Raw genomic sequence first — 68550 nt, forward strand, 5'->3', positions numbered from 1 at the left:
AGCGATCGATTAGCATGCGAGAGGTACTGGGATCGATACCCAGCACCTCCAGACTTTTTTTTTCATTGCAGTGGCAAGTCGTGTTTTGCTTGATTTATAAAACAAAGCAACGCGTGATAGAAGCAGTGTTCAACGCGAGAAAACCAGCTCTCAGCTGACGCGGCTTCCCTCTTTCTCCGCAATATTCGTCACGTAATTGCCGATGAGCTTGAGAGCATAAATTTTGCCTCTCCGACGCGGGTGTAGCTCAGTTGGTAGAGCGCTCGTTTAGCATGCGATTGGTACTGGGATCGATAACCGGCACCTCGAGACTTCTTTTTTTATTCATTGCAGTGGCAAGTAATGTTTTGCTTGATTTATGAAACAAAACAACGCGCGATAGAAGCAGTGGTCGACGCGAGAAAACCAGCTCTCAGCTGAAGCGGCTTCCCTCTTTCTCCACAATATTCGTCACGTAATTGCCGATCAGCTTGAGAGCATAAACATTGACTCTCCGTCGCGGGTGTAGCTCAATTAGTAGAGCGATCGATTAGCATGCGAGAGGTACTGGGATCGATACCCAGCACCTCCAGACTTTTTTTTTATTCATTGCAGTGGCAAGTCATGTTTCGCTTGATTTATAAAACAAAACAACGCGCGATAGAAGCAGTGGTCAACGCGAGAAAACCAGCTCTCAGCTGACGCGGCTTCCCTCTTTCTCCACAATATTCATCACGTAATTACCGATCAGCTTATGAGCATAAACGTTGCCTCTCCGTCGCGGGTGTAGCTCAGTTGGTAGAGCGATCGCTTAGCATGCGATTGGTACTGGGATCGATAACCGGCACCTCGAGACTTCTTTTTTTATTCATTGCAGTGGCAAGTAATGTTTTGCTTGATTTATGAAACAAAACAACGCGCGATAGAAGCAGTGGTCGACGCGAGAAAACCAGCTCTCAGCTGAAGCGGCTTCCCTCTTTCTCCACAATATTCGTCACGTAATTGCCGATCAGCTTGAGAGCATAAACATTGACTCTCCGTCGCGGGTGTAGCTCAATTAGTAGAGCACTCGTTTAGCATGCGAGAAGTGCTGGGATCAATACCCAGCACCTCCAGACTTTTTTTTTATTCATTGCAGTGGCAAGTCATGTTTCGCTTGATTTATAAAACAAAACAACGCCTGATAGAAGCAGTGGTCAACGCGAGAGAACCAGCTCTCAACTGACGCGGCTTCCCTCTTTCTCCACAATATTCGTCACGTAATTACCGATCAGCTTGAGAGCATAAACATTGGCTCTCCGTCGCGGGTGTAGCTCAGTTAGTAGAGCTATCGATTAGCATGCGAGAGGTACTGGGATCGATACCCAGCACCTCCAGACTTTTTTTTATTCATTTCAGTGGCAAGTCATGTTTCGTTTGATTTATAAAACAAAACAACGCGTGATAGAAGCAGTGGTCGACGCGAGAAAACCAGCTCTCTGCTGACGCGGCTTCCCTCTTTCTCCGCAATATTCGTCACGTAATTGCCGATGAGCTTGAGAGCATAAATTTTGCCTCTCCGACGCGGGTGTAGCTCTGTTGGTAGAGCGCTCGTTTAGCATGCGAGAAGTACTGGGATCGATACCCATCACCTCCAGACTTTTCTTTATTCATTGCAGTGGCAAGTCATGTTTCGCTTGATTTATAAAACAAAACAACGCCTGATAGAAGCAGTGGTCAACGCGAGAGAACCAGCTCTCAACTGACGCGGCTTCCCTCTTTCTCCACAATATTCGTCACGTAATTACCCATCAGCTTGAGAGCATAAACATTGGCTCTCCGTCGCGGGTGTAGCTCAGTTAGTCGAGCGATCGCTTAGCATGCGAGAGGTACTGGGATCGATACCCAGCACCTCCAAACTTTTTTTATTCATTGCTTTGGCAGGTCATGTTTTTTGTTTTATAAAACAAAACAGCGCGCGATACAAGCAGCCGTCGACTCGAGATAACCAGTTCTCAGTTGATGTGGCTTTCCTCTTTCTCCTCAATATTCGTCACGTAATTACCGATCAGCTTGTGAGCATAAACGTTGCCTCTCCGTCGGGGGTGTAGCTCAGAAGTTAGCTTTGTAGTAGCTAGCACGAAAGAAACGAAAAGGGCCTTCGAGTGGCAACTATGGAAATTGAATTCGACTCTGCTGAGTGATGAAATATTTCTGGCGGAAGTAATGACGGAAGTTGCAGAAATGAAAGTTGGCATTGAAAAGGCGTTTAGAAAAAAATGGGAGAACTTCAAGCAGGTCGTTAAATTGAAGGCTTTGGAACGCTCGAGCACTATAAGCAGAGAAAAAGGAGCAGAAGAAAAGCACAAGCGCAGAAACCTGGAAAAATTGCTCCTCGAAGAATGTAGAATGCCCGGCATGTTTATTGAAGATATTCGCGCATTGAAATGTAAAATTGAGCGGTTCGATGTCGAAAGAAAACGCGGTGCTATGGTTCGGGCTAGAGCCGAGCGACTGATAATGGCAGAAGCACCTTCAAAAAGGGCGTTGGGCTCAGATAAGTGGCATGCGCGACGTAATCAGATAACAGAAATCGAACACGAGGGTGAAGACAGCGATGTCGCATATGTTATCGAGCGTGCTTTCTTTGAGCACTTCAATGGTTTATTCGCAGCCTGCTCAGTTGATGTCGATCGCTTTAAAAAAGATTTTTCGCCGCTGATGCGAAAGCTTGACAATAATACAAAAGAAATATTGGAGGAACCCATTTCGGAAGAGGAAGTTAACAGTGCGATTGAAAGTATGCATCCGGGAAAATAACCTGGCCCTAATGGTCTGACTTCCGCCTTTTAAAAGTATTTCAAGTTAAAAATAACACCAGTCTTAGCCGACGTTTATAATGAGGCATTCGAGCTGAAAATATTACCCCATTCTTTTCATCATTTCACACTGTTCTTATACCTAAATCGGAAGACCCTGTTGCACTGCGCAGAATAACTTTTTACCGCCCAATCTGCCTCACTAATGGAGATTACAAGATATTCATGAAAATCCTAGATAAAAGATTGCAAACAGTCATTACGGTGCTCGTGGGGCCGCATCAGACGTGCGGAATTAAAGGTCGAACTTTCCTCACTAGTATACACGCAGCACGGAGCCTCCTCGAATGTTGCGACGCTATTGGTGCGCGAGTGGCAATGCTGCAAATTGACCTCGAGAAGGCTTTCGACAGGGTGCCACATGAAATTCTGCTGTGCATCCTAGATTATGTGAATTTAGGGAAAATAATCAAAGAGGGGGTTGCCATGGCGTACCGAGACTGCTCAACGCGGCTAATCGTTATTAAGCTGGTGGGGAAGCGTATCCCAGTCAAGCGTTTGGTGCGTCAGGGTTGTCCTCTCTCACCACCATTGCTTTCTGTGTACATAGATTCCTTTTGTTTGAGTGTCATAGAGAATGACTGTGTCCATGGGGTTAAGCTGCACAAGGTTGAAGTCCGGCTGGTGGCTTATGCGGACGATATTGACATTTTTTTGCGCGGACTCTTACAGCATAGCAGATGCTGTCAAATGCGTTACTAACTTCTGTGCTCCAAGTGGCAGCGCTGTAAACTGGAGAAAATGCCTTGGCTTTTGGCACGGTGACTGGGCAGAAACCCCAGACAGTTTTGCCAGCATAAGATTTGTTACGACGCCGGTGAAATACTTGGGTGCCTCCCTTGAATGCTACAAAGACAGTGATTGGTACTGGAGGAGCCAAGTGGATAACCTGCGGGAAAGAGTGACCAAGTGTAATGGCTGGAATTGGTCTATGTTTTCTGAAGCCACAATTTGCAACATATTCTTAGTGAGTAAAATTTGGTATATCTTACAAGACTTACATTGTTCAAGGGTAAACAATAAAAAATTTCACCGTGTGTTCGCTGTCTTCGTGTGGGAATCGTCTTGGGAAAGATCGAGTCGGACCAATTTATTCCTTCGAGTGCGAAATAGAGGACTGAGCTTGTCGCATTTGTTTTTCAGACAGGTAGTCAATCGATTCTGTTTACTTAGAGACGTCAACAACCCATTATTTCGCACTGTTTGTCAACTTCGCCTGGAGCAACACTTGCCTAACATGGTTGTATCAACCTGCAGCGTACCTGGTGGTGTTTATGGCTTTCTCCGCGAAGTTGTACTTTCTTGTAGGTTTCTGTCAGTGTGGTTTTCACTTGAATACTTGAGTCAAGTCTTACGTAGAAAGTTGTACAAGGACCTATGTGATGTGTTTTTACCAGTGCCTTTGTAATTGGTCCCTTTAGAATGTATGCCATGGCCACACTGTACTAAAGCGCGTCAACGTGATGAAAATATCGCCAGGTGCTAAGAATTTCTTTTTTAAATTACATACCGTTACGCTGACCGTCAAAACCTCGATGGCTGCAAAGGGGTTTTACGTTCCTTGGGGCACGCATTGCATAATATGCAGAAAGGAGGAGACAATTCAGCATGTATTCATTGACTGCTGGGATGCTATCTTTCTTTGGGACGTGCTCCAGCGCACGATCAAAAAAGACTTCCCCATTGATGCATATGGCATCCGCTATTTGCAAATACAAAGTGACGATGGTACCCCTTATCATATGGTAATGCTTATGGCTCTTCATAGCATTTGGAAATCCCGGATGGCAGCCATGCACATTGATGTAGATGCACGAGCGCCCACCCAGTACTTCAAAGAACATATAAGAAACTTTGTGGATGAACAAAAAATGCAGGAATTCACCCCAGAATGGTTGCCCCGCGTCGAATTACTATCCACGATAAAAACACTTTAACAGATGCGTTGCCACATCATTTGAGCCATGGTTTTTACAATGTTTTGGATTGTGTTGTGTAATTATCTGTTAATATGTGTATTGTTCACGTGAGCTAAAGACAGGCAATGAAGAAAAAAAGGGGGGGGGGGGGTGTAGCTCAGATGGCAGAGCGCTCGCTTAGCATGCGAGAGGAACTGGGATCGATAGCCAGCACCTCCAGACTTTTTTTTCATTCATTGCAACGGCAAGTCGTGTTTTGCTTGATTTTTATAACCAAACAACGCGCGATACAAGCAGCTGTTGACGCGAGAAAACCAGTTCTCAGCTGACGCGGCTTCCCTCTTTATCCAGAAAATTCTACACGTACTTACCGATCAGCTTGAGAGCATAACAATTGACTCTTCATCGGGGGTGCTAAGGGTCGGAAGGAAGGTCGCTGATGACATCCCACCACTGCCATCAGTTGTTGCGATTGGGGGTTTCCCCGATCTCATGTGGTAGCGTGGTGTAACCGGGTGGAGGAAACGAACGCTGACAAGAAGAGGATACGAAAACAAACAGGTTTATGGCACTATTTACACTTATATACAGCAAAGAAAGGTTAGTGGTTTCACAAACCACGAGCGTGGTGGTTGAACCGGTACATGGTTCAGAGCGACGTCCAGCACTCTGCGGTGTCGTTTTAAGCCCTGTCGGGCTCCTCCTCACCGAGTGGAACACCAATCACACACACAGAACAGGTGAGGGGGACGAGCATGCACGGCCCACGTGCACGTCCAATATTGAGTCGTGATCACTGCACTGAGAAGTGGCGCCAGCAGGGCTCTTCCTCGTCGTGTGTCTGCCGCTAATCGAGAGGTCCTAAGATCCTGACAGCATACATCAAAGGGTCTGCCGCACAGCTCGCCTAATTAGCGGGGTGATTTGCGGTGGCCGCCGCAGTATCTTCCAGGAAGATGCTGCCTTTGTTGTCCTCCCTCGAATGGTAACGGCGTGGTGGCGACACGACGTCTCACCCTCGGGCTAGCAGGGACAATGCCTGGCGAGCATAGGCAGCCCGCCGGCTGGCTACGTGTTTGAGGATTAACGGAGTGCTGCTCCCCCGTCAGCTCTGGCGCCGGTCAAAACAGCTTCCCCATCGCCAGATGAGTCACCGAGGGCGTCAGTCACCGTTTCTGCTCGAAGAGACGACGAAAGGGTCCGTAGTTGAAGTCAAGAACTCGCCTTCGCTTGCCACACGGTCTGGGTAATTGCTCAAATCTTCCACAGCGTCTGGCAGAGTGGGCGCCGAAGGGATTGAGAGCCTCCCCAGTAGATCGACTTACGCACAATGGCACCTGCCCAGACAAATTTCCAGGCCAAACTTAACAGCTCCTCCGCCGCCCAGAATATCTCCGCTGGCCAGCGCTCCCAACCGCTGGGCACGAAGAGAATGGTTGGTGACGAGGACGATTGCCTGGCTTTGACCCTCCAGCTGCGAACTCGTAAGCAAGTTCCAAACCAGCTCAGATTGATCGACAACAGCAAGGCGAACCCCACAACACAATACCATGCTGCAGCCAAGCACTTTAAACCCGTTTAAAACCCCCCAGGCTTCTCAAGAAATAAACAAAAGAAAAACCTGTACGCTAAAATTTCGAGACAATTTGTGCCGCCAAAGTTACAACAATCATGGACGTGAAGATGGTTATCAAAGATGGAACAAATTGTCATGTGAGAAAAGCACACAAAGGCAAGTACAATTTGGCCTCGTATAACCATAATCCCATTCAAGACTAGCTTTCTCCTACCTTTCACCCTACTAAGTTGTAACTTACATCTAACTTCATGACTAATTCCATGAAAGACAACTACCTAAATTCCATACAAATGCAGCCTGAACCTACAAAAGGTAATTGTGCACATTCTTTATTCTCTAATTACATACTTGCAAGGTGTAGTCGAGAGTACCTACTTTTATGACACCCTGACGCCAACAAAACTCTCTCACATCAGATCGAACTGCGTTTTTATACATCCGTGAAGTGTATTTCTAGCCTCAATGTTCGGTAAAGCGTAACGCTTTTCTGAAAAGATCACCTTGAACTCTGAACGCTTTCTAAAATAACAAAAAGAACTAACCCGCGCATACTAGCACGCTCGTTAAACGAATGTAGCCTCATGCCAGCCCATGTTTTTAAAGAACGCACAGGACTATGCTGTGCGCCCTAGCACGACATCATACTCTCATTCAAAGAAAGGTAGCATACCAATCGCACACCTAACCGTAGGCCATTTCTCTGTAACTCAGCTAAAAACACTTACAATGCCTTTAAAAAACTCTAGAAGAGAAAAACTGCCACTGCACGAACTAGCAGGGGAGATGACAATGGAATACTACTTTAAAACCAAAAATAAGCAAACAAACATGCTTCTAAGAAAATTTCCTTTGTCCGACTCTCCAGCTTTTAGTTGCCCTCACTTCAATCGCACACGTGGCGGTCGAGGTCTTGGCAGATTTTCAAAACGCCCGGCGCCACAACGTGCACGTCCTACAAGCTGAACAGCGCAGTCACGCCTCATTCGCGATTTCTGCGGGCTTCTGTCAACTTCGTGGAGTGGGCCTGAGCAATGCGTGAAAAAGAGTGGCCATGCCCTTTTTGGGCTGCTCCTGTGCTGTGTTTAGCCATTGTGGCCTTTCTTCCAAGACCACGTGGACACTCTTGTCAACGAAAAGCTCTAGATCTCCACCGCGTATTCCGTCGCGAGAACTTGCGCCACAGCCTACCGTTTCGCCGACTGTACCTTACTGTACGCCACAAAGGCCTCTTTGATAAACTGGCTGATGATCTACTCTTCGGTCGTCCACCCGGATGATTGCTACCTCTTCCATGCCTTCGCTTTATCGCTCGCGTACGCTTCCCTCTTTTACGGCAATGCTTGCGGCTAACCGTTTTCTCACCACTAGGAAATTGACCTCGCGTTGCGTCATCGGTGGCTTTACAGCTCAATGGTGCTTCTGCACCACCTGCCCTACTACTTCGGCACTTTGATTTCTCGGCTGTGTTGCCTTGTCGGGCTGGTTGACTTGCACTAACCCTGTCTCACGCAAACAATGAAACTGGCACCTTTCACTGGATTGCATCTGCGAAGAACCGACCGTTCTTTTACTTGTTGTCCGGTGGCTCGGACGCATGCGAACAGAGTTTGACGCCATTGCAGAAACCCTAGTTCTGTTCACTACGCTCAAAGATTTTGAACTTTTCTTTACACCCTTAGTGTCTTTTTTCTGGCTCTCAGCTCTCCGACGTCGCTTTCGTTTGCGCCGCTTTTTGCGGTTCGTTTCTAAGTTTTCGATAGCAACTCACACTCGTGAACCCTCTCACAGCTTTCGTCAGCTGTCGAACCCGCGCCGTCTATATGATTTTTGAAAAAAACACCTACTTCACACTCTAGACTGGCGGACAGCTTGACGCCCTCAAGAACCGTGCCGCTGTTTTTCTGGGAACTATCTACCTCGAATGTGTGGGGGCTGTCGGCAACTGTACTGTTATCTTCGCTACCTACTTTCGCTGCTTCTGAGCATTCTTCAGTGTCCCTGCATACTTCCACACTGTTTGCAAGTTCCACCGTTGCGACAACCGCACTTGAGGTCTGTACCAGCTTTTCTACAGCTATCCTAGCTGTTTCGCTAACATTTAACTGGCACAGCACCTCGTCGCACTCGCTCCGACGTTCCATGGCCTCTCTCATTAGAGCAGCATCTTTCGCAGCTCTCACATTTGGTTCGTCTTCAAACCTGCTACGCTCTTCAAACGTGCTAGCCTTCTCTATAGCCCTGGACTGCACCTCACTCGTTAGAACATCGTACTTCTCCTGAGCTACACTTACGGGTGGATGAATTTTCTGTCTCATTGCCTCAAATTTCTGTTCCATTTGTTCGATCACCAAGTCGCGTCCTCAATCACGCTCTTTTCTATCCCTTTCATCTATTCCTCTTTTCTGTTTTTCTAAATAGCTACCGCATTTTTAATCTCCTCCTCACTGGCTTTTTGCGCGATCAGTACACAATCGCTGTCCAGCCCATTCCTTCCTCTACTTCAATGCCTAGATGCTTACTCACAGCAAAAAGTTTATCTCATAGCACTGCCTTCCACGCCATGAATGCCGTTGAACTTTGGTTCTGCATTTCACACATAATTAGGGGATCCCTACAACTCAAAACTCACAAACGGTAATCTCCCTAATTCACACACAATCCAGTTTCTAATAAACTCACACAATTGAAGCCTGGAAAGTCAAAGCAAAGACCAAGCACTCACCACAGCACAGCACCACGTCGTGAAGTTCATCCCACCGCTGCCACCAGTTGTTGCGCATGGGGGTCTACCCGGTCTCCTGTGGTAGCTTGGTGTAACCGGGAGGAAATGAACGCTGACAAGAAGAGGGCACGAAAACAAACAGGTTTATGCCACTATTTACACATATTTACAGAAGAAGGTTAGGGGTTTCACAAATCACGAGCGTGGTGGTTGAACCGTTACATGGTTCAGAGCGATGTCCAGCACTCTGCGGCGTCGTTTTAAGCCCAGTCGGGCTCCTCCTCTCCAAATGGAACACCAATCACACACACACAACAGGTGAGGGGGACGACCATGCACGGCCCACGTGCACGTCCAATATTTAGTCGTGATCACTGCAGTGCAAGGTGGCGCCAGCAGGGCTCTTCCTCGTCGTGTGTGTGCCGCTAGTCGAGAGGTCCCAAGATCCTGACAGCATACATCAAACGTTCTGCCGCACAGCTCGTCTAATTAGTGGGGTGATTTGCGGTGACCGCCATGGTCTCTTCCAGGAAGATGCTGTCTCTGTTCTCCTCTCTCGAACGATTAATGGCATCGTGGCGACACGACGTCTCACCCTCGGGCTAGCAGGGACAATGCCTGACGAACATAGGCAGCCCGCCGGTCAGCTACGTGATTGAGGATTAAAAGAGCGCCGCTCCCCCGTCAGCTCTGGCGCCGGTCACAACAGCTTCCCCATCGCCAGATGAGTCACCGAGGGCATCAGTCACCGCTTCCGCTCGAAGAGACGACGAAAGGGTCCGTAGTTGAAAGTAAGAAACTCGCCTTCGCTTGCCACATGGTCGGGGTAATTGCTCAAATCTTCGACAGCGTCTAGAAGATTGGGCGCCGAAAGGATTGAGAGCCGCCCCAGTAGACCAGCTTACGCACAATGGCGTCTGCCCAGACGAATTTCCAGGCCAAACTTTACAAGGTTGTAGCTCGGATGGTAGAGCGCTCGCTTAGCATGCGAGAGGTACTGGGATCGATACCAAGCACCTCAAGACTTTTTTTTATTCATTGCAGTCGTGTTTTGCTTGATTATTATAACCAAACAACGCGCGATACAAGCAGCTGTTGATGCGAAAAAACCAGTTCTCCGCTGACGCGGCTTCCCTATTTTTCCAGAAAATTCGTCACGTAATTACCGATCAGCTTGTGAGCACTAAAATTGACTGTTCACCGATGGTGTAGCTCAGATGTTAGAGCGCTCGTTTAGCATGCGAGAGGTACTGCGATCGCTACCCAGCACCTCCAGACTTTTTTTTTTATTCTTTGAAGTAGCAAGTCGTGTTTTGCTTGATTATTAGAACCAAACAATGCGCGATACAAGCAGCTGTTGACGCGAGAAAACCAGTTCTATGCTGACGCGGCTTCCCTCTTTCTCCAGAAAATTCATCAGGTAATTACCAATCAGCTTGTGAACATAAACATTGAATATCCATCGGGGGTGTAGCTCAGATGATAGAGCGCTCGCTTAGCATGCGAGAGGTACCGGGATCGATACCCAGCACCTCAATTGCAAGTCATGTTATGCTTGATTATTATAACCAAACAATGGGCCATAAGAGCAGCTGTTGACTCGATAAAACCAGCTCTCGGCTGACGCGGCTTCCCTCTTTTGCCACAAAATTCGTCACGTAATTACCGTTCAGCTTGTGAGCATAACAATTGATTCTCCATCGGGGGTGTAGCTCCGATGGAAGAGTGCTCTCTTGGCATGCAAAAGGTACTGCGATCGAAACCCAGCACCTCCAGACTTTTTTTAAATAGGTGCAGTTGCAGGACATGCTTTGCTTGATTATTATAATCAAACAACGCGTGATACAAGCAGCCGTCGACGCGAGAAAACCAGTTCTTAGCTGACGCAGCTTCCCTCTTTCTCCCAAATATTCGTCACGTAATTACCGATCACCTTGAGAGCATAAAAATTGACTCTCCATTGGGAGGGTAGCTCAGATGGTAGAGCGCTCGCTTAGCATGCGAGAGGTTACTGGGATCGATACCCAGCGCCGCCAGACCTTTATTTTTATTCATTGCTGTGGCAGGTCATGCTTTGCTTGATATATAAAACAAAACAGCGCGCGATAAAGCAGTCGTCGACGCGAGAAAACCAGTTCTCAGTTGACGCGGCTTCCCTCATTCTCCAAAATATTCGTCACGTAATTACCAATCAACTTGTGAGAATAGCTATGGACTCTCCTTCCGGGGTGTAGCTCAGATGGTAGAGCACTCGCTTACCATGCAAGAGGTACTGGGATCAATACCCAGCACCTCCAGGCCCTTTTTTTTTATTCATTGCTTTGGCAGGTCATGTTTTGATTGATTTTTAAAACAAAACAGCGCGCGATACAAGCAGCAATCGACGCGAAAAAACCAGTTCTCAGTTGACGCGGCGTTCCCCTTTCTCCAAAATATTCGTCACGTAATTGCCGATCAGCTTGAGAGCATAAACATTGACTCTCCGTCATGGGTGTAGCTCAGTTGGTAGAGCGCTCGTTTAGCATGCGAGAAGTACTGGGAACGATACCCAGCACCTCGAGACTTCTTTTTTTATTCATTGCAGTGGCAAGTCATGTTTCGCTTGATTTATGAAACAAAACAACGCGCGATACAAGCAGCCGTCGACGCGAGAAAACCAGTTATCAGTTGATGCGACTTTCCTCTTTCTCTAAAATAGTCGTCACGTAATTACCAATCAGCTTGTGAGCATAACTGTGGACCCTCCATCGGGGGTGTAGCTCAGGTGGTAGAGCGCTCGCTTAGCATGTGAGGTGTACTGGGATCGATACCCAGCACCTCCAGTCCTTTTTTTTATTCATTGCTTCAGCAGGTCATGTTTTGCTTGATTTATAAAACAAAACAGCGTGCGATACAAGCAGCCGTCGACGCGAGAAAACCAGTTAGCAGTTGACGCGGCTTTCCTCTTTCTCCAAAATATTCGTCACGTAATTATCGATCAGCTTGTGAGCATAACTATGGACCCTCCGTCGGGGGTGTAGCTCAGATGGTAGAGCGTTCGCTTAGCATGCGAGAGGTACTGGGATCGATACCCAGCACCTCCAGTCCTTTTTTTTTATTCAATGCTTTTGGAGGTCATGTTTTACTTGTTTTATAAAACAAAACAGCGCGCGATACAAGCAGCCGTCGACGCGAGAAAACCAGTTCTCAGTAGACGCGGCTTTCCTCTTTCTCTAAAATATTCATCACGTAATTACCGATGAGCTTGTGAGCATAACTATGGACTCGCGATGGGGGGTGTAGCTCAGATGGTAGAGCACTCGCTTAGCATGCGAGAGGTACTGGGATCGATACGCAGTACCTCCAGTCCCTTTTTTTTTATTCATTGCTTTGGCAGGTCATGTATTGCTTCTTTTATAAAACAAAACAGCGCGCGATACAAGCAGCCGTCGACGCGAAAAAACCAGTTCTCAGTGGACGTGGCTTCCATCTTCCTCCAAAATATTCGTCACGTAATTACCGATCAGCTTGTGAGCATAACTATGGACCCTCCATCGGGGGTGTAGCTCAGATGGTAGAGCGCTCGCTTAGCATGCGAGAGGTACTGGGATCGATACCCACACCTCCATTCCTTTTTTTTATTCATTGCTTTGGCAGGTCATGTTTTTTGTTTTATAAAACAAAACAGCGCGCGATACAAGCAGCCGTCGACTCGAGATAACCAGTTCTCAGTTGATGTGGCTTTCCTCTTTCTCCAAAATATTCGTCACGTAATTACCGATCAGCTTGTGAGCATAACTATGGACCCTCCATCGGGGGCGCAGCTCAGATGGTAGAGCGCTCCCTTATCATGCGAAAGGTACTGGGATCGATACCCAGCACCTCTAGTCCTTTTTTTTATTCATTGCTTTGGCAGGTCGTGTTTTGCTTGATTTATAAAACAAAACAGCGCGCGATACAAGCAGCCGTCGACGCGAGAAAACCAGTTCTCAGTTGACGTGGCTTTCCTTTTTCTCCAAAATATTCGTCACGTAATTACCGATCAGCTTGTGAGCATAACTATAAACCCTCCATCAGGGGTGTAGCTCAGATGGCTTTTGGCACGGTGACTGGGCAGAAACCCCAGACAGTTTTGCCAGCATAAGGTTTGTTACGACACCTGTGAAATACTTGGGTGCCCCCCTCGAATGCTACAAAGACAGCGACTCGTACTGGAGGAGCCGAGTGGATAACCTGCGGGAAAGAGTGAACAAGTGGAATGGTTGGAATTGGTCTATGTTTTCTAAAGCCACAATTTGCAACATATACTTAGTGAGTAAAATTTGGTATATCTTACAAGTCTTACATTGTTCAAGGGTAAACATCCAAAAATTTCACCGTGTGTTCGCTGTCTTTGTGTGGGAATCGTCTTGGGAAAGATCGAGTCGGACCAATTTATTTCTTCGAGTGCGAAATGGGGGACTCTGCTTGTCACATTTGTTTTTAAGACAGGTAGTCAATCGATTTTGTTTCTTCAGAGACATCGACAACCCATTCCTTCGCACTGTCTGTCAACTTCGCCTGGGGCAACACTTGCCTAACATGGTTGTATCAACCTGCAGCGTACCTGGTGGTGTTTATGGCTTTCTCCGCGAAGTTGTACTTTCTTGTAGGTTTCTGTCAGTGCGGTTTTCACTTGAATACTTGAGTCAAGTCCGACGAAGAAAGTTGTACAAGGACCTATGTGATGTGTTTTTACCAGGGCCTTTGTATCGGTCCCTTTACAATGTATGCCATGGCCACACTGTACTAAAGCGCGTCAAGGCGATGAAAATATCGCCAGGTGCTAAGAATTTCTTTTTTAAATTACATACCGGTACGCTGACCGTCAAAACCTGGATGGCTGCAAAGGGGTTTTACGTTCCTTGGGGCACGCATTGCATAATATGCAGGAAGGAGGAGACAATTGAGCATGTATTCATTGACTGCTGGGATGCTATCTTTCTTTGGGACTTGCTCCAGCGCACGATCAAAAAAGATTTCCCCATTGATGCACATGGCATCCGCTATTTGCATATACAAAGTGACGATGGTACCCCATATGATATGATAATGCTTATGGCTCTTCATAGCATTTGGAAATCCAGGATGGCAGCCATGCACTTTGATGTAGATGCACGAGCACCCACCCAGTACTTCAAAGAGTATATAAGAAATTTTGTGGATGAACAAAAGTTGGAGGAATTCCCCCCAGAATGGTTGCCGCGCGTCGAATTACTATCGACGATAAAAACATTTCAACAGATGCGTGGCCACATCTTTGAGCCACGGTTTTCACAAAGTTTTGGATTGTGTTGTGTATCAGTTAATATGTGTATTGTTTACGTGAGCCGAAAACAGGCAATAAAAAAAAGGGGTGTAGCTCAGATGGTAGAGCGTTCGCTTAGCATGCGAGAGGTACTGGGATCGATACCCAACACCTCCAGTCCTTTTTTTTTATTCATTGCTTTGACAGGTCATGTTTTGCTTGATTTATAAAACAAAACAGCGCGCGATTTAAGCAGCCGTTGACGCGAGAAAACCAGTTCTCGGTTGACGTGCCTTTCCTCTTTTTCCAAAATATTCGTCACGTAATTACCGATCAGCTTGTGAGCATAACTATGGACCCTCCATCGGGGGTGTAACTCAGATGGTAGAGCGCTCGCTTAGCATGCGGGAGGTGCTGGGATCGATACCCAGCACCTCCAGTCCTTTTTTTATTTATTGCTTTGGCAGGTCATGTTTTGCTTGATTTATAAAACAAAACAGCGCGCGATACAGCCGTCGACGCGTGAAAACCAGTGTTCAGTTGACGTGGCTTCTCTCTTTCTCCAAAATATTCGTCGCGTATTTACCGATCAGCTTGTGAGCATAACTATGGACCCTCCTTCGGGGGTGTAGCTCAGATGGTAGAGCGCTCGCTTAGCATGCGAGAGGTACTTGGATCGAGACCCAGAACCCCAAGACCCTTCTTTTTATTCATTTCTGTGGCAGGTCATGCTTTGCTTGATATATAAAACAAAACAGCGCACAATACAAGCAGCCGTTGACGCGAGAAAACTAGTTCTCAGTTGACGCGGCTTTCCTCTTTCTCCAAAATATTCGTCACGTAATTACTGATGAGCTTGTGAGCATAACTATGGACCCTCCATCGGTGGTGTAGCTCAGATGATAGAGCGCTCGCTTAGCATGCGAGAGTTACTGGGATCGATACCCAGCACCTCCAGTCCTTTTTTTTCCATTCATTGCTTTGGCAGGTCATGTTTTGCTTGATCTATAAAACAAAACAGCGCGCGATACAAGCAGCCGTCGACGCGAGAAAACCAGTTCTCAGTAGACGCGGCTTTCCTCTTTCTCCAAAATATTCGTCACGTAATTACCGATCAGCTTGTGAGCATAACTGTGAACCCTCCATTGGGGGTGTAGCTCAGATGGTAGAGCGCTCGCTTAGCATGCGAGAGGTACTGGGATCGATACCCAGCACCTCCAGTCCTTCTTTTTTTATTAACTGCTTTGGCAGGTCATGTTTTGCTTGATTTATAAAACAAAACAGCGCGCGATACAAGCAGCCGTCGACGCGAGAAAACCAGTTCTCAGTAGACGCGGCTTTCCTCTTTCTCCAAAATATCCGTCACGTAATTACCGATCAGCTTGTGAGCATAACTATAGACCCTCCATTGGGGGTGTAGCTCAGATGGTAGAGCGCTCGCTTAGCATGCGAGAAGTACTGGGGTCGATACCCAGCACCTCCAGTCCTTTTTTGTATTCATTGCTTTGGCAGGTCATGTTTTGCTTGATTTATAAAACAAAACAGCGCGCGATACAAGCAGCCGTCGACGCGTGAAAACCAGTGTTCAGTTGACGTGGCTTCTCTCTTTCTCCAAAATAATCGTCGCGTATTTACCGATCAGCTTGTGAGCATAACTATGGACCCTCCATCAGGGGTGTAGCTCAGATGGTAGAGCGCTCGCTTAGCATGCGAGAGGTACTGGGATCGATACCCAACACCTCCAGTCCTTTTTTTTTATTCATTGCTTTGACAGGTCATGTTTTGCTTGATTTATAAAACAAAACAGCGCGCGATGCAAGCAGCCGTTGACGCGAGAAAACCAGTTCTCGGTTGACGTGCCTTTCCTCTTTTTCCAAAATATTCGTCACGTAATTACCGATCAGCTTGTGAGCATAACTATGGACCCTCCATCGGGGGTGTAGCTCAGATGGTAGAGCGCTCGCTTAGCATGCGAGAGGTGCTGGGATCGATACCCAGCACCTCCAGTCCTTTTTTTATTTATTGCTTTGGCAGGTCATGTTTTGCTTGATTTATAAAACAAAACAGCGCGCGATACAAGCAGCCGTCGACGCGAGAAAACCAGTTTTCAGTAGACGCGGCTTTCCTCTTTCTCCAAAATATTCGTCACGTAGTTACCGATCAGCTTGTGAGCATAACTGTGAACCCTCCATTGGGGGTGAAGCTCAGATGGTAGAGCGCTCGCTTAGCATGCGAGAGGTACTGGGATCGATAGCCAGCACCTCCAGTCCTTTTTTTTTATTAACTGCTTTGGCAGGTCATGTTTTGCTTGATTTTTAAAACAAAACAGCGCGCGATACAAGCAGCCGTCGACGCAAGAAAACCAGTTCTCAGTAGACGCGGCTTTCCTTTTTCTCCAAAATATTCGTCACGTAATTACCGATCAGCTTGTGAGCATAACTGTGAACCCTCCATCGGGAGTGTAGCTCAGATGGTAGAGCGCTCGCTTAGCATGCGAGAGGTACTGTGATCGATACCCAGCACCTCCAGTCCTTTTTTTATTCATTGCTTTGGCAGGTCATGTTTTGCTTGATTTATAAAAGAAAACAGCGCGCGATACAAGCAGCCGTCGACGAGAGAAAACCAGTTCTCAGTGGACGTGGCTTCCCTCTTTCTCCAAAATATTCGTCACGTAATTACCGAACAGCTTGTGAGCATAACTATGGACCCTCCATTGGGGGTGTAGCTCAGATGGTAGAGCGCTCGCTTAGCATGCGAGAGGTACTGGGGTCGATACCCAGCACCTCCAGTCCTTTTTTGTATTCATTGCTTTGGCAGGTCATGTTTTGCTTGATTTATAAAACAAAACAGCGCGCGATACAAGCAGCCGTCGACGCGTGAAAACCAGTGTTCAGTTGACGTGGCTTCTCTCTTTCTCCAAAATATTCGTCGCGTATTTACCGATCAGCTTGTGAGCATAACTATGGACCCTCCATCAGGGGTGTAGCTCAGATGGTACAGCGCTCGCTTAGCATGCGAGAGGTACTGGGATCGATACCCAACACCTCCAGTCCTTTTTTTTATTCATTGCTTTGACAGGTCATGTTTTGCTTGATTTATAAAACAAAACAGCGCGCGATACAAGCAGCCGTTGACGCGAGAAAACCAGTTCTCAGTTGACGTGGCTTTCCTCTTTCTCCAAAATATTCGTCACGTAATTACCGATCAGCTTGTGAGCATAACTATGGACCCTCCATCGGGGGTGTAGCTCAGATGGTAGAGCGCTCGCTTAGCATGCGAGAGGTACTGGGATCGATACCCACACCTCCATTCCTTTTTTTTATTCATTGCTTTGGCAGGTCATGTTTTTTGTTTTATAAAACAAAACAGCGCGCGATACAAGCAGCCGTCGACTCGAGAAAACCAGTTCTCAGTTGATGTGGCTTTCCTCTTTCTCCAAAACATTCGTCACGTAATTACCGATCAGCTTGTGAGCATAACTATGGACCCTCCATCGGGGGCGCAGGTCAGATGGTAGAGCGCTCGCTTAGCATGCGAAAGGTACTGGGATCGATACCCAGCACCTCTAGTCCTTTTTTTATTCATTGCTTTGGCAGGTCGTGTTTTGCTTGATTTATAAAACAAAACAGCGCGCGATACAAGCTGCCGTCGACGCGAGAAAACCAGTTCTCAGTTTACGTGGCTTTCCTCTTTCTCCAAAATATTCGTCACGTAATTACCGATCAGCTTGTGAGCATAACTATAGACCCTCCATCAGGGGTGTAGCTCAGATGGTACAGCGCTCGCTTAGCATGCGAGAGGTACTGTGATCGATACCCAACACCTCCAGTCCTTTTTTGTATTCATTGCTTTGGCAGGTCATGTTTTGCTTGATTTATAAAACAAAACAGCGCGCGATACAAGCAGCCGTTGACGCGAGAAAACCAGTTCTCCGTTGACGTGGCTTTCCTCTTTCTCCAAAATATTCGTCACGTAATTACCGATCAGCTTGTGAGCATAACTATGGACCCTCCATCGGGGGTGTAGCTCAGATGGTAGAGCGCTCGCTTAGCATGCGAGAGGTACTGGGATCGATACCCACACCTCCATTCCTTTTTTTTATTCATTGCTTTGGCAGGTCATGTTTTTTGTTTTATAAAACAAAACAGCGCGCGATACAAGCAGCCGTCGACGAGAGAAAACCAGTTCTCAGTGGACGTGGCTTCCCTCTTTCTCCAAAATATTTGTCGCGTATTTACCGATCAGCTTGTGAGCATAACTATGGACCCTCCATCATGGGTGTAGCTCAGATGGTACAGCGCTCGCTTAGCATGCGAGAGGTACTGGGATCGATACCCAACACCTCCAGTCCTTTTCTTTATTCATTGCTTTGACAGTTCATGTTTTGCTTGATTTATAAAACAAAACAGCGCGCGATACAAGCAGCCGTCGACTCGAGAAAACCAGTTCTCAGTTGATGTGGCTTTCCTCTTTCTCCAAAACATTCGTGACGTAATTACCGATCAGCTTGTGAGCATAACTTTGGACCCTCCATCGGGGGAGCAGCTCAGATGGTAGAGCGCTCGCTTAGCATGCGAAAGGTACTGGGATCGATACCCACACCTCCATTCCTTTTTTTTATTCATTGCTTTGGCAGGTCATGTTTTTTGTTTTATAAAACAAAACAGCGCGCGATACAAGCAGCCGTCGACGAGAGAAAACCAGTTCTCAGTGGACGTGGCTTCCCTCTTTCTCCAAAATATTTGTCGCGTATTTACCGATCAGCTTGTGAGCATAACTATAGACCCTCCATCAGGGGTGTAGCTCAGATGGTACAGCGCTCGCTTAGCATGCGAGAGGTACTGGGATCGATACCCAACACCTCCAGTCCTTTTCTTTATTCATTGCTTTGACAGTTCATGTTTTGCTTGATTTATAAAACAAAACAGCGCGCGATACAAGCAGCCGTTGACGCGAGAAAACCAGTTCTCAGTTGACGTGGCTTTCCTCTTTCTCCAAAATATTCGTCACGTAATTACCGATCAGCTTGTGAGCATAACTATGGACCCTCCATCGGGGGTGTAGCTCAGATGGTAGAGCGCTCGCTTAGCATGCGAGAGGTACTGGGATCGATACCCACACCTCCATTCCTTTTTTTTTATTCATTGCTTTGGCAGGTCATGTTTTTTGTTTTATAAAACAAAACAGCGCGCGATACAAGCAGCCGTCGACTCGAGAAAACCAGTTCTCAGTTGATGTGGCTTTCCTCTTTCTCCAAAACATTCGTCACGTAATTACCGATCAGCTTGTGAGCATAACTATGGACCCTCCATCGGGGGCGCAGCTCAGATGGTAGAGCGCTCGCTTAGCATGCGAAAGGTACTGGGATCGATACCCAGCACCTCTAGTCCTTTTTTATTCATTGCTTTGGCAGGTCGTGTTTTGCTTGATTTATAAAACAAAACAGCGCGCGATACAAGCAGCCGTCGACGCGAGAAAACCAGTTCTCAGTTGACGTGGCTTTCCTCTTTCTCCAAAATATTCGTCACGTAATTACTGATCAGCTTGTGAGCATAACTATGGACCCTCCATTGGGGGTGTAGCTCAGATGGTAGAGCGCTCGCTTAGCATGCGAGAGGTACTGGGGTCGATACCCAGCACCTCCAGTCCTTTTTTGTATTCATTGCTTTGGCAGGTCATGTTTTGCTTGATTTATAAAACAAAACAGCGCGCGATACAAGCAGCCGTCGACGCGAGAAAACCAGTTCTCAGTAGACGCGGCTTTCCTCTTTCTCCAAAATATTCGTCACGTAATTACCGATCAGCTTGTGAGCATAACTGTGAACCCTCCATCGGGGGTGTAGCTCAGATGGTAGAGCGCTCGCTTAGCATGCGAGAGGTACTGTGATCGATACCCAGCACCTCCAGTCCTTTTTTCTTATTCATTGCTTTGGCAGGTCATGTTTTGCATGATTTATAAAACAAAACAGCGCGCGATACAAGCAGCCGTCGACGAGAGAAAACCAGTTCTCAGTTGACGTGGCTTCCCTCTTTCTCCAAAATATTCGTCACGTAATTACCGATCAGCTTGTGAGCATAAATATGGACCCTCCATTGGGGGTGTAGCTGAGATGGTAGAGCGCTCGCTTAGCATGCGATAGGTACTGGGGTCGATACCCAGCACCTCCAGTCCTTTTTTGTATTCATTGCTTTGGCAGGTCATGTTTTGCTTGATTTATAAAACAAAACAGCGCGCGATACAAGCAGCCGTCGACGCGTGAAAACCAGTGTTCAGTTGACGTGGCTTCTCTCTTTCTCCAAAATATTCGTCGCGTATTTACCGATCAGCTTGTGAGCATAACAATGGACCCTCCATCAGGGGTGTAGCTCAGATGGTACAGCGCTCGCTTAGCATGCGAGAGGTACTGGGATCGATACCCAACACCTCCAGTCCTTTTTTTTTATTCATTGCTTTGACAGGTCATGTTTTGCTTGATTTATAAAACAAAACAGCGCGCGATACAAGCAGCCGTTGACGCGAGAAAACCAGTTCTCAGTTGACGTGGCTTTCCTCTTTCTCCAAAATATTCGTCACGTAATTACCGATCAGCTTGTGAGCATAACTATGGACCCTCCATCGGGGGTGTAGCTGAGATGGTAGAGCGCTCGCTTAGCATGCGAGAGGTACTGGGATCGATACCCACACCTCCATTCCTTTTTTTTATTCATTGCTTTGGCAGGTCATGTTTTTTGTTTTATAAAACAAAACAGCGCGCGATACAAGCAGCCGTCGACTCGAGAAAACCAGTTCTCAGTTGATGTGGCTTTCCTCTTTCTCCAAAACATTCGTCACGTAATTACCGATCAGCTTGTGAGCATAACTATGGACCCTCCATCGGGGGCGCAGCTCAGATGGTAGAGCGCTCGCTTAGCATGCGAAAGGTACTGGGATCGATACCCAGCACCTCTAGTCCTTTTTTTTATTCATTGCTTTGGCAGGTCGTGTTTTGCTTGATTTATAAAACAAAACAGCGCGCGATACAAGCAGCCGTCGACGCGAGAAAACCAGTTCTCAGTTGACGTGGCTTTCCTCTTTCTCCAAAATATTCGTCACGTAATTACCGATCAGCTTGTGAGCATAACTATGGACCCTCAATTGGGGGTGTAGCTCAGATGGTAGAGCGCTCGCTTAGCATGCGAGAGGTACTGGGGCCGATACCCAGCACCTCCAGTCCTTTTTTGTATTCATTGCTTTGGCAGGTCATGTTTTGCTTGATTTATAAAACAAAACAGCGCGCGATACAAGCAGCCGTCGACGCGTGAAAACCAGTGTTCAGTTGACGTGGCTTCTCTCTTTCTCCAAAATATTCGTCGCGTATTTACCGATCAGCTTGTGAGCATAACTATGGACCCTCCATCAGGGGTGTAGCTCAGATGGTAGAGCGCTCGCTTAGCATGCGAGAGGTAGTGGGATCGATACCCAACACCCCCAGTCCTTTTTTTTATTCATTGCTTTGACAGGTCATGTTTTGCTTGATTTATAAAACAAAACAGCGCGCGATACAAGCAGCCGTTGACGCGAGAAAACCAGTTCTCGGTTGACGTGCCTTTCCTCTTTTTCCAAAATATTCGTCACGTAATTACCGATCAGCTTGTGAGCATAACTATGGACCCTCCATCGGGGGTGTAGCTCAGATGGTAGAGCGCTCGCTTAGCATGCGAGAGGTGCTGGGATCGATACCCAGCACCTCCAGTCCTTTTTTTATTTATTGCTTTGGCAGGTCATGTTTTGCTTGATTTATAAAACAAAACAGCGCGCGATACAAGCAGCCGTCGACGCGAGAAAACCAGTTCTCAGTAAACGCGGCTTTCCTCTTTCTCCAAAATATTCGTCACGTAGTTACCGATCAGCTTGTGAGCATAACTGTGAACCCTCCATTGGGGGTGTAGCTCAGATGGTAGAGCGCTCGCTTAGCATGCGAGAGGTACTGGGATCGGTACCCAGCACCTCCAGTCCTTTTTTTTATTAACTGCTTTGGCAGGTCATGTTTTGCTTGATTTATAAAACAAAACAGCGCGCGATACAAGCAGCCGTCGACTCGAGAAAACCAGTTCTCAGTTGATGTGGCTTTCCTCTTTCTCCAAAACATTCGTGACGTAATTACCGATCAGCTTGTGAGCATAACTTTGGACCCTCCATCGGGGGAGCAGCTCAGATGGTAGAGCGCTCGCTTAGCATGCGAAAGGTACTGGGATCGATACCCAGCACCTCTAGTCCTTTTTTTTATTCATTGCTTTGGCAGGTCGTGTTTTGCTTGATTTATAAAACAAAACAGCGCGCGATACAAGCAGCCGTCGACGCGTGAAAACCAGTGTTCAGTTGACGTGGCTTCTCTCTTTCTCCAAAATATTCGTCGCGTATTTACCGATCAGCTTGTGAGCATAACAATGGACCCTCCATCAGGGGTGTAGCTCAGATGGTACAGCGCTCGCTTAGCATGCGAGAGGTACTGGGATCGATACCCAACACCTCCAGTCCTTTTTTTTTATTCATTGCTTTGACAGGTCATGTTTTGCTTGATTTATAAAACAAAACAGCGCGCGATACAAGCAGCCGTTGACGCGAGAAAACCAGTTCTCAGTTGACGTGGCTTTCCTCTTTCTCCAAAATATTCGTCACGTAATTACCGATCAGCTTGTGAGCATAACTATGGACCCTCCATCGGGGGTGTAGCTGAGATGGTAGAGCGCTCGCTTAGCATGCGAGAGGTACTGGGATCGATACCCACACCTCCATTCCTTTTTTTTATTCATTGCTTTGGCAGGTCATGTTTTTTGTTTTATAAAACAAAACAGCGCGCGATACAAGCAGCCGTCGACTCGAGAAAACCAGTTCTCAGTTGATGTGGCTTTCCTCTTTCTCCAAAACATTCGTCACGTAATTACCGATCAGCTTGTGAGCATAACTATGGACCCTCCATCGGGGGCGCAGCTCAGATGGTAGAGCGCTCGCTTAGCATGCGAAAGGTACTGGGATCGATACCCAGCACCTCTAGTCCTTTTTTTTAATCATTGCTTTGGCAGGTCGTGTTTTGCTTGATTTATAAAACAAAACAGCGCGCGATACAAGCAGCCGTCGACGCGAGAAAACCAGTTCTCAGTTGACGTGGCTTTCCTCTTTCTCCAAAATATTCGTCACGTAATTACCGATCAGCTTGTGAGCATAACTATGGACCCTCAATTGGGGGTGTAGCTCAGATGGTAGAGCACTCGCTTAGCATGCCAGAGGTACTGGGGCCGATACCCAGCACCTCCAGTCCTTTTTTGTATTCATTGCTTTGGCAGGTCATGTTTTGCTTGATTTATAAAACAAAACAGCGCGCGATACAAGCAGCCGTCGACGCGTGAAAACCAGTGTTCAGTTGACGTGGCTTCTCTCTTTCTCCAAAATATTCGTCGCGTATTTACCGATCAGCTTGTGAGCATAACTATGGACCCTCCATCAGGGGTGTAGCTCAGATGGTAGAGCGCTCGCTTAGCATGCGAGAGGTAGTGGGATCGATACCCAACACCCCCAGTCCTTTTTTTTATTCATTGCTTTGACAGGTCATGTTTTGCTTGATTTATAAAACAAAACAGCGCGCGATACAAGCAGCCGTTGACGCGAGAAAACCAGTTCTCGGTTGACGTGCCTTTCCTCTTTTTCCAAAATATTCGTCACGTAATTACCGATCAGCTTGTGAGCATAACTATGGACCCTCCATCGGGGGTGTAGCTAAGATGGTAGAGCGCTCGCTTAGCATGCGAGAGGTGCTGGGATCGATACCCAGCACCTCCAGTCCTTTTTTTATTTATTGCTTTGGCAGGTCATGTTTTGCTTGATTTATAAAACAAAACAGCGCGCGATACAAGCAGCCGTCGACGCGAGAAAACCAGTTCTCAGTAAACGCGGCTTTCCTCTTTCTCCAAAATATTCGTCACGTAGTTACCGATCAGCTTGTGAGCATAACTGTGAACCCTCCATTGGGGGTGTAGCTCAGATGGTAGAGCGCTCGCTTAGCATGCGAGAGGTACTGGGATCGATACCCAGCACCTCCAGTCCTTTTTTTTATTAACTGCTTTGGCAGGTCATGTTTTGCTTGATTTATAAAACAAAACAGCGCGCGATACAAGCAGCCGTCGACTCGAGAAAACCAGTTCTCAGTTGATGTGGCTTTCCTCTTTCTCCAAAACATTCGTGACGTAATTACCGATCAGCTTGTGAGCATAACTTTGGACCCTCCATCGGGGGAGCAGCTCAGATGGTAGAGCGCTCGCTTAGCATGCGAAAGGTACTTTGATCGATACCCAGCACCTCTAGTCCTTTTTTTTATTCATTGCTTTGGCAGGTCGTGTTTTCCTTGATTTATAAAACAAAACAGCGCGCGATACAAGCAGCCGTCCACGCGAGAAAACCAGTTCTCAGTTGACGTGGCTTTCCTCTTTCTCCAAAATATTCGTCACGTAATTACCGATCAGCTTGTGAGCATAACTATGGACCCTCAATTGGGGGTGTAGCTCAGATGGTAGAGCGCTCGCTTAGCATGCGAGAGGTACTGGGGCCGATACCCCGCACCTCCAGTCCTTTTTTGTATTCATTGCTTTGGCAGGTCATGTTTTGCTTGATTTATAAAACAAAACAGCGCGCGATACAAGCAGCCGTCGACGCGTGAAAACCAGTGTTCAGTTGACGTGGCTTCTCTCTTTCTCCAAAATATTCGTCGCGTATTTACCGATCAGCTTGTGAGCATAACTATGGACCCTCCATCAGGGGTGTAGCTCAGATGGTAGAGCGCTCGCTTAGCATGCGAGAGGTAGTGGGATCGATACCCAACACCTCCAGTCCTTTTTTTATTCATTGCTTTGGCAGGTCATGTTTTGCTTGATTTATAAAACAAAACAGCGCGATACAAGCAGCCGTCGACGCGAGAAAACCAGTTCTCAGTAGACGCGGCTTTCCTCTTTCTCCAAAATATTCGTCACGTAGTTACCGATCAGCTTGTGAGCATAACTGTGAACCCTCCATTGGGGGTGTAGCTCAGATGGTAGAGCGCTCGCTTAGCATGCGAGAGGTACTGGGATCGATACCCAGCACCTCCAGTCCTTTTTTTTTATTAACTGCCTCGGCAGGTCATGTTTTGCTTGATTTATAAAACAAAACAGCGCGCGATACAAGCAGCCGTCGACTCGAGAAAACCAGTTCTCAGTTGATGTGGCTTTCCTCTTTCTCCAAAACATTCGTCACGTAATTACCGATCAGCTTGTGAGCATAACTGTGGACCCTCCATCGGGGGAGCAGCTCAGATGGTAGAGCGCTCGCTTAGCATGCGAAAGGTACTGGGATCGATACCCAGCACCTCTAGTCCTTTTTTTATTCATTGCTTTGGCAGGTCGTGTTTTGCTTGATTTATAAAACAAAACAGCGCGCGATACAGGCAGCCGTCGACGCGAGAATACCAGTTCTCAGTTGACGTGGCTTTCCTCTTTCTCCAAAATATTCGTCACGTAATTACCGATCAGCTTGTGAGCATAACTATGGACCCTCAATTGGGGGTGTAGCTCAGATGATAGAGCGCTCGCTTAGCATGCGAGAGGTACTGGGGCCGATACCCAGCACCTCCAGTCCTTTTTGTATTCATTGCTTTGGCAGGTCATGTTTTGCTTGATTTATAAAACAAAACAGCGCGCGATACAAGCAGCCGTCGACGCGTGAAAACCAGTGTTCAGTTGACGTGGCTTCTCTCTTTCTCCAAAATATTCGTCGCGTATTTACCGATCAGCTTGTGAGCATAACTATGGACCCTCCATCAGGGGTGTAGCTCAGATGGTAGAGCGCTCGCTTAGCATGCGAGAGGTACTAGGATCGATACCCAACACCTCCAGTCCTTTTTTTTTATTCATTGCTTTGACAGGTCATGTTTTGCTTGATTTATAAAACAAAACAGCGCGCGATACAAGCAGCCGTTGACGCGAGAAAACCAGTTCTTGGTTGACGTGCCTTTCCTCTTTTTCCAAAATATTCGTCACGTAATTACCGATCAGCTTGTGAGCATAACTATGGACCCTCCATCGGGGGTGTAGCTCAGATGGTAGAGCGCTCGCTTAGCATGCGAGAGGTGCTGGGATCGATACCCAGCACCTCTAGTCCTTTTTTTATTTATTGCTTTGGCAGGTCATGTTTTGCTTGATTTATAAAACAAAACAGCGCGATACAAGCAGCCGTCCACGCGAGAAAACCAGTTCTGAGTTGACGTGGCTTTCCTCTTTCTCCAAAATATTCGTCACGTAATTACCGATCAGCTTGTGAGCATAACTATGGACCCTCAATTGGGGGTGTAGCTCAGATGGTAGAGCGCTCGCTTAGCATGCGAGAGGTACTGGGGCCGATACCCCGCACCTCCAGTCCTTTTTTGTATTCATTGCTTTGGCAGGTCATGTTTTGCTTGATTTATAAAACAAAACAGCGCGCGATACAAGCAGCCGTCGACGCGTGAAAACCAGTGTTCAGTTGACGTGGCTTCTCTCTTTCTCCAAAATATTCGTCGCGTATTTACCGATCAGCTTGTGAGCATAACTATGGACCCTCCATCAGGGGTGTAGCTCAGATGGTAGAGCGCTCGCTTAGCATGCGAGAGGTAGTGGGATCGATACCCAACACCTCCAGTCCTTTTTTTATTCATTGCTTTGGCAGGTCATGTTTTGCTTGATTTATAAAACAAAACAGCGCGATACAAGCAGCCGTCGACGCGAGAAAACCAGTTCTCAGTAGACGCGGCTTTCCTCTTTCTCCAAAATATTCGTCACGTAGTTACCGATCAGCTTGTGAGCATAACTGTGAACCCTCCATTGGGGGTGTAGCTCAGATGGTAGAGCGCTCGCTTAGCATGCGAGAGGTACTGGGATCGATACCCAGCACCTCCAGTCCTTTTTTTTTATTAACTGCCTCGGCAGGTCATGTTTTGCTTGATTTATAAAACAAAACAGCGCGCGATACAAGCAGCCGTCGACTCGAGAAAACCAGTTCTCAGTTGATGTGGCTTTCCTCTTTCTCCAAAACATTCGTCACGTAATTACCGATCAGCTTGTGAGCATAACTGTGGACCCTCCATCGGGGGAGCAGCTCAGATGGTAGAGCGCTCGCTTAGCATGCGAAAGGTACTGGGATCGATACCCAGCACCTCTAGTCCTTTTTTTATTCATTGCTTTGGCAGGTCGTGTTTTGCTTGATTTATAAAACAAAACAGCGCGCGATACAGGCAGCCGTCGACGCGAGAAAACCAGTTCTCAGTTGACGTGGCTTTCCTCTTTCTCCAAAATATTCGTCACGTAATTACCGATCAGCTTGTGAGCATAACTATGGACCCTCAATTGGGGGTGTAGCTCAGATGATAGAGCGCTCGCTTAGCATGCGAGAGGTACTGGGGCCGATACCCAGCACCTCCAGTCCTTTTTGTATTCATTGCTTTGGCAGGTCATGTTTTGCTTGATTTATAAAACAAAACAGCGCGCGATACAAACAGCCGTCGACGCGTGAAAACCAGTGTTCAGTTGACGTGGCTTCTCTCTTTCTCCAAAATATTCGTCGCGTATTTACCGATCAGCTTGTGAGCATAACTATGGACCCTCCATCAGGGGTGTAGCTCAGATGGTAGAGCGCTCGCTTAGCATGCGAGAGGTACTAGTATCGATACCCAACACCTCCAGTCCTTTTTTTTTTATTCATTGCTTTGACAGGTCATGTTTTGCTTGATTTATAAAACAAAACAGCGCGCGATACAAGCAGCCGTTGACGCGAGAAAACCAGTTCTCGGTTGACGTGCCTTTCCTCTTTTTCCAAAATATTCGTCACGTAATTACCGATCAGCTTGTGAGCATAACTATGGACCCTCCATCGGGGGTGTAGCTCAGATGGTAGAGCGCTCGCTTAGCATGCGAGAGGTGCTGGGATCGATACCCAGCACCTCTAGTCCTTTTTTTATTTATTGCTTTGGCAGGTCATGTTTTGCTTGATTTATAAAACAAAACAGCGCGATACAAGCAGCCGTCGACGCGAGAAAACCAGTTCTCAGTAGACGCGGCTTTCCTCTTTCTCCAAAATATTCGTCACGTAGTTACCGATCAGCTTGTGAGCATAACTGTGAACCCTCCATTGGGGGTATAGCTCAGATGGTAGAGCGCTCGCTTAGCATGCGAGAGGTACTGGGATCGATACCCAGCACCTCCAGTCTTTTTTTTTTATTAACTGCTTCGGCAGGTGATGTTTTGCTTGATTTATAAAACAAAACAGCGCGCGATACAAGCAGCCGTCGACGCGAGAAAACCAGTTCTCAGTTGACGTGGCTTTCCTCTTTCTCCAAAATATTCGTCACGTAATTACCGATCAGCTTGTGAGCATAACTATGGACCCTCAATTGGGGGTGTAGCTCAGATGGTAGAGCACTCGCTTAGCATGCGAGAGGTACTGGGGCCGATACCCAGCACCTCCAGTCCTTTTTTGTATTCATTGCTTTGGCAGGTCATGTTTTGCTTGATTTATAAAACAAAACAGCGCGCGATACAAGCAGCCGTCGACGCGTGAAAACCAGTGTTCAGTTGACGTGGCTTCTCTCTTTCTCCAAAATATTCGTCGCGTATTTACCGATCAGCTTGTGAGCATAACTATGGACCCTCCATCAGGGGTGTAGCTCAGATGGTAGAGCGCTCGCTTAGCATGCGAGAGGTAGTGGGATCGATACCCAACACCCCCAGCCCTTTTTTTTATTCATTGCTTTGACAGGTCATGTTTTGCTTGATTTATAAAACAAAACAGCGCGCTACAAGCAGCCGTCCACGCGAGAAAACCAGTTCTGAGTTGACGTGGCTTTCCTCTTTCTCCAAAATATTCGTCACGTAATTACCGATCAGCTTGTGAGCATAACTATGGACCCTCAATTGGGGGTGTAGCTCAGATGGTAGAGCGCTCGCTTAGCATGCGAGAGGTACTGGGGCCGATACCCCGCACCTCCAGTCCTTTTTTGTATTCATTGCTTTGGCAGGTCTTGTTTTGCTTGATTTATAAAACAAAACAGCGCGCGATACAAGCAGCCGTCGACGCGTGAAAACCAGTGTTCAGTTGACGTGGCTTCTCTCTTTCTCCAAAATATTCGTCGCGTATTTACCGATCAGCTTGTGAGCATAACTATGGACCCTCCATCAGGGGTGTAGCTCAGATGGTAGAGCGCTCGCTTAGCATGCGAGAGGTAGTGGGATCGATACCCAACACCTCCAGTCCTTTTTTTATTCATTGCTTTGGCAGGTCATGTTTTGCTTGATTTATAAAACAAAACAGCGCGATACAAGCAGCCGTCGACGCGAGAAAACCAGTTCTCAGTAGACGCGGCTTTCCTCTTTCTCCAAAATATTCGTCACGTAGTTACCGATCAGCTTGTGAGCATAACTGTGAACCCTCCATTGGGGGTGTAGCTCAGATGGTAGAGCGCTCGCTTAGCATGCGAGAGGTACTGGGATCGATACCCAGCACCTCCAGTCCTTTTTTTTTATTAACTGCCTCGGCAGGTCATGTTTTGCTTGATTTATAAAACAAAACAGCGCGCGATACAAGCAGCCGTCGACTCGAGAAAACCAGTTCTCAGTTGATGTGGCTTTCCTCTTTCTCCAAAACATTCGTCACGTAATTACCGATCAGCTTGTGAGCATAACTGTGGACCCTCCATCGGGGGAGCAGCTCAGATGGTAGAGCGCTCGCTTAGCATGCGAAAGGTACTGGGATCGATACCCAGCACCTCTAGTCCTTTTTTTATTCATTGCTTTGGCAGGTCGTGTTTTGCTTGATTTATAAAACAAAACAGCGCGCGATACAGGCAGCCGTCGACGCGAGAAAACCAGTTCTCAGTTGACGTGGCTTTCCTCTTTCTCCAAAATATTCGTCACGTAATTACCGATCAGCTTGTGAGCATAACTATGGACCCTCAATTGGGGGTGTAGCTCAGATGATAGAGCGCTCGCTTAGCATGCGAGAGGTACTGGGGCCGATACCCAGCACCTCCAGTCCTTTTTGTATTCATTGCTTTGGCAGGTCATGTTTTGCTTGATTTATAAAACAAAACAGCGCGCGATACAAGCAGCCGTCGACGCGTGAAAACCAGTGTTCAGTTGACGTGGCTTCTCTCTTTCTCCAAAATATTCGTCGCGTATTTACCGATCAGCTTGTGAGCATAACTATGGACCCTCCATCAGGGGTGTAGCTCAGATGGTAGAGCGCTCGCTTAGCATGCGAGAGGTACTAGTATCGATACCCAACACCTCCAGTCCTTTTTTTTTATTCATTGCTTTGACAGGTCATGTTTTGCTTGATTTATAAAACAAAACAGCGCGCGATACAAGCAGCCGTTGACGCGAGAAAACCAGTTCTCGGTTGACGTGCCTTTCCTCTTTTTCCAAAATATTCGTCACGTAATTACCGATCAGCTTGTGAGCATAACTATGGACCCTCCATCGGGGGTGTAGCTCAGATGGTAGAGCGCTCGCTTAGCATGCGAGAGGTGCTGGGATCGATACCCAGCACCTCTAGTCCTTTTTTTATTTATTGCTTTGGCAGGTCATGTTTTGCTTGATTTATAAAACAAAACAGCGCGATACAAGCAGCCGTCGACGCGAGAAAACCAGTTCTCAGTAGACGCGGCTTTCCTCTTTCTCCAAAATATTCGTCACGTAGTTACCGATCAGCTTGTGAGCATAACTGTGAACCCTCCATTGGGGGTATAGCTCAGATGGTAGAGCGCTCGCTTAGCATGCGAGAGGTACTGGGATCGATACCCAGCACCTCCAGTCTTTTTTTTTTATTAACTGCTTCGGCAGGTGATGTTTTGCTTGATTTATAAAACAAAACAGCGCGCGATACAAGCAGCCGTCGACGCGAGAAAACCAGTTCTCAGTTGACGTGGCTTTCCTCTTTCTCCAAAATATTCGTCACGTAATTACTGATCAGCTTGTGAGCATAACTATGGACCCTCCATTGGGGGTGTAGCTCAGATGGTAGAGCGCTCGCTTAGCATGCGAGAGGTACTGGGGTCGATACCCAGCACCTCCAGTCCTTTTTTGTATTCATTGCTTTGGCAGGTCATGTTTTGCTTGATTTATAAAACAAAACAGCGCGCGATACAAGCAGCTGTCGACGCGTGAAAACCAGTGTTCAGTTGACGTGGCTTCTCTCTTTCTCCAAAATATTCGTCGCGTATTTACCGATCAGCTTGTGAGCATAACTATGGACCCTCCATCGGGGGTGTAGCTCAGATACTAGAGCGCTCGCTTAGCGTGCGAGAGGTACTGGGATCGATACCCAGCACCTCCATTCCTTTTTTTGTTATTCATTGCTTTGGCAGGTCATGTTTTGCTTGTTTTATAAAACAAAACAGCGCGCGATACAAGCAGCCATCGACGCGAGAAAACCAGTTCTCAGTTGACGTGGCTTTCCTCTTTCTCCAAAATATTCGTCACGTAATTACTGATCAGCTTGTGAGCATAACTATGGACCCTCCATTGGGGGTGTAGCTCAGATGGTAGAGCGCTCGCTTAGCATGCGAGAGGTACTGGGGTCGATACCCAGCACCTCCAGTCCTTTTTTGTATTCATTGCTTTGGCAGGTCATGTTTTGCTTGATTTATAAAACAAAACAGCGCGCGATACAAGCAGCTGTCGACGCGTGAAAACCAGTGTTCAGTTGACGTGGCTTCTCTCTTTCTCCAAAATATTCGTCGCGTATTTACCGATCAGCTTGTGAGCATAACTATGGACCCTCCATCGGGGGTGTAGCTCAGATACTAGAGCGCTCGCTTAGCGTGCGAGAGGTACTGGGATCGATACCCAGCACCTCCAGTCCTTTTTTTATTTATTGCTTTGGCAGGTCATGTTTTGCTTGTTTTATAAAACAAAACAGCGCGCGATACAAGCAGCCATCGACGCGAGAAAACCAGTTCTCAGTTGATGTGGCTTCCCTCTTTATCCAATATATTCGTCACGTAATTACCGATCAGCTTGTGAGCATAACTATGGACCCTCCATCGGGGGTGTAGCTCAGATGGTAGAGCGCTCGCTTAGCATGCGAGAGGTACTGGGGTCGATACCCAGCACCTCCAGTTCTTTTTTGTATTCATTGCTTTGGCAGGTCATGTTTTGCTTGATTTATAAAACAAAACAGCGTGCGATACAAGCAGCTGTCGACGCGTGAAAACCAGTGTTCAGTTGACGTGGCTTCTCTCTTTCTCCAAAATATTCGTCGCGTATTTACCGATCAGCTTGTGAGCATAACTATGGACCCTCCATCGGGGGTGTAGCTCAGATGGTAGAGCGCTCGCTTAGCATGCGAGAGGTGCTGGGATCGATACCCAGCACCTCTAGTCCTTTTTTTATTTATTGCTTTGGCAGGTCATGTTTTGCTTGATTTATAAAACAAAACAGCGCGATACAAGCAGCCGTCCACGCGAGAAAACCAGTTCTGAGTTGACGTGGCTTTCCTCTTTCTCCAAAATATTCGTCACGTAATTACCGATCAGCTTGTGAGCATAACTATGGACCCTCAATTGGGGGTGTAGCTCAGATGGTAGAGCGCTCGCTTAGCATGCGAGAGGTACTGGGGCCGATACCCCGCACCTCCAGTCCTTTTTTGTATTCATTGCTTTGGCAGGTCATGTTTTGCTTGATTTATAAAACAAAACAGCGCGCGATACAAGCAGCCGTCGACGCGTGAAAACCAGTGTTCAGTTGACGTGGCTTCTCTCTTTCTCCAAAATATTCGTCGCGTATTTACCGATCAGCTTGTGAGCATAACTATGGACCCTCCATCAGGGGTGTAGCTCAGATGGTAGAGCGCTCGCTTAGCATGCGAGAGGTAGTGGGATCGATACCCAACACCTCCAGTCCTTTTTTTATTCATTGCTTTGGCAGGTCATGTTTTGCTTGATTTATAAAACAAAACAGCGCGATACAAGCAGCCGTCGACGCGAGAAAACCAGTTCTCAGTAGACGCGGCTTTCCTCTTTCTCCAAAATATTCGTCACGTAGTTACCGATCAGCTTGTGAGCATAACTGTGAACCCTCCATTGGGGGTGTAGCTCAGATGGTAGAGCGCTCGCTTAGCATGCGAGAGGTACTGGGATCGATACCCAGCACCTCCAGTCCTTTTTTTTTATTAACTGCCTCGGCAGGTCATGTTTTGCTTGATTTATAAAACAAAACAGCGCGCGATACAAGCAGCCGTCGACTCGAGAAAACCAGTTCTCAGTTGATGTGGCTTTCCTCTTTCTCCAAAACATTCGTCACGTAATTACCGATCAGCTTGTGAGCATAACTGTGGACCCTCCATCGGGGGAGCAACTCAGATGGTAGAGCGCTCGCTTAGCATGCGAAAGGTACTGGGATCGATACCCAGCACCTCTAGTCCTTTTTTTATTCATTGCTTTGGCAGGTCGTGTTTTGCTTGATTTATAAAACAAAACAGCGCGCGATACAGGCAGCCGTCGACGCGAGAAAACCAGTTCTCAGTTGACGTGGCTTTCCTCTTTCTCCAAAATATTCGTCACGTAATTACCGATCAGCTTGTGAGCATAACTATGGACCCTCAATTGGGGGTGTAGCTCAGATGATAGAGCGCTCGCTTAGCATGCGAGAGGTACTGGGGCCGATACCCAGCACCTCCAGTCCTTTTTGTATTCATTGCTTTGGCAGGTCATGTTTTGCTTGATTTATAAAACAAAACAGCGCGCGATACAAGCAGCCGTCGACGCGTGAAAACCAGTGTTCAGTTGACGTGGCTTCTCTCTTTCTCCAAAATATTCGTCGCGTATTTACCGATCAGCTTGTGAGCATAACTATGGACCCTCCATCAGGGGTGTAGCTCAGATGGTAGAGCGCTCGCTTAGCATGCGAGAGGTACTAGGATCGATACCCAACACCTCCAGTCCTTTTTTTTTTATTCATTGCTTTGACAGGTCATGTTTTGCTTGATTTATAAAACAAAACAGCGCGCGATACAAGCAGCCGTTGACGCGAGAAAACCAGTTCTCGGTTGACGTGCCTTTCCTCTTTTTCCAAAATATTCGTCACGTAATTACCGATCAGCTTGTGAGCATAACTATGGACCCTCCATCGGGGGTGTAGCTCAGATGGTAGAGCGCTCGCTTAGCATGCGAGAGGTGCTGGGATCGATACCCAGCACCTCTAGTCCTTTTTTTATTTATTGCTTTGGCAGGTCATGTTTTGCTTGATTTATAAAACAAAACAGCGCGATACAAGCAGCCGTCGACGCGAGAAAACCAGTTCTCAGTAGACGCGGCTTTCCTCTTTCTCCAAAATATTCGTCACGTAGTTACCGATCAGCTTGTGAGCATAACTGTGAACCCTCCATTGGGGGTATAGCTCAGATGGTAGAGCGCTCGCTTAGCATGCGAGAGGTACTGGGATCGATACCCAGCACCTCCAGTCTTTTTTTTTTATTAACTGCTTCGGCAGGTGATGTTTTGCTTGATTTATAAAACAAAACAGCGCGCGATACAAGCAGCCGTCGACGCGAGAAAACCAGTTCTCAGTTGACGTGGCTTTCCTCTTTCTCCAAAATATTCGTCACGTAATTACTGATCAGCTTGTGAGCATAACTATGGACCCTCCATTGGGGGTGTAGCTCAGATGGTAGAGCGCTCGCTTAGCATGCGAGAGGTACTGGGGTCGATACCCAGCACCTCCAGTCCTTTTTTGTATTCATTGCTTTGGCAGGTCATGTTTTGCTTGATTTATAAAACAAAACAGCGCGCGATACAAGCAGCTGTCGACGCGTGAAAACCAGTGTTCAGTTGACGTGGCTTCTCTCTTTCTCCAAAATATTCGTCGCGTATTTACCGATCAGCTTGTGAGCATAACTATGGACCCTCCATCGGGGGTGTAGCTCAGATACTAGAGCGCTCGCTTAGCGTGCGAGAGGTACTGGGATCGATACCCAGCACCTCCATTCCTTTTTTTGTTATTCATTGCTTTGGCAGGTCATGTTTTGCTTGTTTTATAAAACAAAACAGCGCGCGATACAAGCAGCCATCGACGCGAGAAAACCAGTTCTCAGTTGACGTGGCTTTCCTCTTTCTCCAAAATATTCGTCACGTAATTACTGATCAGCTTGTGAGCATAACTATGGACCCTCCATTGGGGGTGTAGCTCAGATGGTAGAGCGCTCGCTTAGCATGCGAGAGGTACTGGGGTCGATACCCAGCACCTCCAGTCCTTTTTTGTATTCATTGCTTTGGCAGGTCATGTTTTGCTTGATTTATAAAACAAAACAGCGCGCGATACAAGCAGCTGTCGACGCGTGAAAACCAGTGTTCAGTTGACGTGGCTTCTCTCTTTCTCCAAAATATTCGTCGCGTATTTACCGATCAGCTTGTGAGCATAACTATGGACCCTCCATCGGGGGTGTAGCTCAGATACTAGAGCGCTCGCTTAGCGTGCGAGAGGTACTGGGATCGATACCCAGCACCTCCAGTCCTTTTTTTATTTATTGCTTTGGCAGGTCATGTTTTGCTTGTTTTATAAAACAAAACAGCGCGCGATACAAGCAGCCATCGACGCGAGAAAACCAGTTCTCAGTTGATGTGGCTTCCCTCTTTATCCAATATATTCGTCACGTAATTACCGATCAGCTTGTGAGCATAACTATGGACTCTCCGTCGGGGGTGTAGCTCAGATCATTCTGCTTTTGGACGCCGGTTGGTGCAGACGCAGGCTGGAAAGCTCATCCTGAGCAGCGACAGCAGCCGACGCCGGCCGCGGTACAGCGTCTCCCCTCGTTCCGAAGGACTACAGGATTATTCTGCCTTCGTTGCCATCAGGTGAAGTGATGCGTCGAGCAGTAGCTCTACACTGCGACTTCAGCGACCGACCGTAACGCATCGACGACTTCAGAAAACCTCTCAAAGTTTTAGGCGTCATACAGCAAGTAAGTGGCATCGGAGCATATCAGATGTCGCACGTGTGGCTATTGAACATGAAGACCGTGGAAGCAAAGAAAGCGCTGACAGACGCAGGCGTTATCAACGTTAAAGACCGGGTATGTCTCGTCATTGACCCGACGCGGCAAGAAGGTAAAATGAAATTGCACTTGCTAGCGTTCGATGTTACAAAAGACGCTATTCGACGTGCCTTCTATGAATACGGCGACGTCAAGGAGGTGACCGATGACCGATGGACAGTCGAGGATTTTGAAGGAGTTGAATCGACTACTCGTGTAATACGCATGCAACTACGAGATGGCGTTTCTGTGGATCAACTGCCCCATCAGGTGCGTATTAGCAGCAGTACGGCACTGGTCGTGGTGCCGGGAAGACCGCCTTTGTGCTTGCGGTGCCGAAGTACGGGGCATATGCGACGCGATTGTAAGGTCCCAAGGTGCAGCGAATGCCACTCTTTCGGTCATGAACAGGACGAGTGCAACCGTTCATACGCACGAGCTGCAGGGCGACAACCAGAGACTCAACAGAGTGAACTTCTCATGGGTGAGGAGGAATCTGAACAAGCGTCTTTGCCTGCGACACCACAGAAGCAGACGACATTGGACGACACGCAGGTGATGAAGAAAAGCAAGCGAGTTTCTTCAGCCCAGGACACTAACGCCGGGCGGACGATGGGAAGTCAAGCGGCCCCAACGACTAGCGAACAGACGCGTCGCAGCTGCAAGCAACGCGCCCTGAAACACCAGCGTCCCAGGCCAACGCTGCTTCGACTCCTCTAAACTCGGCTTCACAGCACTCTTTGGCGAACAAAACAAACGAAAATGAGAATTTGCCTAGTGATCTGGATACCTTAAGCTTGGAATTAGAATCGGCGTCTGCAAAACGCCGTCGCGATTCAGACGACGGTGCTCAAGTAGACGAAACGCAAGTAAAGTCGGAAGTGCAGTGGAAGGTGATCAGTGGAGGCAAGAAACGAAACGCTGCCCGACAACGGTCGTCGTCGTTCAAACGCGACGATGGCCGCTCAAACTAAAGGTGAACAACTTGGATCCACCCTGGAAGACGATAGCCCAATAAGTGAACGTGCAGGGCTCTCAGCTTGGACCCGCTCACCGATCACGTCGCTGAGCGGGTTTGTGAAAGCAGCGACGCTCAATGTACGAGGACTGGCTTCCAGAAAGAAACAGACTCAGCTCTACAGACTAGCCATGGACCAATACCTGGACATTATTGCAGTTCAGGATACCAAAGTGGAGAGCGTGGACGCCACCGAGAGCCTACTGCAACGTTTCACCGGACGCTACACCGCCAGCGTCAGTCATGCAAATGGTAGGTCGGCAAGGTGTGTGATCTTTGTGCGGAATAGTTTAGGTGCCAGTGTTCAAAACGTCACGTCTGACTCATCCGGAAGGTTTGTTGTATGTGATTTGACCTTCTTTTCTCTTAATTGGTGAGTGATTTGTTTATATGCACCTCTTAAAGTTGATGAACGGTGTGTAACGTTCGACGAAATTCGTACCTATTGTGAATGCGATCACATAGTCATCCTTACGGGAGATTTTAATTGTGTGATCAGTGCCGATGATAAAACAAGTACATCCAGATTCAACGACTCAAGCACAGTCGCGTTAACGAATCTAATTTCTGACTTAGACCTTGAGGATGTTGCAGAGTGTATTGGTAAAGGACCAACACTGTATACGCATTTCCAAGGCTCCAGTCAAGCGCGCCTAGATAGGGCCTACGTATCACTGGATTTAATCCAGATTATCAGTGAGTACAATGTCCTCCCCATTTCATTTAGTGATCATTGCTTAGTATCATTTGTAATAGGTAAAAGAAATAGACGTAGATCAGTATTTAACTGGGACGCGTGGAAGCTGAATTCTAATCTCTTGGAAGATGAAAAATTTATGGACAGTGTTCGAGAGGTGTTTGGTAAACATAGATAGTGGAGACCAAAAATACGGAGTGAAGTGGGAACAATTTAAACAGAATATACAGTTGATAGCTATAGAAGGCTCATGTGTAATAAAACACGTAAAGAGTGAAGAAGAAAGAACCCTACGTTTATATCTCAAAGAACTGCTAGCAGAGGACAGCAAAACGCCAGTTTTATTCACAAATAATATAAGGTCAGTAAAGTCCAAATTAGAACAAATTGATGAGGAGAAGTATCGTGGCGCGCAAATAAGGGCAAGGGCAGAGAAAATGACCGTAGTAGAGAAACCGACCAAAAGAATGCTTGGTCTCGAAAAACGAAACGGTCAGCGGAATGTTATACATCAGATTGAATACATGGGTAACGTTACAAGTGAACAAAGATATATAGAGGATGCTTTCAACGAGTACTACACCACTTTATTTGATAAATGTAAAGTAAATGTAGATGAATTCAAGAATGAATTTTTAATATAATGCCAAAGGTTGAGCACTGCAGGAAAGACAGCCTACAATGTCCTATTTCTGAACCGGAAGTGACAAAAGCAATCATTGCCCTCCATTTGGGAAAGTCCCCAGGACCTGATGGCTTAACAGCCGCATTTTATAAGGAATTCAAACACGAACTAGCACCGATCCTGGCAGCGGTTTTTAACGAAGCCTTAGACATAAAGACTCTGCCACCTTCTTTTCTGCTATCTCATACTATTTTAATTCCAAAAACTGAGGACGCAGTTAAATTACGTGAAGTGAAATCGTACAGGCCAATCAGTCTCTCAAATATCGACTACAAGATTTTGATGAAAGTGCTAGCAAGGAGACTGCAGACAGTTATTAATAACATTGTAGGCGACTACCAGACATGTGGGATTAAAAGGCGCACTATATTCACAAACATTCACAAGGCACGAAGTGTATTGGAGTGCTGTGATGCCACAAACGATCAAATCGCGATGATCCAGATAGATTTAGAAAAAGCATTTGACCGAGTACCGCACGAAATACTTTTCCTTTTGTTAAAAAATGTCAATTTTGGCAAAGTAATTCGAGATACAGTTCGAATGGCATATACTGCATGTAAATCTCGGCTAATCATCAACAAAGTTCTTGGGAAACGAACTAATGTCAGACGTTCTGTACGACAAGGCTGCCCTTTGTCTTCCCTCCTATTTTCAATTTATATAGAGTAATTTTGCCAAAAAGTCATGAAAAGCAATAACATAGTGGGGTACAAACTACAAGAAGCTGAAGTACGGGTACTGGCATATGCAGATGATATAGCTGTGTTTTCTAAAGATTATGATAGTATCGCTGAAACCATAAAAATTGTGAACCTTTATTGTAATACAAGTGGTAGTTTGGTAAACTGGAGCAAGTGCCTGGGTTACTGGCACGGCGAATGGCCTGTGACTCCACAATTTGTGGCTGGTATTTCATGGACTACTACTCCGGTACGATATCTAGGTGTGCCATTAGAATATTATTGTGACAGTGAACCGTACTGGCGGCGTCAGGCCGTTGCGCTACGAGAAAAAGCTGAACAACTCAATGGTTTCCAGCTATCAATTTTCGCCAGAGCGACCTTTTGTAACGTATTTTTAGTCAGTAAGCTCTGGTATGTCCTTCAGGTAATGCATTGTTCACGTGTGAATCTACAGAAGCTTCATCGAATATTTGCTGTTTTCTTGTGGGGTTCTTCTTGGGAGCGAACAAGTAGAACTAACTTATTCAGACGGGTTCGCTCTGGAGGACTTGGTCTGTGTCATTTGTACCTTCGTCAGTTAGTTAATCGGTTTATGTTTTTCCGAAATAATCGAGACCCATTCATACGTACTGTTATACAGCTTAGGCTTGGAAGACGGTTGCCAGAATTTGTGGTAGCATCTGTTCACATGAAGGCAAGTATTAGAGGTTTCTTAAAAGCAGTTGTTGATTCATGTCTCTTTCTAAAAACGCGTTTTTCATTGGAATACCTCAGTACGGTTTCGCGTAAAAAGTTATACAAAAATTTAGTAGAAACAGTTCTTCCTGTTCCCCTATATAGAGCATTATACCGTGTAGGTCCAGGCCAAAATGTCTTAAGCCGTGTAAAAAAAATGGAGGTAACACCTGGAGCGAAATCCTTTTTCTTTAAGTTGCACACTGGGACCTTGCCCATGAAAACATGGATGCAAGAAAAAGGCTTATTCGTTCCTTGGGGTGTTGATTGCCTTCTCTGCAAAAAGCCGGAAACAATTGAACATGTTTTCCTCGACTGCTGGGATGCAGTCTTTTTCTGGGATGTTCTCCAAAGGACTTTAAAAAAGGATCTGCCTCTCGATGCCTATGGCATCAGATTTCTATCAGTATCAAATGAAGAAGGAACACCTTTCGACCTAGTTATGTTACTGGGCCTGCACGGTATATGGCAATCTAGAATGGCGGTGCGCCATGCTGATGTTAATTCACGTCCGGTGAGGCAATATTTTTTTCAATCTGTCTGTTCGTGGAAGCACAAAAGGTTCAACAAGAGGTGCCCGAATGGCTTCATCAAGTAGAAAGCCTTCTACAGATGAAGGAATTTTGAAAAGCCTGTTAAATATGATGCTTTTTACCTCTTTTTTTTTCTTTCATGTTTCTACTTTGTTTGATGTGTATATGTTTGTGAATGTTGTATGTAAACAGGCAATAAAGAAGGGAAAAAAAAGGGGTGTAGCTCAGATGGTAGAGCGCTCGCTTAGTATGCGAGAGGTACTGGGATTGATACCCAGCAACTCCAGTTCTTTTTTTTTTGTTCATTGCTGCGGCAGGTCATGTTTTGCTTGGTTTATAAAACAAAACAGCGCGCGATACAAGCAGCCGTCGACGCGAGAAAACCAGCTCTCAGTTGACGTGGCTTCCCTCTTTCTCCAAAATATTCGTCACGTAATTACCGATCAGCTTGTGAGCATAACTATGGACTCTCCGTCGGGGGTGTAGCTCAGATGGTAGAGCGCTCGCTTAGCATGCGAGAGTTACTGGGATCGATACCCAGCACCTCCACGCCTTTTTTTATTTTTGTGCTGTCACATGTCTCATTTTATTTGGTTGATAGACAGGAAGAAGGGTAATAAAGATGCGCGGGCACGAGGGAACCGGTCTGCAACACCGTCAGTGTCCTTCCTTTAATTGCTAACGGTGGCATGGGAGCATGGATGAGGTCGTAAACATATGCTTCACATCTCCGTCGGGGGTGTAGCTCAGATCATTTTCTCGTCGGCACTCACGCGCGTCGGACGCAAGAATCATGTGCTCCGTAGGAGCTGCGTTTGCGGCACATACTAGCCGCGGTAACAGGATGAGCGAAGAGCTAGACGCAGGATACGAAGTAATTTTGCCACCACTGCCCAAGGGACGCGTCGCGCAAAACACTGTGTTCCTACACGGTGATGTGCGCGGCAGACCGTATCGAGTATAAGATTTCTGAGACGCGCTCGGACCTACAGGACTGCTGCCGGAGGTGTTGGCACTGGGGCCCTACCAGATAAATCATGTCTGGGCAGTCACCATGAACAACGCGGACGCTACGAGACGCTTCCTGGACGTGAAAGAACTGAAAGTCAAGGGTCGACGCTGCATCATCGTAGACCCCCAGGATCAGCAGGTGCGGCTGCGTCTTCATTGGCTGCTGTATGGCATCAACGATGAAGACGCGCGAACGGCGTTGGCGGCGTATGGGAAGGTCGTACAAGTCACCAGGGAGAATTGGCGTGTTCAAGGAGTCAGCGACATGGTGTCAACCACACGGACTGTGCTACTTAAGCTCAAGAGTGGCGTGAAGGTTGAAGATCTCCCGCATTAAATCAGGGTGGCTGGTGAACTGGCACTTGTGGTTGCACCTGGTCGGCCAATGCAGTGTCTGCGCTGCCAAGGTACCGGCCATGTTAGAAAAGAGTGTAAGGTACCCCGATGCTCGCGTTGTCGGCGGTTTGCCCACAGCGAAGACGTGTGCATGCGCACGTACGCATCCTCTGTAGAATCAGCTGAAGGTGAAGACGCAGCAGAGTTGGTGATGAACGTGACCGAGGCTGAAGACGCGGCGAAAGGCGTAGGCAACGTCGTGAACCCAGAAGCTTCAACAGGTACTGTCACAACGACTGGTGGTGATGAACCAACAGTACAAACAGACATGGAATCTGGGAGGTTACTAAGAGCCAGCCAGCCAAACCACAGAAGGCTTCACAAGTACCCATCGAAGGAGCCGGAGCCGGTGGAATTAACCGAACTTCCAGTGTCGTGCGAGAATATCAGTGGTGGGACGTCAAGCGAAAGACCCCGCGACCAGTCTGCAGGACGGCGTGAGGCGTCCAGTGAAAAACATGAAGAGGGGCCACCTGCGAAGGCGACTTCGTTCAGACGCAGCAGCACAAGGCTGCGTCCCAACCCGACATTGTACAAACACTGGCCTCCTTTGCCCTCCAGTGGCACGGGTCCACCTGGAGGCTCCGAAGATGTCTAGCTCTAGGCTAGACGCTGAACGTAAGCATCATGCCCCGGGCTAACTTCTTCATGGTATAGACATGGCTTTTGCAGCGAAACTTAGAGTGGCAACGTTTAATGTTCGAGGTCTTGCCGCCAAGTGGAAACAGAGCCAAGTCTATAGGCTGCTCGTGGATCATGATCTGGATATACTAGCTGTACAAGAAACAAAAGTAGACAGTGAGGAGGAGACCCGGGGCATGGTTCTGAGGTTTACGGCGCGTTACTACGCAATTGTAAGTCAAGCAATAGGAACGTCTGCAGGCCGTGTTTTGTTCGTTAAGAAGTTACCGGTCTGGTAGTGCAAGATACCTTCTCTTGCCCGTCTGGTAGATTGGTTTTCTGGGATTTTGTATTCAATAAATGTCAGTGGCGTATAGTGTGTATTTATGCACCAACTATTTGCGAGGAGCGATCGCTTTTTTTTCACGCCTAAAGCAGCACATCACTTTGGGAAGGAAATATGTATTACTTGGTGATTTTAACTGCGTCCTCGACGGGCGAGATTGAGCAAACGGACGCGCCATTTACGATAAAAGTAGTAGGACGCTAGCGGACGTAATTACTGAATTCGAGTTAGAAGACGTGGGCAGCTGTATGGAGGGAACGCGGGGTGTGCGTTTCACACATTTTCAGGGGAATAGCCACGCGGCTTGATCGCATTTACGTGTCGCTTGAATAAATAGCCCGCTGTAAGACATATGCTGTCTACCCTATCCACTTCAGTGATCATTGTTTAGTTAAATGGGATATGGGAAAGAAAACAAAAGGTGGAACTTTCTCATGGGAGCTGTGGAAGATAAATTCCACTTTGATCACTGACGAATATTTCTTAGATCAGGTAATGAACTGTATCAATGAAATATAAATGGACGATGAAGTTAAACTTGCAGAAAAATGGGAAGAGTTCAAGCAGCGAATAAAAATAAAAGCTCTTGATCGTTCTTGCGCATTGAGTTACGAAAAAAAAAGACAGAAAAAGTACTCCGAAAGATTTTGGAAAGACTAATAGACTTGGCGTGCAAACAACCGGGAGAGTATAAAATTAACCTACGCAATATTAAGCAGAAACTTGCACTGCATGACGAGGAACGCTACAACGGTGCACTCGTCCGTGCTAGGGCTGAGGCATTAGCGGCTGGAGAGACGCCAACCAAAAGCGCGTTAGGGGTGGAGAAAACGAACGCTCGACGGAGTGAGTGCGCAAAAACTTTATTGAACATGTCCGGCGTCATTGAGCGGGGTGGGGCTACAAGCACCCTGGCCTAGGTGACGGCCTCGAGTCCTTGGACGCGGGCGGCCTCCTGGGCTTGCCGGACGGCCCACAGTTGATCGGCAAGGTCGTGGCTGAGCAGAGCCGCCTCCTATCGCGCCTCGCGGTTCGAGACTGCCATGTCTACCGGGTTCGTAGGGGACTGCTGCGCGTTACCGGTACACTTCCACAGCATGTGCTGCAACGTCGCTCTGGCTCCGCACGCCTTACACGCGTCGGACGTATAAATGCCTGGGTAGCAGAGGCGAAGGATCACCGGATTCGGGTACGTGTGTGTCTGTAGTTGTCTCCAGGCAACCTGCTGTTTCTTGTTTAGTTTGGCGTGGGGTGGTGGATATTTGCATCTGTTCAGTCTGCAGTGTTGCGTGATGTCTCTGAAAGTGGTCATGCGATCCTCCCACGTCCATTCCCGCATCGCTGTCGAAGTGTGTAAGACATCGGGACTGTCGGCAGGTGTCGCAGCTCGGCGTAAAAGTCCTGGAGCTGCGGCGTGGGCAGTCGCGTTGCCCGCAAGCGCAGGGTCTGTGTGGGCGGGGGTCCATACGAGGAAGCTGTCGTTTTTGCGGCAGATGTTGCGTTCGTGAATTTGGAGAATGCGGGCCGCTTCGCGGGAGATCCAGCCGCTGGCGTAGTTGCGTATCGCCGCCTGCGAGTCGCCTATTATCACCTCGGTGTCCGTGGTGGCTATCACGAGGGCTATGGCAGCTTCTTCGGCCGCCTCCATCTCTTCCGTGCCTATCGTCGCACTCGTGACGCAAGTTCCTACATGATCCGTGATCACGACCGCGAAGCCGCGGTGGCAGTCGTAACGGGCCGCGTCCACGCAAACTGTGTCTTTGCTATTGCCGAATTTCTTTTCAAGGTCTTGGGCGCGCCTGTTGTGCTGACCGATGTGATGTGTCGGGTGCATGTTCTTAGGCAACGGCAGAACGACGATGCGCTCGCGAATACGTCTGGGTATCCTGACCTTTTCGCCGCGCTGCGTATGGTAGTTGATACCCAGTGTCTCGAGGATGTGTCGACCAGTTCTGATCTTCGCCAGACGTTCGTAATGGGTGATGTTGTGAACTTCGATTATCTCATCTAGAGTATTGTGCAATCCCAGCTCGAGAATTTTTTTTCGTGCTGGTATTGGCCGCTAATCCGATTGCGCGTTTGTACGCCTTGCGGATGAGACAATCTAGTTTGGTGCGTTCAGTCGCCTGCCACTTGAGGTAGGAGGCGACGTACGTTATATGGTTCATAACGAAAGCATGTACCAGGCGAATGGTATTGCTTTCCTTCATTCCACTATGCCGACTTGTTATTCGTTTCAGCAACCGGATTGTTTCATTGACCGCGCCCTCTAGTCTGCGAACGGTTTCGCCGTTGTGGCCGTTGGCGGACAGGCGCAAGCCCAGTACCCTAATGGTGTTAATTTGTGGGATGACAGTGCCGTCTGATGTGCGTACATTAATTTCTCTATATGCGCACTCGAATGCGGAATCGGCGTTCTTGGGTTTACGGCCCCTGCACGAGGGTCTATAGAGCAGGAGCTCCGATTTAGCGGCGGAATATTCGAGGCCAGTGTCGCGAAGGTAGTCCTGCACCACGTCGACGGCTTCCTGCGGCGTTTGCTCTACGTGGCCGTCATTTCCCTCGGCAACCCAGAGGGTGATATCATCGGCGTACAAGCTATGGTGGAGGCCCTCTATCTCAGCGACTTTTCGTGGTAATCCGACAAGCACGAGGTTAAAGAGCATGGGCGAGATTACGGAGCCCTGCGGCGTGCCCGTACAACCCATGTATATGTCCTGCGATTCTAGTCCGCCGATCGCTAATCGGGCCCGGCGGCCCGTAAGAAAATCCCGTACGTAGTGGTACGTTCTCTCGCCCAGTCACAACGCTCGTATACTTTAGAGTATCGCAGCATGGCTAACGTTGTCGAACGCCTTTTTGAGGTCGAGCCCGAGTATCGCTTTGGTGGATCGTGTGGGATTGTCTATGATATCGTGCTTGAGTTGAAGCGTAACGTCCTGCGTGGAAATGTTACGACGGAACCCCAGCATCGTGTGTGGGAGCATGTTTCGGTCCTCGAGGTAGTTGGTAAGGTGAGCGAGAACCACATGTTCCATGACCTTACCAACGCAGGACGTCAGGGATATCGGTCAAAGGTTGTCAATCTGTACTCGTTTGCCCGGTTTGGCGATCATAATTATGCGCGCCGTTTTCCACGAGTTCGGTATAGCGCCCGCATTCCAGCACTCGTTCATGTAAGCCGTCAGTTGTTCTATCGACTCAACGTCCAAGTTACGTAGCGCTTTGTTGGTTATCCCGTCCGGACCTGGCGCCGACTTTGTGTTGAGCCTGTGCAGCACCGCCCTCACCTCTGCAACGCTGAAGTCCTCGTCTAGCTCCGCGTTACCCTCACCTTCCCAGGCGTATTCCGAGTGTGCGAGGGGGCTACGTGACTGAAAGTAACGGCTTCGCACGTCCTCTAGAAAGTCCGCGTGGGTGCCTTTGTAGTCGTGCAGCAACTTGTTAGGCTTATGTGCGTGCAATGTTTTCGTCTCCTCCGGATCCAAGAGGTGCCGGAGGAGATGCCACCTCTTGGCCCGTCCCTGCTGGTTCTTCATCCCATTGCAGATCTCTTCCTATTGCGTTTTGCATACCTGTAACGCGTGCTCTTCCATGTTCCTGCTTACCGTGCTATGCGTCTGCGCAGCGTTCGATTGTGGCGTTGACGCTTCCACCTGTCTTGCAGGCTGCGCTTGGCTTCCCACATGTGTAGGAGTTTGCTGTCTACCACTCGAGCTGTGCTTCTGGTGGAACCTCCCGCGTCGCCGTTTCTAAATCCCCCTTGAGCGTCGCAGTCCGGCTATATATATCCTCAATAGCCGCACTGCCATGATTCTGCTCTTTCCAGACTTTGCGAAACGCGTCGCAATCCACCAGCCGGTAGTTCTTGCCCTTGGTATCTTCCCGATGAACGCGGTGGTGAGGTTCAGCGTCGACCTGGATCTTGATCACTGAGTGATCGCTACCCAGGTCCTCCTCTGTATTGTGCCATTGCGCGCTAGCGACGTTCTTGGTAAATGTGAGGTCGGGTGAGGTGTCTGCACATACGCTGTTGCCCCTGCGCGTAGGCGCGGAAGGGTCTGTGAAGAGCTCGAGGCCCTCATTCTGCGCATCGTCCCAAGGGCGCTTACCCTTTAGCGTTTCGTAGCCCCGTACCCCCACGCCGCGTGGGGCGCGTTGAAGTCACCCGCAATGAGCAAGGGCCCGTCGGCAGCTGCCTCGCGCGCCTCTCACAGTAACGTGCTAAAGCGGTGTCTGCCTTTGGGTCTGCTATACACGTTCAGCACAAACAGGCCGGGGCCGCGCCCTTTCGTCGGGATGAGCTCTATGAGTACATGCGGTATGCTAACGTTCATAAGTTCGCGTTGCGCCACGATGAAGTTGCGTCGCACCAGCGTTGCAGCAGCCGGTGGTGCTCCCGCGGTCACAGCACCGTCTATAAATTTGTGACACGCCAGCTTGACCGGGTCAATGGTTTCCTACAATAGTATTACGTCCGGTCGTTGCCGGCTACGTAAGAATTGTTGGAGAAGCGCCCGTTTTCTCCTGTACCCCCTGCAGTTCCACTGCCAGATAGTGAACGTGTTCCGTGTGTTATGCTGTTGTGGGCGTTGTGTTTGTGTGGTTTCGTGTCGAGCCATGGTGACTGTACGTGTTATGGTTCGCCGTCCTGCTGATCCTGCGCCTCTTTGTCGGGTAACGGCCTGAAGTACGGTTTCCCAGTCTTTCGTACTGGGCGACCCATTGCACCCGGAAGTCGCATTTCGATATTGTCTATGCGCGTTTGCAGCGTCGCGACCATTTTTGTGAGCTGAGATATTGCAATGCTCAACTGTTCGGTTTGTGCGGTTTACTGAGCAATTGCGTTGTTAAGTTGCGTGGTTTGCTGCGCGTGTTGAGTCATCATCGCGTCTACCTTGTCGTCGAGTCTATCGACTCGTTCGTGGAGTTTCTCCTCGCGTTTCTGCGATTTGACGTCGAATTGTTCCGGGTCAAGTGCCTTACGTTTAGTAGGTGCGGGGTGCGCGTCTTGAGCCTCCATGACTTTCTCCACTTTCTCGGCTGTACTAGCAGCCGCGTCGGCTGCGACGGGTTTAATTGGAGGAGGAGGAGGAAAGGGAACTGCCGGGGCCTCCCCCTTCAACGTGGCAATTTCGTTTCTTAACCTTGCATTTTCCTGCTTTAGTTCTTGGATTATTGATTCAAAGTGATCCAATCGTTTCTGCACTAGACTTTCTGGGTCGCTGTTGCGTTTGTAAGCATAGCTGCCGCGTCTGTCTACATCTGGGTTTCTATCAATGGCAGTCTCGGTTCGCGTTAGCGGTGCGCTGGGCGCGCGTCCGGAGGCGACGTCCGCCCACCTCAATTTATGGGTGTCAACCTCTCCTCCGCCTTTGGGTGCAGCTGTGTGGTTGGCTCGGGCCGTCGACGTGCTGCGAGGCTTCGCTGAACGGGGTCGGGAGACGCTGCGGGAGTGGGCTCGAGAACGAGTACGGGAGCGAGTGCGGCTCCGCGCGCGGGTCTCCCTCGAGGCCGATCGACTGTTGCCGCGACGTCGTCTCGGTGCGTGGCGTCGTCCGTAGCCCTCCTCCCCGTCGTTGACGGTGCTGCTACTGCTGTAGGCGGCCTCAGCCTCCTCGCGCATTCTGTGTTCCCACTGTCGGCGCTTGACTAGGTAGGGTGTCTTGTACTTAGCTTTGCACTTGCGGTCTCCGGTGAGGTGACCCTTTCCGCACAGTTGGCACACTGGCTCGCACCGATGATCGTCGGGCGGGTTACCGCATCCGCACCCACGGCACTTCTTGTCGTTCGGGTTGGGGCACACGTCGGCCCTGTGTCCCAGACGACCACACTCGTAGCACATATCGATATTTTTCTTGTAAAGAGTGCACCTTATCACCATCCCGCCGTAGTTCACGTAACGAGGCACGTAGTAGCCGTCGAAAAGGATTATCACGTTGGTCGTGTTTCCCATGCGCTTGGCATGCAGGACGTTCGGGTTGCGGTGGTTAACCAGACTTCTCACGACGTCCGCCGGCTTTTCGTCTAGCGATATGCCCCTGATGAGGCCTTTGGACGTGTTCTCCGGAGCCGCTCTGTAGGCACTCGCTTCGAACTCACGGTCGCAAATTCGCAGCTTGCAAATGCCTCCATATCGTCTAGCGCGATCTTCTGACGGCGTGCTTACCACAATAACGTTTTGTCGCTCATTGAGACAGACGCTGTCCGCCTCGGCTACCTCGCGCCCCACCCCTGCAGCGTTGCGTATGCAGCAGTGGACGCGGTCCTTCTGGAAGTGGGATACGTTGAAGCCATCCCGGGGTCGCACGACGATCTTGTATTCATCCGTCGGCAGGTTGGGCATTCGGCTCGTCATGGTGATCTTCCGCACGTACTGCGTCGCTTCCTGTATAAACGCCGCCTTCTCGGTAGACGCTGGCGTTGCTTGCTGGTTCTTCGCCGGGTCGGCATCTCCACCCGCCTTCTTGGTGTTTCGTTTGATCTCGCACCATCCCTGCTCTTTTCCGAACTCTGTCGGCGATATCTCGTCCCCTTCGACTTGCACGAATTCCATTTCGGGCGCCGGCGCAGCGGATGGGGCACCCGCTTGCTCCGACGACTTGTCAGGCCTACCGTGCCTTGTCTACTGGCTTGACTGTCGTGTCAGCGTGGCGGTACGGGCAATCTTCGAAAAGTGACCGAAACACGGGCTCACCTGCACAAATGGTATCGGAAGAGACCGCAGGACTTTCGCAGTCACTTGGGAATACTCTGAACTGAATGGCTGGAAAGAAATCGCCGAAAACCACAGAAAATCTGCGGAGCCGATGCGACGCGCGTCCGCACACCGTGGCCCCCTAGCGGCCAATCCGCTCGACGGAATCATATTGAAAAAATAGAGAAGGATGGTCACGAAGTAACTGATACGGACCGCATTTCATCCGTATTTTCAAGTCATTTTCCAAAACTTTTGGCGTGTAGACAGGTAAACCTAGAAAGATATAAAGAAGAATATTTAGGACGCATGCCGAAAGTGAGTGAGGAAGTGAAAAACGCTTTGGAATTATCTGTATCTTCATCTGAAGTGGAACGGGCGATTGATAAGTTAAATCCTGGAAAATCTCCAGAACCAGATGGTCTTTGTGCCCAGTGGTACAAATGTTTTAAAAGTGAACTGTCTCCTATATTTGCAGGCGTTTTTAATGAGGCATATCAGGAAAAGAAATTACCACCATCCTTTGGTGAATCGCGTACCGTTCTCATTCCGAAAACCGACGAGGCTGAAAAGCTCAGGCACGTCACAGCGTACAGGCCAATCGCACTGACAAACGTAGAATACAAAATATTATTGAAAGTTTTGGCGGCTAGACTTCAGTCAGTAATAAAAGATATCGTTGGTCCACACCAAACGTGTGGAATCAAAGGTCGGTCCATAGTTACAAACGTTCATAAAATGCGATCCGTGCTCGAATGTGTTGACACCAGTCAAGCTCGTGTGGCCATACTCCAGCTGGATCTGGAGAAAGCGTTTGATTGCGTTGCCCACGCTCTTTTGTTTGCAGTATTGAAGCACAATAATGTTGTTAAGATAATTATTGACGGAGTAGCCATGGCATATCGGAATGGTAGTACGAGACTAATTGTCAACAAGACAGTGGGCCCCCCCCTTTAGAATTGAGCGCTCAGTGCGTCAAGGTTGCCCTGTTAGTCCACTAGTTTTGCATCTATATTGAAACTTTATGTCGGTCGATATTGCAGAATGACATCATTAATGGGTTTAGAATACAATCTTCAGAGGTCAAACTACTCGCATACGCTGATGATGTTGCGATTTGTAGCACTTCCAATGTAGGTATTGAAGAATCAATCACAGTTTCTACATCTTTCGCCGAAGATACAGGAAGCCACAAAAACTGGGGTAAATGCCTCGGCTTCTGGCATGGATATTGGCCTTAACACCAAAATTTTTTGCAGCCGTTAAATGAACAAGAACGCCAGTTAAACATCTCGGAGTACCGCTCGAGTCATACAAAAGAATTGACGAATATTGGACACAGAAAACGAAAGAAAAAAGAAAAAGCGAATAGATGGAATGCAACTTATCTGTCCATGTTCGCTAGGGCTACTGCATGCAACTGGTTTTTTGTGTCTAAGCTGTGGTATGTGATGCAAGTGCTGTACTGTTCCCGGGTCAATGTGCAAAAATTGCATCGGTGTTTGCAATATTTGTGTGGGGGTCTAACTGGGAAAGGTGCAGTCGCACGAATTCAATTAGACGGGTGAAGTGTGGAGGCCTTGGGCTAGGACATCTGTTTATCAAGCAGTTAGTAAATAGGTTTTTCTTTTTTCGTGAGACAAGAGATCCTTTCCTACTAACAGTGCGTCAAACAAGACTAAGTAGACTGTTGCCCGAGTTTGTTGTGAGCACCCATGTTACCACAGGGGCTGTGCAAGGATACATGAAAGACGTAATGGCCAGCGTGCGGTTTTTGTGTGTTCGTTTTTCAACTGACTACCTGTGGTCTGTTGGAAAGAAAAAACTGTAGAAAGATTTGTGTGACACGATGCTCCCCATCCCACTGTACAGAGCGCTATATACAGCACGCAAGGGTCAGAACGTACTTAAACGAGTTAAAAAAATGCCAGCAGCTCCTGCGAAAACGTTCTTTTTCAAAATACACACTGGAACACTTCCTGTAAGAACCTTCCTAGAGGATCGTGGGTTTTATATGCCTTGGGGATCTCACTGTCTAATCTTTAAGAAAGCGGAAACTATCGACCATGTTTTTCTGCACTGTTGGGAAGGAGTTTATTTTTGGGACCTATTACAAAGCACAATCAAAAAATAGTTTCCGTTAGACCCTCATGGGATCAGCTATTTGGCAATAGAGAATGAGGATGGATTACCTTTCTACTTTATCATAATGACTGCCTTACACAGTATATGGCGCTCTAGAATGGCTGGATTTTATTGTGACCCAGACAGAAGACCAGCAAGAGAGTATTTTAAGGAAAGCATCTCAAGATTACTTGAGGTGGTAAGAGCAGACGGTGTACCTTAATGGGTAGAAAGGGTAGAAGCCCTACTGACCATGAAGAAATTCTAGGACGTGATGTGTTATAGTTATGCGTGACGGGCTTAGTTATTTTTAAGTTTTTGTGTTGTTGATAGTGAATTGTAATATATCTTAGTAACCCGTTTGTGAAGTTTACCGGAAATAAAGAAAGAAAGGGTGTGTAGCTCAGATGGTAGAGCACTCGCTTAGCATGCGAGAGGTACTGGAATCGATACCCAGCACCTTCAGTCCTTTTTGTTTTATTCATTGCTTTGGCAGGTCATGTTTTGCTTGATTTATAAAACAAAACAGCGCGTGATACAAGCAGCCGTCGACGCGAGAAAACCAGTTCTCAGTTGACGCGGCTTTCCTCTTTCTCCAAAATATTCGTCACGTAATTACCGATCAGCTTGTGAGCATAACTATGGACTCTCCATCGGGGGGTGTAGCTCAGATGGTAGAGCGCTCGCTTAGCATGCGAGAGGTACTGAGATCGATACTCAGCACCTCCAGTCCTTTTTTTTATTCATTGCTTTGGCAGGTAATGTTTTGCTTGATTTATAAAACAAAACAGCGCGCGATACAAGCAGCCGTCGGCGCGAGAAAACCAGTTCTCAGTTGACGCGGCTTTCCTCTTTCTCCAAAATATTCTTCACGTAATTACCGATAAGCTTGTGAGCATAACTCTGAACTCTCCATCGGGGGTGTAGCTCAGATGGTAGAGCGCTCGCTTAGTATGCGAGAGGTACTGGGATCCACACCCAGCAACTCCAGTTCTTTTTTTTTTATTCATTGCTACGGCAGGTCATGTTTTGCTTGATTTATAAAACAAAACAGTGCGCGATACAAGCAGCCGTTGACGCGAGAAAACCAGTTCTCAGTGGACGCGGCTTTCCTCTTTCTCCAAAATATTCGTCACGTAATTACCGATCAGCTTGTGAGCATAACTATGGACTCTCCATCGGGGGTTTAGCTCATATGGTAGAGCGCTCGCTTACCATGCCAGAGGTGTTGGGATCGATACCCAGCAACTCCAGGTCTTTTTTTATTATTCATTGCTTCGGCATGTCATGTTTTGCTTGATTTATAAAACAAAACAGCGCTCGATACAAGCAGCCGTCGACGCGAGAAAATCACTTCTCAGCTAACGCGGCTTCCCTGTTTCTGCAGAAGTTTCGTCACGTAATTACCGATCAGCTTTTGAGCATAATCTTCAGTTCTGCACCGGGGGCGTAGGGTTCCACTTCTGGCTATTGTTTGGCGAGGACGCAGGATGTTGTGTTCCTCTGGAGCGGTTAGTGCAGCCCAGCCGGGCTGCGTTATCAGGCTGACGGAATGGTCAACCCATGAATATCAGCTCGTTTTGCCCGAGCTTCCGTCAAGTATACAACTGTTTGCAATACTGTGTTCTTGCATAGTGATTCAAAGGCTCGCTCCTACCTGGTGTAGTATCTTCGCGATGCGCTCGATCGTCTCAAGCTGATGCTGGATGGGATGGCTCTAGGAGTGTATCAGATGAACCACGTTTGGGCAATAAAATTGAGGACGAAGAAGGAAAAAAAGAAGCTTTTGTCTGCAAAAATGGTTAGTTTTAAAGACCACAGGCGCGTCACCATCGACTGCTGGCACCTAAAGCCCCTGGATATTGTATTTTTAGGAAAATACCGCAATCCTTTTAACCGAGGCGTCGCACCACGCACCGTCCTCTCCCACCTCTCGAGTCTCCACGAGCATCGCACGTGTTATCAGCGTGTCATAACATTCTTGATATGGTTGTAGCGCGAGCTGAATTTTAGGGCCGGCACCCACTCGGTGGCAGTTCGAGAGAGGATATAGGTAAGGCTTCGGACACTTGGGAGAGGAGGGTACGACCTTTGGTAAGGATATGGAGGAGAGTGCTGGTACTTTCTTCATATTAGGGACTTCAGTGCCACCAAGACTTTAGGAGGAAGATATACTGTCTGCTTGCTACACACGACGCCTGACGATAATGTTCGAACAACCTTATCGTATTACGGCACCGTGACTGGGATATGCAGAGAAACGTGGCGGGCCCAAAGGCTCTTCACTAGGCTGGTTTCGTTGCGCTTGGAAGCTGGCATGACCATTGAATACTTGCCGCTCAGCTGCATGTTCATGCCTGGCAGAGCCTCACTCTGCCTCTGTTGGCATGTTACTAGCCATATTGGGCGCGAGTGCCGTGTGCCACCTTGTGGGCTCTGTCGTTGTCACGGCCACGAAGTGACGCAGTGCGTGAGGAGCTACGCCAACGTGACCGGCTCTTGTCGGGGCGACGCCATAGAGGAGCATATGATGAACCAAGCCGACGCGGAAGCAACTTGCAGAGGAAGTAGCGACTCGCCTGCTGTGCAGGAGAGGTCCGATCTGAAGGCTTGTGATGAATGTCAGCACAGCAGCAAAAAAGACGAAACTCAAGACATAAAGATGAAGCCGAGTTGGCAGCGGAGGTAACCTCGGTGCGTCCAGAGGTGGTGGCCACTCGAGGGATGGCACCTCGAAGCTCCTATGGAGTTGACGCTGCTGAAGGGCCCTTTGAAGGCATGGACTTAACCGCGGGTAGCTCGAAGAGACCCAGGGGCGCGTTAGATAAAGATGGACGGGAAGGCGATGACGGTAGGTGCGAGGAACCACCAATGAAAGTTACCCTTCATAGACGTGCAACACTGAAACCGGGAGCATATTGTTGTGGTTTGCCTACAGACGGAACTTTCTGACCCCTGTGTTCGTCCGCAACGGAGCAGATGGGCCAACAATCTATACATCAAACAAGAAGCGAGAGCAGAAAGATGTACGTATGTCTGCAGCATATTTTTTTGTGCCTTAGAGCATTGACATTATCTTTGCATGGCCAATAGTCCTGACGCAACACTTCATCTTGCCACGCCTAATGTTCGTGGGTTAACGGCCCGGTGGAGACAAGTGCAATTAAGTTACATTTTGCTTGAAAATGAAATAGACATTCTTGCTGTGCAAAAACAAAGATTGAAAGTGAGGAGCTAACAACGAAAGTGGTTGATATGTTTAAATCATGGTGTAATGTCTGTGTGAGTCATTGGCTTGGCAGGTCAGGGGGACGTTTATTAATGTTGCTTAACGATTTCGGTGTCTTTGAACAACACGTGGTAACTTCCCGGCATGGAAGACTGGTACTGTGCGATTTTGCTTTAAATGATGGATGCTGGCGAATAGTATGTGCGTATGCTCCACACAGCGCACCGTAAAGCAATGCATTTTTCGAGTATGTGCCCACCCTTTTGACAGCCGAGAGGAAATTGGTTCTTCTAGGAGGTTTTAATTGTTTGCATGCCTGATGACCGAGTGCGGAATGTGAGAAGAAGAGATGTCAGTGCAAGGAGGCTTCACGAGATTGTGTCCAATTCTGAATTAACAGACGTCGGAAATATTTTAAGTGTAAATAAAGTTGCTTGCGCTCAGTCTCAAGGGCAGAGCCATGCTCGGCTAGACGTAATATACATGACTGCGGATCCGTTTTTAATGGTCACTAACTATGCAGTGGAACCTGTGAGTTATAGTGACCACAGCATGGTGCTGTGTACGGCCGGGAAAAAGCGTAATGCGTCGAAGTGTAACTGGTAGCTTTTGAAAATGAATTATAAGACTTTAAAGGACTTAGTGCTTTGTGAGATATATAATGAAAAAACTAGAAACAGTAGGATAAGATGAAGTAAACCTAGCGGAGGCATGGAAGAATTTTCAAAACGAAGTCAAACTGCTTGCGATCGAAAGAACAGTGATGCGTCACGAGAAAGCAAAACAAAGAGAAAACTAATATCAAAGCATGCTCGATTGCTTTCGAAACGCCGAGTGCGCTGTACCGGAGTCATTTAGCACACAAACGAAAATGATCAAAAGTGAACTTGAAGTGATGGATGCAGAGCGTTTTCAAGGGGCGTGAACCGAGCGATTATGGCACGGGAGGCACCAAACAACGCACGCTCAGTGAAGAAAAACATTACGTATCAGGTAACCGTATTAAGTAAACCTGGTTCAACGACATGTTGTCGGCAGACCAAAGCAAACTAGTGACAGCTTTTGCTGAGCATTATACCAGACGTTGTTAGGAAGACAGCTCGAGGTATCCGATAAGTTTGTAGTTGGCTTGTGTGAAATATACATGAAAGTACTATACAATCTTTTATTGACACGATGGTTGGTCCTCACCGAAGTTGTGTAATAAAGAAGAGAACAAATTCACTAACAGTCACGTCGCTAGAAGTATGTTGGAGTGCCGTAGCGCGAACCTCGAGTGCGTAGCAATGGTCCAGCTTGATTTGGGAAAAGCTGTCGACAGAGTGGCCCACAGCGTTTTTCTGGCCACGTTGCAATACATCAATGTGGGTGGAATCATTCACAACGGGGTCGCCATGGTTTATGAGAAATGCTCTGCTCAACTAATAACAAATTAAAGACTCAGTGACAATATACCGGTCCTATCAAGAGTGCGTCAAAAGTGTCCTCTGGGCTGTTGCCCTTTTCTATTTCTGTTGAGCGTTTCTTGTTTGGCGATACGTGGAAACTAAAACATCCGTGAACATTGTCAAATAAATCAAGAAGTAAAAATCAAGGAGCAAGAACTAAGTGACCTTAAGCCATCGCAAAGCTGTATCGCAGAAATTGCCAAAGAGGTCGAAGTCAGCCCGTCTGAGGAAAGCTATAAATTACTTGCACTGAAATCAACAAACTGTGAAAATTGCTGAACTTGCGTACCTCGTAATTCAGTTTAGACAGAGAGACTGTTCAGATATGCATTTAGTACCCTCGCTTCTGATGAAGCACGCTTCATGATGTGCACGCGAAATTTTAACTTTGTTTCAGCAAAATAACCGTGTTACTGAAAAACTGATTCTGTCCGCATAATGCGCATTCAGCCGAAAGGTGTGACGTCGGTGTTCTCGGTGCACTTTCTGAATGCCCAGCCATCTTTAACTGGTGTCTGCGTTCATACTTGCGCACACCATCGATCAAAAAGGCAATATTGCGCACATCTGAGGCTCAACATCAATACATAAGTGTCAGACGGCGTGCTTCTTTATTAAAAGTATTAGATACGTAAATTTAGAGACCTTGTTGTGAAGACCTTGGTGTGCTAAAAGTGCAACGCTATGCACAAGAAATCGCTCTGCTGACGATGTGTCCGGTTTTCACTGAACACTTACTTTAGCAGAATAGCAAAAACTACGAAGTTTAACTGGGTTATAATGCAGTGAAATGAAATACTCCTGTAATACAATGTGTTTGGTAAAGTTGTCAGCAAGACAGCTGAGGAGGCACTTAATGGTAACACAAGTTTCGAATGTGCTCGAGAGAAATTCAATAATCAAAGCGAAATGTGCGTGATTGAGAGATGAAGCGTCATTTGATATAAAGACAAAAAAGAAGGCCAGCAAACACACCTATGTATCAGTCACATTCTAATAGCGTCATACTCGTATTAATTCTTTAAAGGGCCACTCACCAGGTTTGACAATTTTGAGCTGACAAGCGCAACGCGTAGACGAGGCGTTCATTATTACGTCAGCCAAACTTTGCAACGCTACGCGCCGCCGAAATCGGTCAAAATTCAAGATGAAAGCTGCTCCGCCTCCTCTCTGCCGGCGCACGCGTAGAGAATGAGGGCATGACGTAGGCGTAGGAATGGCTCCTACGCACACGGCGATGCAGTGACATTGGTCCTCTACGTAGACGAGTCTGCTCTGACGTTGCCAACAGTATACCACGTGACATGGCTAAAATTATTTAACACAACATGCATAGTTTATGTATTTGTTGCTTTAAATAAATAATGAGACGCAATCAAAAAATGTGCGCGTTTTTCTTCAATTTGTTCCCGCGAAACGCTACGAGATATGGGGCTATTGCGCCAGCGTTCCGCATGCGTTCGTGTCCCCGCGGTCAGCGCATTGAGCAGACGACCGCCGTGGAACGCTCCTACACGTTCGCGCACTCATTCTGCTCATCCACTCTACCGCCTCTAACCCCCGAATGCAGAGATGTTACTTGACTCGTACTTGACTCGTTCTTGACTCAAGACAGTCTTGCCGGTCACCATAAACCGTTCTCGAACTTGCGGACGACTTGAAGGCGACTTGGCTCGGTCGAAGTCAGGACAAGTTTCAAGTCAGCTGCAGGGCTAGCTTGAAAGCGACTTCACGCGTTATTCTAACATGGCCACCTCTCGAATGGACGTCGCGCGGAGGGTGGCCGCTTTTGAGTTTGCTTACCTCGCCATAAGCGTAGCATTTTCTGAGGCGCACTGCCTGCCAAAGATTCTTGAACCCGCTTTACGTGACCGAGGAAATTCGATGGAGTTGTACGACGACAGACAGACAGACAAAGAACTTTATTCAGGTCCTGAGGAACTGCGTTGTAACGGCCCCGTTTAGGGGGAATCCGTAGCAGTCGCGGGCTGCTCCCACGTAGGGACCGGAAGACCGTGGCCCTCCGCCCTCTCGCAGGCCCTCTGGACAGCCCGAAGTTGAACCAAGAGGTCGCCGCTGTTAAGGGCTTCCTCCCAGTCCTCTTCTTTGTTGAACTCTGCGTCACGTAACGCAGGACATTGCCAGAGCATATGCGGTAATGAGCAATACGCCTCTCCGCAGTCCGGACAATGCGGCTCGATGTTGGGAGAAAAATGACTGAACCTGCCTCGCGAAGGGAAAGACCCCGTTTGGAGCATCCTGTAGGCCGATGGTTGCGGTCGCGTAAGTTTAGGATGAGGAAGTGGAAAAGCCCTCCGAGATAGGTGATAATGAGTCATGATCTCGTGGAAAGTGAGTAGCGAGTCCCTGTATCTTCCGGCGTCCCCGCCTGCGAATCCGCCGGGACCGCCACGGTGAGCGATACCTCGCGCACGGTCATGGGCAAACTCATTGGCGTTGGGGACATCAGGATGTACGTTGGCCCCCATGTGGGCCGGGAACCATGTTATGGTGTGAATCCCGGCAGCCCCCTCACAGCCGAGGATGGCCGCTGCCTCACGCGAGATTGAGCCCGAGGCGAAAGCCCTAGCTGCGGAACGCGAATCTGTAAAGACATTAGGACGCGATGGATCCTTCATTGCTATGGCGATGGCGATTTGCTCAGCCACCATTGCCGAAACCTTTCTAACCGAGGCAGAGCATAGGAGTGTGCCACTATGATTGACCGAGACCACTGCGGAGCGATCCGAACGCCCGTACTGGGCTGCATCGACAAAGGTCGCGAGATGCGGTCTGTTTGCAACTGATTTTAATAAGAAACGGGCCCGAGCTATACGGCGCCCCACATTGTATTGTGGGTGGACATTTCTTGGAAGTGGAGCTACCAAAAACGTGCCCCTGATCGAGGGTGGTAGTGTTACATTACGCTGGTTAGTCTCCGTAGGACCGCAGCCTATGGATTCCAGGATGCGCCAACCAGCCCTCGAGGACGATAGTCGCACGACCTGAGCCATCTGCTGGGCCTCGATCACCTCCGAGAGGGAGTTATGCATGCCCAATTGTAGGAGCTTCTCGGTGCTAGTGTGGATAGGCAAGCCTAGAACTCTCTTTATGCTTTTGCGCATTAGTGTATCAATTCTTGCCTCTTCTCTTTTGGACCAGCGCAACGCCGAAGCGACATAATTAATGTGGCTCATGAGAAATGCATGATAGAGCCGAAGGAGATTGCTCTCGCTCAGCCCACCCCTGCGGTTCGAGACCCTGAGTATGAGCCTATGCATGTTCTCCGTCTTGGAGGTGATGCGGGCTATAGTTCGTGAGTGTCCCCCCTTGGACTCTAGCAGGAGTCCGAGGACCCTGATGGAGTCCACCCTGGGTATTTTCTGCCCATCCCGTGTGTATAAAGCTATGGGAATCTGTTCTAAAGGAGTGAGGTTCCTCAGTCCTTGTCGGGTGGGTCTGTATAGTAGTAACTCAGACTTTGCCGATGACAGGCTCAGGCCCGAACCGACTAGAAAGTTCTCCGTGATGTCTAATGCCTCTTGAAGCGCCTGCTCTACTTCGGCGTCGGACCCTCCCATGCACTACACGGTTATATCGTCCGCGTAGAGAGCATGGATAACCCCGCGCACCGTAGCGAGTCGCTCCGAGAGACCCTTCATGGCAATATTGAAGAGTAGAGGAAAGATAACTGCCCCCTGTGGGGTGCCTCTCGCTCCCAAGGTAAATTCCGTGGATTGGATTTGACCGATCCTAATGATAGCCCTGCGATCCCTGAGAAAAGACCTAACGTATGCGTGGAACCGTTGTCCTAGACCCATAACCGAAATTGCCTCAAGCACAAACTTGTGCGAGATATTATCAAAAGCTTTGGCTAGGTCGAGAGCTAGGATGCCTCTAGTATCCCAGGTGTTGTTGTCAATGATTTGTCTTTTGATAAGGAGCATCACGTCCTGTGTGGATAGTGCAGGTCTGAATCCTACCATATTGTGTGGAAATAGCTCTCTGCTTTCTATGTACTCGGATACCCGATGGTGAATCGCATGTTCGGCCACCTTGCCTACGCAGGACGTAAGCGAGATGGGTCGCATGTTCTCCAAAGCCAGAGGTTTGCCTGGCTTTGGGATGAGCGCTACCGAAGCTGTCTTCCAGGATTCTGGGACGTGCCCCGTCTCCCAGATTTTGTTGACTTCCTCGGTAAGCTTCTCGATGGATTTGCCATCCAAGTTACGTAAGAGCTTATTTGAGATTCCATCCGGGCCCGGTGCAGAGCGCCCGTTGACCTCGTGGAGGACCTTCCAGATTTCTGTTTCAGTGAAAGGTGCGTCCAGCTCCGCCACCATTCCACCCCTGTAATGCGGATAGTCCGCATCGCCGGAAGGGCCCAGCGGAAGATAGCTGTCCGCTAACCTCTTCAGGAGGGCCTTTTCGGACACTCCCTTCGCTTTTTGGTTGTGAATGATTCTGTCAATAGCCAATCGCTGGCTTCTCTTCGACTGTGACTCATCAAGTAATTGTTTGAGGAGGTTCCATTTGGCCCCCACTCTCATCTGTCCGTCAACCGAAGAACATACTTCATTCCACTGCTGTTTGGAGAGTTCAATAGAGTAGGCTTCGATCTCGCAATTGAGTTGCGCAATTTTCTTTCGAAGTCTGCGATTGAGCCTTTGCGTCCTCCACCGGGACAGGATGGAATTCTTAGCCTCTAAGAGATGCGCGAGGCGTGCATCCATCCGATCAACCCTCAGGTTCGTTTTGACAACCTTGGTCGCAGCATTAGCATTCTCCTTGAGCCTTGCAAAGAGGCTGTCTAAGCTGTCGTATTCATCCTGGTCCTCCTTCCGCAATTTACGAAAGGCATCCCAGTCCGTTATTTAAATTCCCTGGGGGGAGCTGCATTGACTGCTAGGGTAATAGCCACTATGAAGTGGTCGCTACCTAGATTCTCTTGCAAATTTTGCCACCTTGTTCCGGCGACGTTCTTGACGAACGCCAAGTCTGGAGTTGTGTCTCGGACCACCGATGTGCCGATTCTTGTCGGGTATTGCGGGTCCGTAATCAATTCAAGAGAACAGCTAGATACGGCCTTTAGGAGGTTGTTGCCTTTGGGGGACTGCCTGGCGTATCCCCAAGCGTCGTGCGGAGCATTAAAGTCTCCCGCTACCACGATGGGGGCCCCCCTGGCCAGAGCCACCGCTTTTGCCATGATCGAAGCGAACCCCTGCCGCTTGTCCGACGGCGAGCTGTACACATTCAGGAGGAATACGCTGTTCTTGAGCCAGCTGTTGGGGATTATTTCGAGAATAATGACCTCAGCCTTGCTGTTGCCAAGCTGTAGTTTGTGTTCATAAAAGGAGCACTTTTTTGCGACCAAGGTTGCCAAACCGCGCTTCCCTTGCTCGCGCACCGAGACGACTCGATAGCCCTGGAAAGTTAGCGCATCACCGAGAGTTTCCTGTAACATAATTACGTGCGGTTTGACCGCCTGAGAAGCAATAAAGTGCAGAAGTGGAGCCCTGCGCCTTTTGAAACTGGCACAGTTCCACTGCCACACGACCAGTTCATTAGTGTTGTCCGCCAGAATTACTGTTCTGAGACAGCCAATCTCCTGTCGGGTTGGCTGTTACCGCGCCTGCAGGCGACTGTGCCCTGTTCGGGCCTTTCGGAGGCGAGCTACCCGTAGCTAGCACTGCCTGTGTACCTTCAAGAGACGACACCCTTTTCAGTAGGGTAGTCATGCTATCAGCCAGTTGTTCAATCGAATGCTGCATGCTTTCCAGAGCCTTGCTGTTGGATTCTGTCTCCATAGCATCCCACTCCCCTTGGGGGGGGGGGGGTGAGGCCCTACATTTTCCCGAGCGCGCCTGCACGTCCCTTGGTGGGGGAATCTGTTGTCTCTCACCCTGCGAGGAGTAATATTTGCGGAACGACTCAAGGTCAGCCCTCAGCTGTTGAATCTCTGCCTTAAGGCAAGCATTCTCTTGGATCAACTTAGCTACCCTGGGGTCTTCCCTATGCTCTGGCAATGATACCTGCGTTACCTCTGGTGGCAGCGCCACTGGCTTCGGCTTGGCTCGATCCGCCCAGGTAGGTACTTCCTGGATTCGTACCCGGGAGCAGGAGCGCCCTTTGGTGCGAGCGCGGCCCCTGGAGCGGTCGCGCTGGCGGCCAGCCGGCGTGACGGAACGCCCCTGCCTGGGAGCACTTGCCACGCTGGAATCCCTTGACCGGTCCTCTTCGGCCAGCTGTTGCTGAGACTTTTTGACGCGCTTTTGGCGCCGTCGTCTTCTCCGTCGCACGACGTAAGGAACTTGAAAGCGTTCTTTGCACGTTCTGTCCGCCGTCGGATGTGGGCCTCCGCAAAGGGCACATTTCGGCGAGCACTGGTGATCGTCGGGTGGAGACACAAGCCCACAGCCCCTGCACACCCTCTTGTTGGGGTTGGGGCAAACATCGACCCTGTGACCAAGTCCTCCACACGCGTAGCACACGTCAGTTTGGCGCTTGTAGAGCGTGCAGCGCAGCATGCTGATGCCGCATATGACATAGTTTGGTACCTTCATGCCGTCGAAAAGCACTACCACAGTGGTGGTGTTCTTGATCCTTTTGGCTTCTAGGGCCTTCGGATTTCGCTGGTTGACGATCATCGTTTGGAGCTGGGCCTCGCTGATGTCAGTGTTCACTCCTCGTATGACTTCTTTACAGGTGTTATCGGGGGCCGTGACATATGCCGCCACATGGTACATTCCTTCGCTTATCCGAATCTGTTGGATCGCGGCGTAGGCGTTTGCGTTCTTCTTCTCCGGTGTGGAAACTACGAGAATGTTCTGGGCGATGTTTGGGCAAACGATGTCCCCTTCCGTCTCTGCCGGGGCAAGAGCAGCCGCCATGGCAATAGCCTGTGCGAGCCTAATTTGACTTACTTTTCTGACGTCAAGTCCGTCCCTCGGCCTGACGATAATTCGTATGTGGTCCCTCGGCAGCCGGGGGAGCCTCGATGCAGCTGCGAGGCGCTTCATTGCACCTTGCGGGGCTGCCGTTCGGCGGCCTCCCTTCGAGCCCACATGTGATGCGTTGCCCGCGGAAACTGGCGTTTCTGCACGAGCTTTCTTGTTCCTACCCAGCGCTGTCGTCCAACCCGGGCGATTGGCTTCTTCGTGAGAGATTTCCTCTCCTTCCACCATCTCTACTTCGGGCATGTTGCCCCTTTTCTCCCGCCCCTCGCCGTCGACGCTAGGCTGAGCCCGGTAGGGTTAGCCAAGCCGCAGCGCGTTCCACAAGAAAAGTTCAAATAATTCGGCAAAAAGACCACTCACCGAAAAAAGTCTGGTATCGACGTGATCCTCAGAAAAAAACTGCGTCGAATGAAACGCAGCTCGAGCACAGGCACCACAAAAATCCTAACGAAAACATTAACAGAAACGGGAGCCGATCTTCTCGCGTCCGCACCGGTCGGCGCCCCTTGCGTCTCTCTTGTACGACGAGGAACAATTCCACGCTCGATACAGATTCACGAAGAACGCCGTGCGGCAGCTGCTGGGTATGTTGCCGCTCCGTGAAAGGGGGGACGACCGAAGACACCCTGTGCCTCCAGTGTTAAAGCTACTGATAGCTCTCAGGTTTTCGGCGCTGGCACATTCCAAACAGTCACCGGGAATCTCGTCCGCATTCCGTAGCCGACAGTTTGCCGTGCAGTAGGAACAGTTACGCTACTCGTCGCAAAGCACCTGTACGCGATGCTGTGGCGCTTTCCGCAACCGGCAGCACTTTCTGTAGTTGTGCGGGATTTTTATGAAGCTGCTGAGTTCCCTGGCGTTTCAGGTTTTGTTGACTACACACACGTGCGTATTATTAGCCCGGTAGTGACGGCTCCGGAGTGTTTTGTAACCGCAAAGGCTATTTCTGTTTTTTTTTCTTAAACACGACGACATTTTTCGTCTCTTTCGGTACAAAATTGACTCTGTGCTGTGTCTGTGTGCCTCGTCTATCCTTTCGTCCCATCTAAGGCGCTGTTTCTCACTCAGAAAGGCATCATTTGTAGCACAACGCTACGTAAAATTCCACACACAAAAAAAAGAGGTGCCCCTATCACGGGTTTTTTGATCCCCTTCACCATCATGCAGCGAGACATTGCGGCATCCCGAGAGACAAAATTTTGGTGAGGGCAATGTCCTGACCCCCGCTTTTTCTCTTGTTTACCAAGCTCAACAAAAGGATACGAATCACATTTGTTCTCAGAACTTGTTTTTCTTTTCTTTCATATATATAGCTGCGACCGAGCCCACTACAAGCATGTCCACAGGCGAACAGAAAGGTAAATACCATGAAAATTGCGTTACCTCGTGAGCTAGGTCAGCACAAATACACGCCATGGCATCCGATTGAAAAAAAAATAATGACGAATAAACCCAACGCGATGCTGGTTTCGCCTCCAAACAAGCAACCGTAGAGAAACGCGCCGAATTTGGGTGGCCACTAAAACCAGCGGGCTATGAACACTTTACAGAAGCAACACTGTGCATCGCTGTGGCGGCGGGCACCACGTGCCGCTAATTAGCCGTAAAATGGCAAAAACAAGCTTGTGGCCCTTCGTTTTTATAGTTATTTTAAAACGTATGATCTTTTTCTGCTGTAACACATGCCTTACACGAACAAATTCATTATTACCCTCGTTAGCAGGCGAGCAGCGTGTTTCTGCTTTGAAGCTCGTTCTTGACTTGACTAAGCGAGACACCCTGAGCATCTATGAAACGCAGACTGACTTGCACGTTTTGAAGTCCGCTGCTTGCTTCACGCCGACTTGCTCAAGTCAAGTCGAAGTCGAGAGCCAAGTAACATCTCTGCATTCGGGGGTAAGCCAGCGCTTCCAAACCATCCCGCAGAAACAGGCAGAATACCACAAAATAACGCTGGTCAACAAAGCAACGCGGCTCACGTCCTCGGGGTACACTATTCGGGGGTTAGATTTGTTTGGGCACGTCATGCACACGTCACCTCTTGCTCGGATGCCGGAGAAGGTGGGGAAGAGATTTCGCTTGCGAAGGCTACGCGGTGGAGCGGCAAGGGTTTCAAACTCGCCTCCTCTGACCCTCGTTTCACGCCACTCAAAAAAACCTGTTTTCTCCGCTCGTAATGAACTGATTCGAAAAATTTTTCTGGGAAAACGTTCCTCATCAGCCACCCAGCAACTTCCACTGTCTAAGCAAAATTCGGCATGGGACCCGGTGAGTGGCCCGTTAATAATGACAGTAGAAGAACACATGAAGCGCATTTTGTGAGTATGATACAAACTTGCAGTAATGTTGGGGCGTGCTGAATGCTTTGCAACCGGAGAAGTGCCCACAAAACGTGCACTCTGCAAGCTGTCCATTACCAATGTCAGATTGCAGATCTCAGATGAGCGTATACAGGCTTCGTTTCTACCACGCAAAGCTGCTACAATTTCGTTGCAAAATGTGTTTGGGGCGCGCACAAAAACGTGGCCCTTTCTGTACCCACTCCTTATGTGGAACGAAAACAAGAAGAATGCCGGAAACACCTTGGGTCAGACTCCACGTAGAGTTACTGTATATGCTACGAAAGGTAGCATATACAGTAACTCTAACTCCACCGCGTCTCAAGAGACGCAGAGCGGTCATTCCGCGCAAATATTTAAGAGGATCGGGTTCTGCGTTAGCGACACTTCCAGTGCGTGGCTCAAGCAATCATATTTCTTTGTGCTCTACTGCCAAGACGAAATTATAGGGCTGCTCAGCTATCTGCGTGCGACATTCCAATTTCTATCGCATTCACTGCTACGCCTTTGGGGCCTAACTTTCTCTCTTTTTTTGTGATGGCACTTCGTGGCTACACTAATTAGCATTTTCTCATTTCCTCCTCAATTGTAGATGCTGCGGGTGAGCCCTCACAAAGTAAGTGAAAGCTTTCACTGTAGGGCAACAATAGGCGAAAAATTACTGATAGAAATCTGCCTCTATCATATTCGTGTATGCAGTAAAGGTATTCCGGGTTTGCTTGACGTGTGTAGAAATATTAGCTTATGTCCTAACATAAATATATCTGCTAGCCTGTAAGCTTCACAATCTTAAAGTCATTGAATGGTTCAAGTAGTGGCGTGCTTATTATATATATGTATATATATATATATATATATATATATATATATATATATATATATATATATATATATATATATATATATATATATATATATATTATGAAGTCTTGGTAGTCTCGGCTGCGACAGCGTTTATTTGAGGAAAGACCTCGCAAAACGAACGGGCAGAGCCAGCACACGGACGATGACGATGATGATGACCCAGAGTGGCAATGAGGGCAAAGAGACAAGCGGATGATGGTGATTGTGATTATGCAGGGATTAGGACGATGTAAGTTACAAATGCCCACACTAATTCCCCCCACTTGGAAGCGGACACCCTGGCCGGCGTAGGTCAAAGTGACGGGGAACGTCGCGTGAAAGGTTTCGTGCGACAAACGTGGACAATCTCTGTGCTGCGGTAGCGGCGGTCTGTTGGGGTGACGAGTGGTGTCACACGATAATTAACCGGCGAAGTCTGTTCTAAAACAATGTATGGCCTGATGAAGCGTAGTTGGAATTTGTCACAGAGACCAGGAGTGCGAATAGGTGTCAAAAGCAGCACCTCGTCACCAGGTTGGAAAGACACAAAGCGCTGGGATTCGTCATAGATGATCTTCCGCTCGTGTTGTCTCGCTTCAGTATTGATGCGAGCCTGATGGCGAGACTGGGCCAGGCGGGAATTGTATTCTTCGCTAGAAGACTGACATGAATTCCCATGGGTGTTAAAGAAGGAGACGTCGAGAAAGGTAGTCGGGGTGCGTCCGTACACGAGGTAAAACGGTGAGTAGCAAGTTATTCGCTGAACGGCGGTGTTGTAAGCGAATGTCAGGAATGGTAAAAGAGTATCCCAGTTTTTGTGGTCGGGTTGGACGTAAATGGCTATCATGTCAGCAAGGGTTCGGTGAAATCTTTCTGTGAGACCATTTGTCTGAGGGTGGTAGCTTGAAGCTGTCTTGTGAGTAGTTCCAGAAGCGCGCAGTACTTCATTTACAACTTGTGACAGGAACACTTTGCCGCGGTCACTAAGCAGTACACGAGGAGCCCCATGACGAAGTATTATTGCGTGAAGAATAAAGTCTGCAACTTCCACAGCTGAGCCTGTAATAACAAAGGAAGTCTCAGCGTAGCGTGTCAGGTGGTCCACGGCAGTCACTATCCATCGTTTGCCAGCAGATGTGACGGGGAGAGGCCCGTAAAGGTCAACACCTACAACCTCGAACGGCATTGAAGGGCACGGAAGTGGCTGTAGAGGTCCAGAAGGTGCCGACGTGGGGAGTTTACGACGCTGGCATGGGTAGCCGGAACCGACGTACCAAGCTACACTAGAAGAAAGGCCAGGCCAGTAATAACGACATCGAATGCGGTCAAGAGTTTTTTTGAAACCAAGATGACCAGCAGTCATGTCGTCGTGGAAGGCTTCGAGCACCTGAAGTCGAAGAGAGCGTGGCGGTACAGGAATCCAGCGCTGACCGTCAGGGTGGTAGACGTGGCGGTAGAGAACCCCATTGTCCAGCTTAAAGTGCAGGAGTTGACGACGGAGTCGCGCGTTTGGTGGATGAGGATATATATATATATATATATATATATATATATATATATATATATATATATATATATATATATATATATATATATATATATATATATATATATATCGACCTGCTCACACTTTCATGTGATTTTTCATACACGAAGAACTTGTTCAAAAAAAGGACAGTCAGTTTTAAGAAGCATGCACTGAGACTGCACGCATATATGTTTTTCTCGTATGATGCATGTAATGATATTACACGCTATAGTTTCTATGCATTACCTCACAACTTTTCACGTGAATAC

The 68550-nt window shown here is 48.3% G+C and overlaps 31 non-coding genes across 31 annotated transcripts; all 31 read left to right on the forward strand.

The window, feature by feature from the left end:
• The first annotated feature begins 11806 nt into the window (after positions 1 to 11806).
• TRNAA-AGC (transfer RNA alanine (anticodon AGC)) lies at positions 11807 to 11879 on the forward strand. Its single transcript has one exon. It is a non-coding gene; the product is annotated as a tRNA-Ala (tRNA).
• A 188-nt stretch (positions 11880 to 12067) lies between these two features.
• TRNAA-AGC (transfer RNA alanine (anticodon AGC)) lies at positions 12068 to 12140 on the forward strand. The gene has a single exon. It is a non-coding gene; the product is annotated as a tRNA-Ala (tRNA).
• A 3330-nt stretch (positions 12141 to 15470) lies between these two features.
• Positions 15471 to 15543, forward strand: TRNAA-AGC (transfer RNA alanine (anticodon AGC)). The gene has a single exon. It is a non-coding gene; the product is annotated as a tRNA-Ala (tRNA).
• A 190-nt stretch (positions 15544 to 15733) lies between these two features.
• TRNAA-AGC (transfer RNA alanine (anticodon AGC)) lies at positions 15734 to 15806 on the forward strand. The gene has a single exon. It is a non-coding gene; the product is annotated as a tRNA-Ala (tRNA).
• A 450-nt stretch (positions 15807 to 16256) lies between these two features.
• TRNAA-AGC (transfer RNA alanine (anticodon AGC)) lies at positions 16257 to 16329 on the forward strand. The gene has a single exon. It is a non-coding gene; the product is annotated as a tRNA-Ala (tRNA).
• Positions 16330 to 17038: 709 nt separating this feature from the next.
• On the forward strand, positions 17039 to 17111 carry TRNAA-AGC (transfer RNA alanine (anticodon AGC)). The gene has a single exon. It is a non-coding gene; the product is annotated as a tRNA-Ala (tRNA).
• Positions 17112 to 19895: 2784 nt separating this feature from the next.
• Positions 19896 to 19968, forward strand: TRNAA-AGC (transfer RNA alanine (anticodon AGC)). Its single transcript has one exon. It is a non-coding gene; the product is annotated as a tRNA-Ala (tRNA).
• Positions 19969 to 20156: 188 nt separating this feature from the next.
• On the forward strand, positions 20157 to 20229 carry TRNAA-AGC (transfer RNA alanine (anticodon AGC)). Its single transcript has one exon. It is a non-coding gene; the product is annotated as a tRNA-Ala (tRNA).
• Positions 20230 to 21982: 1753 nt separating this feature from the next.
• TRNAA-AGC (transfer RNA alanine (anticodon AGC)) lies at positions 21983 to 22055 on the forward strand. Its single transcript has one exon. It is a non-coding gene; the product is annotated as a tRNA-Ala (tRNA).
• Positions 22056 to 22242: 187 nt separating this feature from the next.
• Positions 22243 to 22315, forward strand: TRNAA-AGC (transfer RNA alanine (anticodon AGC)). Its single transcript has one exon. It is a non-coding gene; the product is annotated as a tRNA-Ala (tRNA).
• Positions 22316 to 24067: 1752 nt separating this feature from the next.
• Positions 24068 to 24140, forward strand: TRNAA-AGC (transfer RNA alanine (anticodon AGC)). Its single transcript has one exon. It is a non-coding gene; the product is annotated as a tRNA-Ala (tRNA).
• Positions 24141 to 24327: 187 nt separating this feature from the next.
• TRNAA-AGC (transfer RNA alanine (anticodon AGC)) lies at positions 24328 to 24400 on the forward strand. The gene has a single exon. It is a non-coding gene; the product is annotated as a tRNA-Ala (tRNA).
• Positions 24401 to 25368: 968 nt separating this feature from the next.
• Positions 25369 to 25441, forward strand: TRNAA-AGC (transfer RNA alanine (anticodon AGC)). Its single transcript has one exon. It is a non-coding gene; the product is annotated as a tRNA-Ala (tRNA).
• A 971-nt stretch (positions 25442 to 26412) lies between these two features.
• TRNAA-AGC (transfer RNA alanine (anticodon AGC)) lies at positions 26413 to 26485 on the forward strand. Its single transcript has one exon. It is a non-coding gene; the product is annotated as a tRNA-Ala (tRNA).
• A 704-nt stretch (positions 26486 to 27189) lies between these two features.
• Positions 27190 to 27262, forward strand: TRNAA-AGC (transfer RNA alanine (anticodon AGC)). Its single transcript has one exon. It is a non-coding gene; the product is annotated as a tRNA-Ala (tRNA).
• Positions 27263 to 28234: 972 nt separating this feature from the next.
• On the forward strand, positions 28235 to 28307 carry TRNAA-AGC (transfer RNA alanine (anticodon AGC)). The gene has a single exon. It is a non-coding gene; the product is annotated as a tRNA-Ala (tRNA).
• Positions 28308 to 28492: 185 nt separating this feature from the next.
• Positions 28493 to 28565, forward strand: TRNAA-AGC (transfer RNA alanine (anticodon AGC)). The gene has a single exon. It is a non-coding gene; the product is annotated as a tRNA-Ala (tRNA).
• Positions 28566 to 29793: 1228 nt separating this feature from the next.
• On the forward strand, positions 29794 to 29866 carry TRNAA-AGC (transfer RNA alanine (anticodon AGC)). Its single transcript has one exon. It is a non-coding gene; the product is annotated as a tRNA-Ala (tRNA).
• Positions 29867 to 30837: 971 nt separating this feature from the next.
• TRNAA-AGC (transfer RNA alanine (anticodon AGC)) lies at positions 30838 to 30910 on the forward strand. The gene has a single exon. It is a non-coding gene; the product is annotated as a tRNA-Ala (tRNA).
• A 185-nt stretch (positions 30911 to 31095) lies between these two features.
• TRNAA-AGC (transfer RNA alanine (anticodon AGC)) lies at positions 31096 to 31168 on the forward strand. The gene has a single exon. It is a non-coding gene; the product is annotated as a tRNA-Ala (tRNA).
• Positions 31169 to 31357: 189 nt separating this feature from the next.
• Positions 31358 to 31430, forward strand: TRNAA-AGC (transfer RNA alanine (anticodon AGC)). The gene has a single exon. It is a non-coding gene; the product is annotated as a tRNA-Ala (tRNA).
• Positions 31431 to 31881: 451 nt separating this feature from the next.
• Positions 31882 to 31954, forward strand: TRNAA-AGC (transfer RNA alanine (anticodon AGC)). The gene has a single exon. It is a non-coding gene; the product is annotated as a tRNA-Ala (tRNA).
• Positions 31955 to 32402: 448 nt separating this feature from the next.
• On the forward strand, positions 32403 to 32475 carry TRNAA-AGC (transfer RNA alanine (anticodon AGC)). Its single transcript has one exon. It is a non-coding gene; the product is annotated as a tRNA-Ala (tRNA).
• Positions 32476 to 32663: 188 nt separating this feature from the next.
• TRNAA-AGC (transfer RNA alanine (anticodon AGC)) lies at positions 32664 to 32736 on the forward strand. Its single transcript has one exon. It is a non-coding gene; the product is annotated as a tRNA-Ala (tRNA).
• A 704-nt stretch (positions 32737 to 33440) lies between these two features.
• On the forward strand, positions 33441 to 33513 carry TRNAA-AGC (transfer RNA alanine (anticodon AGC)). The gene has a single exon. It is a non-coding gene; the product is annotated as a tRNA-Ala (tRNA).
• A 972-nt stretch (positions 33514 to 34485) lies between these two features.
• Positions 34486 to 34558, forward strand: TRNAA-AGC (transfer RNA alanine (anticodon AGC)). The gene has a single exon. It is a non-coding gene; the product is annotated as a tRNA-Ala (tRNA).
• Positions 34559 to 34743: 185 nt separating this feature from the next.
• On the forward strand, positions 34744 to 34816 carry TRNAA-AGC (transfer RNA alanine (anticodon AGC)). Its single transcript has one exon. It is a non-coding gene; the product is annotated as a tRNA-Ala (tRNA).
• Positions 34817 to 35005: 189 nt separating this feature from the next.
• Positions 35006 to 35078, forward strand: TRNAA-AGC (transfer RNA alanine (anticodon AGC)). Its single transcript has one exon. It is a non-coding gene; the product is annotated as a tRNA-Ala (tRNA).
• Positions 35079 to 35529: 451 nt separating this feature from the next.
• On the forward strand, positions 35530 to 35602 carry TRNAA-AGC (transfer RNA alanine (anticodon AGC)). The gene has a single exon. It is a non-coding gene; the product is annotated as a tRNA-Ala (tRNA).
• A 5617-nt stretch (positions 35603 to 41219) lies between these two features.
• TRNAA-AGC (transfer RNA alanine (anticodon AGC)) lies at positions 41220 to 41292 on the forward strand. Its single transcript has one exon. It is a non-coding gene; the product is annotated as a tRNA-Ala (tRNA).
• An 11302-nt stretch (positions 41293 to 52594) lies between these two features.
• Positions 52595 to 52667, forward strand: TRNAA-AGC (transfer RNA alanine (anticodon AGC)). The gene has a single exon. It is a non-coding gene; the product is annotated as a tRNA-Ala (tRNA).
• Positions 52668 to 68550: the final 15883 nt, after the last annotated feature.

Source organism: Rhipicephalus microplus, unplaced genomic scaffold, assembly GCF_043290135.1.
Source record: "Rhipicephalus microplus isolate Deutch F79 unplaced genomic scaffold, USDA_Rmic scaffold_45, whole genome shotgun sequence".
Taxonomy (NCBI): domain Eukaryota; kingdom Metazoa; phylum Arthropoda; class Arachnida; order Ixodida; family Ixodidae; genus Rhipicephalus; species Rhipicephalus microplus.